General features: G+C 43.6%; 8 protein-coding genes and 2 pseudogenes across 8 annotated transcripts; all 10 read right to left on the minus strand.

Annotated features, from left to right (window-relative positions):
- Window positions 1-2,780: 2,780 nt before the first annotated feature.
- Window positions 2,781-3,719, minus strand: LOC129340521 (olfactory receptor 11G2-like). The gene has a single exon (XM_054995363.1). It carries the CDS (start codon window positions 3,717-3,719, stop codon window positions 2,781-2,783), a length of 939 nt encoding a protein of 312 aa, XP_054851338.1.
- Window positions 3,720-7,108: 3,389 nt separating this feature from the next.
- Window positions 7,109-10,817, minus strand: LOC129339608 (olfactory receptor 4Q3-like). Its single transcript, XM_054994190.1, has 2 exons — window positions 9,922-10,817; window positions 7,109-7,181 (listed from the first exon to the last, which is right to left on the minus strand). Exons 1-2 carry the CDS (start codon window positions 10,812-10,814, stop codon window positions 7,109-7,111), a joined length of 966 nt encoding a protein of 321 aa, XP_054850165.1. The 5' UTR covers window positions 10,815-10,817.
- Window positions 10,818-18,318: 7,501 nt separating this feature from the next.
- On the minus strand, window positions 18,319-19,266 carry LOC129338831 (olfactory receptor 4Q3-like). Its single transcript, XM_054993338.1, has one exon. It carries the CDS (start codon window positions 19,264-19,266, stop codon window positions 18,319-18,321), a length of 948 nt encoding a protein of 315 aa, XP_054849313.1.
- Window positions 19,267-26,472: 7,206 nt separating this feature from the next.
- On the minus strand, window positions 26,473-27,423 carry LOC129338849 (olfactory receptor 4Q3-like). The gene has a single exon (XM_054993361.1). The coding sequence runs from the start codon at window positions 27,418-27,420 to the stop codon at window positions 26,473-26,475; it is 948 nt and encodes a 315-aa protein (XP_054849336.1). The 5' UTR covers window positions 27,421-27,423.
- Window positions 27,424-35,761: 8,338 nt separating this feature from the next.
- LOC129339609 (olfactory receptor 4Q3-like) lies at window positions 35,762-39,931 on the minus strand. Its single transcript, XM_054994191.1, has 3 exons — window positions 39,871-39,931; window positions 38,579-38,641; window positions 35,762-36,723 (listed from the first exon to the last, which is right to left on the minus strand). Exons 1-3 carry the CDS (start codon window positions 39,929-39,931, stop codon window positions 35,762-35,764), a joined length of 1,086 nt encoding a protein of 361 aa, XP_054850166.1.
- A 1,003-nt stretch (window positions 39,932-40,934) lies between these two features.
- LOC129339610 (olfactory receptor 4Q3-like) lies at window positions 40,935-41,880 on the minus strand (annotated as a pseudogene).
- Window positions 41,881-44,824: 2,944 nt separating this feature from the next.
- Window positions 44,825-45,764, minus strand: LOC129339611 (olfactory receptor 4Q3-like; annotated as a pseudogene).
- A 4,329-nt stretch (window positions 45,765-50,093) lies between these two features.
- On the minus strand, window positions 50,094-50,840 carry LOC129339612 (olfactory receptor 4Q3-like; the record flags this gene model as incomplete). The annotated part of the gene is made up of 1 exon (XM_054994192.1): window positions 50,094-50,840. A coding segment is annotated over exon 1 (747 nt), but the record flags the coding sequence as incomplete, so codon positions are not given.
- A 10,084-nt stretch (window positions 50,841-60,924) lies between these two features.
- LOC129339613 (olfactory receptor 4Q3-like) lies at window positions 60,925-64,838 on the minus strand. The gene is made up of 3 exons (XM_054994194.1): window positions 64,772-64,838; window positions 61,605-61,695; window positions 60,925-61,450 (listed from the first exon to the last, which is right to left on the minus strand). Exons 1-3 carry the CDS (start codon window positions 64,836-64,838, stop codon window positions 60,925-60,927), a joined length of 684 nt encoding a protein of 227 aa, XP_054850169.1.
- Window positions 64,839-66,123: 1,285 nt separating this feature from the next.
- LOC129339614 (olfactory receptor 4Q3-like) lies at window positions 66,124-67,071 on the minus strand. The gene has a single exon (XM_054994195.1). The coding sequence runs from the start codon at window positions 67,069-67,071 to the stop codon at window positions 66,124-66,126; it is 948 nt and encodes a 315-aa protein (XP_054850170.1).
- Between the last annotated feature and the right edge of the window lie 3,138 nt (window positions 67,072-70,209).

Raw genomic sequence — 70,209 nt, forward strand, 5'->3', positions numbered from 1 at the left:
GAATTTTTAGAGCCCAAAAAAATAAAAACTAGCAAAAAAATTGGAAATAAAAAAAGATTGAAATGCAAAGCTGAAGAAAAAATATAAAAACTATAAAGAAATATGAAGGAAGTGACTTCTGATTTTCTCTACAATGAACACAAGTACAGTCACAAGCTTAATGCTTACTCTATATTTACCGAAAAAGCTCTCCTTTTTCTATTATCCAGTTTCTCCCCCTCTCCTTAATCATCAGATCCACAAATTATCAATTCATTTTTTTCTATTTCATACAAAAAGTCTCTAAGAGGTTTCCAGTTACCCATAAATGTAGATATTGTCTTTTCTCTAATCAAAGAAGTAAGTTTAGCCATCTCTGCAAGCTGTAGCATCTTCACCAACCATTCCTCTGTTGTGGGTATTGTCGAACTTTTCCATTTTGTGCATATAATAATCTTGCTGCTATTGTCATATATAAAAATAATGTTCCATGACTAGTAGTCTGATGCTGTTCCTGATGCGCATCTCTTCTATTTGGCATTGCTTTCACAGAGGCTTGTATTTAGATATTCATCTACACTTGCTTAGTGATCCACATTATGTCCCAACTAATTAATGGCATCAGACTGCAAAGGAGAATCAGCCCTGTTTGCTTCATAAGTGGGCAATGGTCTTCTCTTCACCCTCTCTGCTGCCACAAGTTGGTGAGAGACAACTACTGCTGGTCAAAGGAGAAGTTCAAAGGGAGATTATAACTATTTCTAGCTCTAATGTGCAAAGGGTTGGGTTCAACCAGCTTTCCTGCTGGTGAAAAAGGGAGGAAGGGTCTTCTTTGCCAATGCAAAAAGGCTATGCTGTGGGCCACGGAACCTGTGTGGACAAAATTCATTTGGGGTGGGGACTGCAATAAGGAGGAAAGTTGGATGAGATACAGCAGAAAAGCTGGCTGGACACCACTTAACATTTTTAAAATATGTTGGATTTTGAAAGATGGCACAATTTTTAAAAAAAAAATCTGGTCTACAGCATATACGAAATTAGCCTCAACATGAATTGCTTTTGTTCCAAGCAAGTTCAGCTCAGTACTAAGTTGCCCATTAAGTAATTTGCCTGTAGCCACAAAATCAGAAAACAAAAAGAACTGAACGTGCAAGGGAACCAGCACAAATCAAAAGTTATTCAAATCATGTAATCTTAAAGTGTTTCAGTGTGATACTCAATTGAAATCTATAAATAGCATTCTAAATATCATGAACACAAAGGTTTCAGTAATATACTCAATTGCAATCTGTAAATGCGACAATGAACCACTTAATACAATAAAAGGTATGTATGACATAGTATTCACATCAGACCGTATTCCCTCAACCCAGTCTCTCAGTCTTGTGGTACAGTCCTGCTCTTCAAAAGTGTAATTTAAACGTAGTTAATCCACAAACTGACTAGAGAAGGGTCCAAATGGAGAAGAGAGAAGGTAATGAAGCCCCCAAAGGGTGTAACTCCTGGTGTGATTTCAAATGCAGGTGGAGTGCAAAGAAGAACCGAGGATCCGGAGGGTATTATGTCATACACACCTTACATGATTTGAATAACTTTTGATTTGTGCTGGTTCCTTTGCTGGTTCAGCTCTTTTTGTCTTCCACTATTGTTGGGGGCCACCTCTTTTGGGTTGCTACTGTCAGGATCTGACAAGTTTTCAGAACTGAACCTGAGTCACGCCATGTTAATTCTCATAGTTGTTTAGTCTGTCTCTCCCTCTAGGTTCCTTGTACCAGAACCGTGCTTTCCATGGGAGAGAATGCTGCATCTTATCTGTACTGCTTCAGAGTCGACCTTGACGAACCAGCGTTCCCACAGAGGAGTGCCCAGCTGCATGAACTCTGGGGGGAGGCTGGGAACGAGGGTTTGATGTGTAGCAACTTCCATTTTGTAACTCATTCTTAACAAAGCTTTGCTCAGCCAGGATCACCTTGGTCCTGGAGTGTGGACACCTGGCCTGAATGCTGTCTTTCAAAATAAACCTTTTGAAACCAAAAAGACCTTGTCTTCTTGCAGAAGGGGAGTAAGGCAGACTCAAGCTGTCTGGGATGCCATAGTCTGACAGCTACTGTAGCCACAAATAACATTTGCACAGGCCATGTTCCACCAGCGAGGTTGCACCTTTAAGCATTCCTTGTTATGCTTGCATCTCCCATTCCTTCTTCTTTTCTGTTGCATTTTTTTCTCTGTCCCCTCCCTTGGCTATCCTCCCCAGTGGTTGAAATTTAGATTGTAAGCTTTTGGACAGGCATTGTATTCTGGCTCTTATGTGCCATGTACAACAATAACAATGTACAAATAAATGTACCAATAATTTTATATAACACTTTAAATGTCTGTTACATTGCTATCTTGCACATCCTTTAAGCAACTCAGGAAAATATACCTTTCTTGTTTTAATTTCGCAACAACCCTGTGAAGTAGGCATGAGTGACAATTTGGAACCAAGCAGGATCCCAAGAAAGGAAGCAAAGAAGAAAAATAAAGGTGGGAAAAGAAGTTAAGGTTAGCCTCTTCCCAGAGGCTCGAGTAAAGCTGATACTGCTTAAAGGTATTCCTATCATTAGTGAGCATTTCATTATCCTTAATTGTAATATGACAATGATTGATATTGACCTATTAGTGATCAGAAAATATACAGGAGAAATCAGAGTTTACAAAATGCACGAGGAGGTCGAACCCCCACTAGCTATGGCAGCTATTGTTCCTGAACAACAAACAGACCATCTGTTTATCTGAATTAATTACTACTCTCGATTATCCTACTTCATCCTCTTTCTTCTTAAGAGTCTAGCCATTGCTTCCTTCACCTGGTCATTCCTAAGGCAGTAGATCAGGGGATTAAGCAGAGGGGTGACAGCAGAGTAGAAGAGAGTCACAACCTTAGTTGTCTCGGCATGATCTTTACCATTTGGTCCCACATACATGGCTACCACAGAGCCATAGAAAAGCGTCACCACAGCTAGGTGGGAAGAGACAGTGGAGAAGCCCTTCATACAACTCCTTTGGCTAGATGTTTTTACCAGAGTGATACTTACAAATGCGTATGACACTACAATGAAGAGAAAGGTGGCCAGAACCACAGAAGAGACAAAGATGTTGAAGAGCAGGGGTACATACCCCAGTGGGGGACAAGCCAACGCAAAGATAGGGCCAGGATCACACACAAAGTGGTCAATGGTGTTGGGGCCACAGAAGGATAACCTGGAGATCAAAAACACTGGTGCAGCATACCACAGGAAGCCAAGGATCCAGCAAGAAGCCACCAGTTTGTAGCAGGCCTCTTGGGACATAATTTTGGGATACAGCAGTGGGTGACAGATAGCTAAATAGCGATCCAAGGCCATGGCTGAGAGGAAGAAGCATTCCGTATTGCCAAGGGAGAAAAAGTTATAAAATTGGAAGAAGCAGGCCTGGAAGGAGATGACCCCGTGGGCGAAGGACAGGTCAAAGAGCATCCTTGGCACGGTGGCTGTAACATAACACATCTCCAACCAGGAGAAATTACTCAGCAGGATGTACATGGGAAGGCGAGCTAGGCGAGAGTCTTGAACTACTAACATGATGATAATGAAGTTCTCAGCCAAAGTGAGGGTGTAGACAACTGTGAAGAAGATGAGAAGGAGCAGGCGTCCCTGTTGTCCGACTCTGAAGCCCAGCAGAATGAACTCCTGTACTGTGGTCCCATTGCTCTTCTCCATCTCATGGACGGAACCATTCTGCATCATTGTTCAATGGTAAGCAAAGCTGTTCCATCCAAAGCTTGGAGCAGATAAAGCAATTACAAGCATGCATTCAGTTGTCCTGCAACACAGGGTATCCCCTAGGCAAGGATTCCTGTTTGAAAAAATAGCCATTGGTATGTCTGAGTTAACAGGCAGAAGAAGATGCAGTAACAGTTTCTCAATGCAGTTGCAAATTTTTAAACTGTTATTACCAAGATGGAGAAGGCTTGGATCAATCTTCTGTGAACTTGTTGTTGTTTTTACTAGAATGCTTGTGGTTCACTCTGGCATGTTTAAATTTGTAAAGCAAACCTGCATGTTCATTGTGTGTGAACAGTTATAGCATAACTATGTTAAGTGATCTAGAGTTGCACTTTTGTTTCTGAGAATATGCGTTCCTAGACCAACCCCAAGTCCCCTTCATCCAGAATTCTATGCAAAAATCAATAGATGACCCTGCAGAAACTGGCTAGCAGTCCTTTTCCTTCTTTACATATCAGGTTAGGTAGCAATCAATCACTGTGTCCTTGTCTTTCAGAAAAGCCGAAAGAAGCTCTGTGGTACCCTCTAATCCCCATCTTTTGCAGTGTGAATAACCTATGTTGCTGTACCTCTTGTAGTTATCAGAGGGATACTCCAACCAGCCAGGGACTTGATGAAGACACAATACTGGCTTTTGGAGGGCTTCATACTCATTGTATCAAAACCTGGGCTCACATGGACAGAGATGAGATTGTGTTGCATAGACGGATTTCAGGCAGGTTGGTTGTACGTTTTATATGAAGGATGGATCCTGTTTTAAAGGCTTGCTGTGAAGACTGCATCCAAAACACGAATGACCCTTGGGATGTTGTCTTTTGAGAGTAATTCTATTTTCCAGCCAAACATTTTTTTTCCTTAGAGACCAATTGCCTCTACTGGAGAATGAGTAATTTACAAGATCTTTTGTCTTTCTTTGTGCTATATCCTGTGCATGAAATAGATGGAGCTGTGGTGGTGGTGGTTGGTGGGGATTGCAGATTGCTTTGTCTGTGCCAAACTTTATCCCATGTGTCCAGTGAACTTGATGCTTGATGTGTTATGACATCATCATCAGCAATAATAAGAACAACACAGCAACAGCTTATATACCACCCTTCTGGACAGATTAGTGCCACACTCAGAACGGTGAACAAAGTCATGGTTGTGATATCCCCACAATGCAGCTGGTTAGCCGAGAGGGGTAGCTTACCCAAGGCCACCTACCGAGCTCATGGCCGTGGTGGGATTCGAACCAGCAGAGTGCTGAACATAACCCAACCACTTAACCACTATGCTAGATCAGCAATGTGGCAGAGAAGAGTCAGGAGGGCATCAGGGCATAAGAACTGTTCCAAAATGTCTTTTGGATTCCCCTTGTGTCCTTACTGCACATTTTTTGGACATTTCTGTTCATTCCGTTGCCTGATTTAATGACCAGCAACTGCAGGAAATGATATAGGATCCGGAAGGCTTCTGTAGGTCTCATTCTGAAAAATCCTGATCTGGGGTGGCTTGTCTAACAGGACACTCCTAAGAAAGTTTAAACTCTTTTAAGCCCATTGACTTCAATGGAACTAGAAGGGTTTAACTGTTCTCAGGATTGCACTGGTAGCCTGCCTAGTGAGATCAGGCCAGATTGTCACCAAGATGAGTGTTGGACAGATTATTGGACAAACTAATCCTGCAGATGGATCATGAGGGTCAACTAACTATTCTGGCATACTGCTGATACACGAGTATTACATCAACAGAATGAAGCTGTGATCAGCTAGACTCTTTGCAATGCAGTAGAAAGCAAAATAGTACCAACAGAAGTCTACGAGCAGAGGTGGAACAAATTTGGGTGTCCAAGGGTGAACTCGATGGCCCTTTTGAGAAACTAGCATAAAGAAATATGTCACTCTGCAAACTTTCAGGCTCCGGGCTGAGTCTTTTTACCCACCACCTTCAGCCCATCCAGAGAACCCTCCCATTTTCATTTAAGTTGATTTCCTAGGTCTTGCTGGTTATTTTCCCAGCATGCTTTGTTTCTATTCACTCCTCTCACATCACATGGCCACAATGCAGCTTGATGACATCAGCAGTGATGTGGCAGGGAGAAGTCAGGAGGGCATCCAGACTATCGGGTGCTCATCTCCAAATTCACGGGTGCTCTAGCGGCAGAGTGATACACAGATTGGAGAACTTCAACCCTGATGTAATGCTTGTGGCAGAAAAACCACACTTTACCTCCCCTTGTGTGTCCCCCTTCAGAAGTGGTTAACTAGGGCAAAGGAAAGATTCTTATCTGCCAAGAGTGCAGAGGCACCGTGGAAACAGAAGTTTCACTGAACAATATAATCCGTGGAATGATTTTTGGTCTTGTTTTTTGAAAACTGCATGGCGATCAATGGAGTAACACAGGAAAGTCATCATTGAGTGATTCCACACACGTTGGATAATGCACTTCCAATCCTCTTTATAGATCGTTGTTGTGGATTTTCCAGGCTGTATAGCCGTGGTCTTGTACAGCCCAGAAAATCCACAACAACCATCGTTCTCCAGCCATGAAAGCCTTCGACAATACAATCTTTATAGATCATTTGGAATGGATTTTTTCATGTGCGGAACAAAAAATCCACCTCAAACGATTGATAAAGTACATTGAAAGTGCATTATCCAACGCGTGCGGAATCAGCCATTGTTCCTTCCGCCATTGTAGCTATCCAGGCAGGGTTGCCAGGGTCCCACGAAAGGCAAACTGGAGGGTGGGGGCAGGGGACAGGGGGTGATGGGCACTTACCCTAGTTTTGGGAACAATTTTTAGAGAATCACTCCCAGTATGACCCATCACTTCCACATCATACTAGAAATGCTGTCAGTTGCTTTACCTATGTGCCTCTGGCCTTCCTTCCTCGAGTCCTAGTGCCTCCTTCCCTCTGGCCAGATAAGTGGTGGTGGGAGGTGGCAGCTGGGGCAGGGGATCCCCCACTAGGGTTGCCAGCCTCCAGATCTCCCAGAATTTCAACTAATCTCCAGGTAACAGAGATCAGTTCCTGTGGAGAAAATGGCTGCTTTGGAAGGTGAATTCTATGGCAATAAACTCTGCTGAGCCCTCTTCCCTCCCCAAGAGACCCTCCCTCTCCAGGCTCCACCCCCAAATCTCCAGGAATTTCCCAACATGGAGCTGGCAACTCTATTCCCCACCCCCAGTAGGAGGCTGGCAACCCTATCTAGGCCTTTAAAGTGCAGAAATGTATATGTTTATCACTAGTCAGGAAAAGATTTGCTTTGTTTTTGGTGCTCAGGCTGCTGTTCAGTTCACAAAGAACACACCAGGAAGTCTCCTTCTGGTTATCTGGCAACTATACCCTCATCCCTTCATCCACAAAGCTCTGGAGGAGAGGTTTCAGCTTTCCCTCCCTTCTACCCTGCATCCTTTTGGCACCCGAAAAACAGCTAGGGGGGTGCCTGAGTGTCCCACTGCTGGGAACCATGGAGTTTTCCCAACCTGACTCACATTTGTGGGACCCTCAGCATTCTGGGAGGCTGGAACAGACTGGGAAATGAAAATGGCCCTGGGGCAAGTGAAGCTGCATGGTTGTCACTGCTGTTCTAGAGGCCATTGCTGCTGGACCAGTCATCTCAATGGGGCCAACAATGGGCCCGAGCTCACTCTGGATGACAGACTACAGCAGACCGATCCCTGGTTCATTGCAACAAGACACTGAAGCTTGATTAAATGACTTTTATTCAGAAATCAGTTCATCCCATAATCAGATCCAAAGGTCTACCTAAGAGCAAGGTAGGGCCCTAGGTAGCTCTAGTAGAAAGTTGACCAGAATGGTTACATAGGAAAATTACAAGCCTCTTCTACTTTGCTCAATCCCCCCTCCCTTATCCCAAACAACTTGGTGCTGTGTGATGTGTGTGAGAACAGCCTGCATTCTTGCTATCAGTTCCAGAAAGGGAGAAGACATAACATCAGCAGGAAACCTAACTGGTAAACACCCGGCCACCTGGGAATGAGTGAGAACTCATTGGAATGATAGCAACAAGATTCTATGGAAGCATACAAAATGGAGTTACCCCTGACAATATAACATATACAGAAATATCATTGGCATGTTATGAATGGGAACAGTCAGACATGACACACCCACTGCTTCATCCCCCAAACTAGTAGGAGTGCAGGAGAAGACAATTCGTGAGCTGACACCAACTGCCATGGCTGTTGAGGGGTCCGAGATTTGGGCAGAGGTGCCCAAGCTTGGGCAGAGGTGCTTGGCTCTCCTGGCCCGCCAGGAAATTTCCCTGTAAGTTAAATGGCTTGTCTTGTCCCTACTGAGAAGGAGTTAATGACAAAAGGACACAAAAGAATTGCGTGAATGCATTGCCTGCTGAGGGAAACCCATATATGAATTATGAAAGGTAACTTTGGGTAAAAGAAAGAAAGATTTTGTATATGCATTCTTCAGAAAAGAAACATCTAATTATGCTGCTATCTAGGGGAGGGGAAAGAATGTAGATAATGAAACTCTTGGAAATTACAACTGATCTACGCAGATCAGTCACCTGAGAGAAAACGGCTGCTTTGGAGGGTGGCTTCTATGGCATTGTAAACCCTGCTGAGGTCACCCCCGCAAATCTCCAGTAATTTCCCAGTTTGGAGTTGGCAACCTTAAATTGGAACAGGAGGTGGGTTGAGAGAGAACAACCTGTTTCACTCAGGCTGCTTCCACACATGTTGGATAATCCACTTTCAGTACTCTTTAGTGAACTTTTGGAACTGCTTTTCCATGTGTGGAACAAAAAATCCACTTACAAAGCATTGCTAAAGTGCATTGTAAGTGCATTATTCAATGTGTGTGGAAATAGCCCCTGTCTGGTATCTAGTTTAAATTAGTAACTGCAAATCACCCTGTTGTAACGGGACTGACAGTGCAATCCTATATAAACTTACTCTAGTCTAAGCCCACTAATTTCAATGGCCTTAGACCACAGTAACTTTGCATAAGATTGCACTATGTGTAAAAGAATGCTTATCTTTGAGCTTGCACAGGATGTCTTTAATTCACCAAGGAGTAACCCCTGAAGCTTCTGCACTCCCCCACCCCCCAATCTGGGATTACCTAAAGTCTTGAAACAGCATGCTGCTGAAACAGAAACTCCCGAATCCAAAAAATAAAATAAAATCCTTCACTACAGAGGACTGGGACAAAGGGCTTTGGAGGAATAGTATTTCTGGCATACCCTGCCGCTTCTCACTACAGAAAATAAGGTCTTTGGGAAGATCTAACTACATCCATGCCAAGAGTAATCATATGCAGAGTGTGTTTGTTTTAACCTGACACATTTACCTACCTGGTATTGGGGGATAATTTCTAGTTTGGAGGAAGTGACTTGGAGGCAGGTACATTTTAGGAATATCCCATTTTAGTCATTAGGGTACTGATTAATTGCTACCAACATTTTTAAATCTTACTTTGTAGTTTTATGCCCTGCAATACCTCTTGAGAGAAGAATGTATGAACATTAATTAAATGAACAAAGAGTTCATAGTATGATCATAAGAAAATCACTTCCCCCTGCATTGTTGAAGGTGTGCCTTATCATAGATATTTTTCTTCTATTAAGACTTCTACACATGCTAGCTTATACAAATAAGAGATGTGAGGAAATAATTGGCACTAAAAGCCACACTACAGTTTCTAATTAACATACACAGTAGTTAATTTCCATGTCATTTTTATTTTATTAGTCTGGTAAAAAACAAAAAAGCCCATCTCTTCAAAACCACACGACTGAGTCCACGCAGATACCATGTGATACATAGCCAATGGTGTGTGGAAGTACTATGATTAATACAACTTTTCAATCGGAAAACATCAGGCCTGGAAGATATTTTCCTCTCTCTCTCTCTCTCTCTCTCTCTCTCTCTCTCTCTCTCTCTCTCTCTTATTTTTCAAACAAACAGATAAAGGCCAGTTTATAAATACACCCTACAGAGTCTCTACAGAAAGTTAATTGCTCATTTGTGGTTTTCACCCCTGCAATCAGTTAGCCCATCAGGTAAATTTTGGGACATCATAATAGTCACCATGGTTCTTCTGAAAAAACAGCTCAGTTTTGTTCTCCCTTCACACAAGAACAGGAGAAAAGCCATTTGTTCTTCAACCGCCCCACAGCTTCCTTCATTTCATGATTCCTGAGAGTATATATGATAGGGTTGAGGGCAGGTGTGACTACTGTGTAGAATATGGAAGCCATCTTGTCCACCCTGGAGCTGGAGAATGGTACGAGATACACAAAAATGCAGGGCACGAAAATGAGACAGACCACCATCAAGTGAGAGCTGCAGGTGGAGAGAGCCTTCCCTCCCATTTCCTTGAAGTGCCCCCGAAGGGTTGCAATGATTACACCATAAGAAACTAGCAACGTGAAGAAGCAGAGCAGGGAGAGCAAGCCACTGTTGGCCACCATGAGGAGCTCAGTAACATAGGTGTTGGCACAAGCAAGCCTGACCACCTGTGGAACGTCACAGTAGAAGCTGTCCAGTTCATTGGGGCCACAGAACGGAAGCCGGAGGATGAGTACCAGTTGGGTTGTGGAATGGATGAAGCCTCCGACCCAGCACAAGGCAAGTAGCCGGGCACAGCGTGGGCGGTTCATTGTGACAGCGTAGGTCAGTGGTTGGCAGATTGCTGCATAGCGATCATAAGCCATGAGTGTGAGGAGAAGCATCTCTGAGCCACCAAAAAAGTGAAGGAAGAAGACCTGGGCCAAGCAGCCCCCAAATGAAATGGTGTTGCCACAGGTCACAAGGTCAGCCATCATCTTAGGGGCAGCCACACACCCCAACATAGCATCAATGATGGAGAGACTAGCCAGGAAAAAGTACATGGGGGATTGGCGGAGGCAGGGCTCTTTGTTGACGGTGACCACAATGAGAAGATTGCCCAAAATGATGGTGGTATAGCAGGCCAACACCAGGACAAAGAGAAGGTGCCGGATGGGATGGGAGCAGGAGATACCCCGGAAGACGAACTCAGTGACAGAGGAGACATTCATGAGAAGGACAGAACCTGGGGAAGAGAAAATGGTTAATGGACTGTGGTGGTCTGACAGGCTGTTCATAGACAACACAACAATACTGGAATCCTTTGGCATCAGACAATGAAGTTCAAAAAGCTTATTCTAAGACATTATGAGGGCATAGATAGTGTTGAAATGAATTTTATTCAAAATATTTTTATTTAAAGGTTTTTTTCCTGAATCAAACTATTGGTTTATCAAAGCCAGTATTTTCTTCTCTGAGTGGTAGGGACTGTTGAAGGTTTCAATCAGAGGTCTTTCACATTACCTACTGCCTGAACCTTTTTGTTAAGTGGGGAAGGGGGGGATTGAACCTGGGGCCTTCTGCATGCAAAGCAGATTCTCTGCCATTGGGCCACAACTTCTCCCTGTTTGGTGGATTGTGAGAGTTTCTTAGAGTCTCTTATATCAGTATTTTCTACTCAAAGGCGAAAGAAAGGATGAAAGATTTTTTTAAAAAAAATGTGTTCCAAAGCATTGATAGACTTGGGTGAAAAACTGAACTGCCTGTTCAAGATCTGTTAATCTTTAAGGACCTCTGAGTAGAATTCTGAATTGCAATGTAAGAAAATGTTTTACTAGTTTAGACCAAGATCCATCTAGTTCAACAATAGAATTCTACCACCCTTGTTTTAGTACTCCGCATTATATTGGTGGAAAGTGCCTTCAAATTGTTGCTGACTTATGGCAACCTCATACACTTTTCAAGATGAGATGGACAAAGGAAGCTTGAGTTAGTACCATCCAAGTACTAACCAGGGCTGACCCTACTTAGCTTCCCAGATCTGATGAGATCCATCTAACAGGGACCATTCAGGTCAAGACATGCTTGATGATAGCAGGACCTATGTAACACAATGTAGGTGACAAAGGCCCAAATCAATCTCTGTTTGGCTCCAATTCTGAATAAGGAATGGCATTCATTCTTAACTTGCATCTTCTAAAATCAGACTGAATGTTATGCAACTGAATCACTCAGAGGTCTTTTTTGAAAACAGAAATACAGCTATGAGAATGGTTGAGAAGTGAATTTGACAGAGAAGCAGCAGCTGTGAAGGGTATTTAGTTCCCCTTTGTAGCAATCTGCTCTGGCGTACCGCATGGGCACTAACAGTGAAATCCTAAGCAGAGTCACTCCAGTCGAAGTCCACTGATTTTAATGGGCTTCGACTGGAGTGACTCTGCTTAGGATTTCACAGTTTGAGGGGTTGTCACTGTCGAGGGAAGAGTCCACTTGGTCCCTGCACCCGTTAACCTCTCCTTACCTCTCCCTTCAAGCTGCAGGCATGATAAACCTAGATGCAACCGCCAAAGTTCTAAATAAGGGAGGGAGAAGACCTTAGCTTTTCTTCTAAGCTGAACAGAAGAAGGACCCTCACTTTTCCAGGCTTTCTCTGTTCCTCTTGCACCCCATAGCAGACCTGAGTGGTCACAGGTGCCACAAAGCACCTACTTCTTGAGTCCCTCTTCTCATACTACACAGAGAAAAAGGGAGAACAGTAGGAATTTATTAAGGAATTAAAAAAAACAGGAGGCAGGATGAATTAACATACATAAATTCTCTGAGGTTGTTGGGAGGACTTAGACAATGAAAATAATACATTTTAAAAAATTACTTCATTTATACCTGGCCTTTCTACTCAATGGGGATCTGGTAAGATCATTGTTAAAATCACAAAAAGGATTTTCAGAAGTGAATATAATCCGAAACATATCTTGCTAATATCTAATACAGTTTGTATCACTTCTTGAAGAGGAGAGGAAACCAAATCCAAGCCTGGCTTATCTAAGCAAGCCTCCAGCAAAGGAACAAAAGTTGGAATATTTGATCTATTTATTGAATCACGTGGTTTATCCCTACAAACTTCCTAAAGCTTCAGAAGTTATCAACCACAGATGGGAGCACAGAGTCCAAGATTCACCTTCTGTTCCCAGTTCGGCCAAGCTCATTGTTGAATTCTTCAGCTGTTAGGCAACATTGGTTTCTCCTGAGATGTCCTCTGCATTTGTTGGTCTCTTGAGCTCACTCTGCAAATATGAGGAAAAGTGCTTGAGATGAAAGCTACTTCCAAGAGAAAGGAGAAAAAAAGAAAAAGGAGAAAATATGGCAAAAATATCAAGTCTCCTTGTGAGAAGAATCTTGAGCACTGAGATATTGTGAGGATTGCACAAAAAATGAATTAGCCTGAATAGCATTTATAGAAAACATAGAACTTAGAACAGCAAGATTCTGGTCCAGTAGCAACTTAAGGTCCAACCAGTTTTCCAGGGTGTGAACTTTTGAGGATAAGAGGTCCCTTCATCAGATACAAGACTCTGTCAAGTGAACTACAACATATATTACACCTGGCCTCCAGAACAGATACTCTAATTTACAATATCCCTCCCACCCTCTAAGAGGTTTATAAGGACCCCTTTCTTTCTCCAGTCCTTGTATATGGTGAAGGGAGCTCTGACTCTCAAAAGCTCATACACTGGAAATCTAGTTGGTCTTTAAAGTGCTACTGAATCCAGATCTTCTTGTTCCACTACAGTCTAACATGGCTATGCACTTAGAACGTAGAATAGATAACCAAATACGGTAACAGAGATTCCCCCTCCCACCATTGTAAGTATGGAACTTGCAAGGACCAATAAAGTCTCTTTTTCACAGTAGGTATCGCAGGATCTCGGAGGCATGGCATGAAGGCAGTGACTGCCTGGAATACAATCTCAGCATCTCATCCAGAATCTCTCTGTCTCTTCAAGATATGCAAATTGACAGTTCTTGTTCCAAATCATAGCTCAGATAATCTTCATTCAGTGTTCTGCTCAAAATAAAAAAGCTATTTTTGGAAAGGTTGGTGGCAAATCTTACCTGTCTCCTATTGCAACAGTGGAAATCCCAGCAGTCTCTTTGGTGAGAGAGTAGGTTCTGTTTCCACACACTCTCTTTACTGCGAGCCCTGGAATATTTCAGTGGCTTGTCACTGTGCTTAGGGGAAAAGGAGTCACAGAAGCTCTTCTTAGATCCCCATTCAGATAATTATTTCCTCCTGCTTTGAATGGAAAATGTGGATAAGGAGTTATAGCCTGGAGAGGTTCCCTAGGAGGATTATTTCAACAAAACATCCCACAAATGTACATACTAGATCTGAACCACTTGAAATCATCATATTTGAATATATATGCCACTGCGTAAGTAAAAAGGTAAAGGTAGTCCCCTGTGAAAGCACCGAGTCATTACTGACCCATGGGGGGAAATCGCATCACAACATTTTCTTGGCAGACTTTTTTACGGGGTGGTTTGCCATTGACTTCTCCAGTCATCTACACTTTACCCCCAGGAAACTGGTTACTCATTTTACCAACCTCGGAAGTATGGAAGGCTGAGTCAACCTTGAGCAGGTTACCTGAACCCAGCTTCCACCAGGATCGAACTCAGGTCATGAGCAGAGCTTGGGCTGCAGTACTGTTGCTTACCACTCTGCGCCATGGGGATCTTAATATGCTACTTTGTATGCTCATCAAATTGAATTGTTGAGGTTTTGATTGATGATATTCCAAGACACTAGACTGTATGCTACCCCATATCAGGGCCCCCAGTCACAATGCAATTAGGATTGGCACATTTTGCAAACATTTTCACACCCAGTATTCCCTCTCCTTCCCATGGATTACTTGGTTTGCAAAAGGGTAGGAGCTGGGGGGCATTTTTGTTATCGAGATAAGTTGCGCAGTCTTCCATGGCCACAACCGTATTGCTTGTAGTTGACTAGTTTGGGCAGGATACGGATAATGTTGCATTAACCTTAGCTATTCAGATCAGTATTTGGATGTTCCTCCCCATCCCATTTTACCCCAACTATTTCATGCTTAACTGTTCTTAATTAAACCTGCACTGGGACGAGTATTAATGCATTTCATTAGTAGGCAATGTCGCTTCCATTATAGTACAGCGTGAATCCAATGGCCTGGGCAATAGCCTGGGCTGCGTTCCCACTTCCTCTCCTACATTTCAAATGAGGGCAATGGGAGGACTTCATTTACTCTCACAGGTAACATAATGTATGTGATTTGTTTCATGGTGTTGTAATGCTATAATTCAGTACAGGATCCCTGATTGGCTGGGATCTTGCAATAACTTTTAAAATCTGGCATAAACAAACAAACAAACAAACAAAGTTCCTCCACCCATGAGCTGTCCCAGGCTTAAATTCAGTCCAATGTTTTGCTGCAAATCAAACCCCTTTTTTACCATCACCCATCTCTCAGTCTGCATTTGGCTTAATTGCACCTCACCTATATGAGAGGAATTTACTTTTGAGTTGGCTCTCTATCTTTAAATAATGTTTGCATCATCCAAATCAGTCCTGTGTATATATTACCATGAAGATGTAAGTGAAGTAATTAGTGAAAATGGACTAGGAGGCTGTGATGGTTGCATGTGGTCCCTCCGTGGTAACAGATCTCTCTTGAGTGCTGTTCTTTCTCTACTGAAGATATCCTTTGGTGTCTCCTACCAAATCTGATTTCCCAAACACTTTGGGGGAAATCTGGGGAAAGATCATCATACTGTCTTAAAAGTCTTGGACAAAGCCTTGCACTTAATGTTATGACCTTGACTTAAATCAAGGAGGCTTATCATATACATAAAAGGTCAGATTTCAAATCAGAAGAGGAAGACTGAGTTCTCAGAATGAATGGGTGATTTGGGGAAACTTTTTTCAGCTGATTCATGTTGTCTGAGAAAGGATGGTGTAAAGTGGCCTGGTCCTTGGACTGGTTAGACCGTAACTACCATCGCTATCACATACAAGGCTCTTCACTGCCTTGGGCCGGCATACCTACGGGAGTCTCCCCCTATGTTCCTCACGCAGCTTCACTTATTTGAACAGGTGTCACCCTGCACATGGGTAAAATCACAGCTGCCCATACATGTGCATTCTCAGTGGTGGCCCCTGCCCTATGGAACAGCCTGCCTGGGGAAGTCAGGAGAGCCCCCATTTTCCTGGCTTTCTGCAAATGATCCACAACTGAATTATTCAAAGGGGCTTTCGTATTGTAGGGTGGGGCTCTCAGATGCTTTGCTAATGAAGCTGTGGGCTGCCTAGTTCATCGTGCCCTTAGTTGAGCTACTCACTTGCGATGCACTGCACCCATTCAAACAAATCAGTTAAACCCAAATGTGACTCTGTTCTCTTCATTTGAGGAGGATGCTGGGGACAAGACATTTCAACGTCCCAGAATCCGACCATTTGACATCACTTGCTTCTGAATGTCGAAGTTCCTTTCACAGATATAGCAGACTTTTCCTTCTAAAATTTGATTAGTTTTTTTTTAAGACTACCCATATAGTAGCTATCATTTCCCACATCTTTGAGAATTTAATATCACCATTTGGGGATTTTACCATTTTAGAACCCCTACCAAGCTGCCTTGAGTTCCTACAAGGAGTCTCTGTATCAGGCATCTGACGAAGAGAACTTGATTCTCGAAAGCTTATGCTACAATAAAATTGGTTAGTCTTAAAGGTGCTACTGGACTCTTTTTGATTTTACAAGTAGAAAGGTGGCTAATAAATGTTTTACATCAATAATAGTAATAGTAATAGTAGTAATAGTAATAGTAACGGCCTGTCTATAACCATATGAACTTGAAAGAGGGTTTTTGCATATGCGTTTTTCAGAAAAGAAACATCTAATTATGCTGCCATCTATGGGAAGAGAAAGCTAGTGGAGAATGGATCTCCCAGTATTACAACTGATCTACAGAGGTCAGTCCCCCTAGAGAAAACGGCTACTTTTGAGAGAGGACTCTATGGCATTATACATCCTGCTGAGGTTCCTTCCGAACCCACCCACCCTAGGGTCAACTTCCAAATCTCCAGCAACATCCCAGCCTAAAGTTGGCAACCCTACAATGGAATGAGGGGGCGGGGGCAGAACGCCCCATTTCACTCTGCCTGGTACCTGGTTTTAATCATTATTTGCGAATCCCCCTGCTGTAACTGGACTGTGTAAGAGAATGCTTGTCTCCAGGCTTGAGCAAAATGCCTTGTACTCACTAAGGAATACCCCTTAAGCTTCAGCAATCTCCTCTTTCCCCCAATCTGGAATTAGGCTAAAGTAATGAAAAGGCATACTGCTGAGGCAGATTTAAACTTCAAGATGTCTGTCCACAAAAAAAGAAAAAGAAATTATTTGCTGCAGAGGTAGATCAAGATGGGTAGCCGCGTTAGTCTGTCCGTAGCAGTAGAAAAGAGCAAGAGTACAGTAGTACCTATAAGACTAACAAAATTTGTGGCAGGGCATGAGCTTTCATCAGTCACAGCTCACTATCTGAAGAAGTAAGCTGTGGCTTGAAAGCTCATACTGTGCCACAAATTTTGTTAGTCTTATAGGTGCTGCTGGACTCTTGCTCTTTTCTTTGATACAGAGGGCTGAGCCAAAGGGCTTTGGGGGGAAAGTATTTCTGACATGACCTATTACTTCTCATTACAGAAAAATAAGGTCTTTGGGAAGATCAAAATACATCTGTGCCAGGAATAATCATGTGCAGAGTGCTTTTGCTTTAACCTGACACATTTACTTACCTGGTATTGGAGGATAATTTCTGGAGGAAATGATTTGGAGACAGATCCAATTTAGGAACCTCCGCATTTTAGTAATTAGGGCACTGATTAATTGCTACCTTTCCAACACAGGCCATTTCCACACATCTTAAAACTGGCGCCACACTCGCTGATCGTGCAGTAATCTTTGCACGATTTCTGATATCACCGTTTCCAAAACAGATGAAGGCAGTTATGATTCCATTTTTGTGGTGCCGTGAAAACAGGATCATAACTTCCTGCATCTGTTTTGGAAACGGTGATGTCAGAAATCATGTGAAGAAGCTGCCAGTGTTCAGTGAGAGTGGCGCTATTTTTAAGACACATGGAAACAGTTTTAAATCTTACTTTGTAGTTTTATGCCCTCCAATACCTCTTGAGAGAAGAATGTATGAACATTAATTAAATGAACAAAGAGTTCATAGTATGATCATAAGAAAATCACTTTCCCCTGGATTGCAGACCATGTGTGCCATATTGCAGATAACTGCGTTCTATTAAGACTTCTACACATGCCAGCATGTATAAATCAGAGATGCGAGGAAATAAGTAGCACTGAACGCCAGGCTATAATTTATATTTTGCACAGACAGTAGTTAATTTGCATGTCATTTTTATTTTATTATTTTAAAAAAGCCCGTCTCTTCACAACCACATGATTGATTCCACACAGATATCATGTGATACACAGCCAACAGATATGTGGAAGTACTACGATTAATACAACTTTTGAATCCAAAAACACCAAGCCTGGAAGAGATTTTCCTTCTGTGTACGTGTGTGTGTGTTATTTTTCAAACAAAAACTTGGGTGATGACATCCAGTTTATAAACACTGGTAACCTTTGGGTCATCATATTAGTCACCACGGTTCTTCTGAAAAAACAACTCAGATTTGTTCTCCCTTCACACAAGAAGAGGAGAAAAGCCACCTGTTCTTCAACCGCCCCACAGCTTCCTTCACTTCATGATTCCTGAGAGTATATATGATAGGGTTGAGGGCAGGTGTGACTACTGTGTAGAATATGGAAGCCATCTTGTCCACCCTGGAGCTGGAGAATGGTACAAGATACACAAAAATGCAAGGTAGAAAAAAGAGACTGACCACCATCAAGTGAGAGCTGCAGGTGGAGAGAGCCTTCCCTCCCCTTTCCTTGAAGTGCCCCCGAAGAGTTCCAATGATTACACCATAAGAAACTAGCAAAGTGAAGAAGCAGAGGAGGGAGAGCAAGCCACTGTTGGCCATCATGAGGAGCTCAGTAACATAGGTATTGGCACAAGCAAGCTTGACCACCTGTGGAACGTCACAGTAGAAGCTGTCCAGTTCATTGGGGCCACAGAACGGAAGCCGGAGGATGAGTACCAGTTGGGTCGTGGAATGGATGAAGCCTCCGACCCAGCACAAGGCAAGTAGCCGGGCACAGCGTGGGCGGTTCATTGTGACAGTGTAGGTCAGTGGCTGGCAGATAGCCGCATAGCGATCATAAGCCATGAGTGTGAGGAGAAGCATCTCTGAGCCACCAAAAAAGTGGAGGAAGAAGACCTGGGCCAAGCAGCCCCCGAATGAAATGGTGTTGCCACAGGTCACAAGGTCGGCCATCATCTTAGGGGCAACCACATATCCCAACACAGCATCAATGATGGAGAGACTAGCCAGGAAAAAGTACATGGGGGATTGGTGGAGGCAGGGCTCTGTGTTGACGGTGACCACAATGAGAAGATTGCCCAAAATGATGGTGGTATAGCAGGCCAACACCAGGACAAAGAGAAGGTACCGGATGGGATGGGAGCAGGAGATACCCAAGAAGATGAACTCAGTGACAGAGGAGACATTCATGAGGACAGAATCTGGGGGAGAGAAAATGGTTAATGGACTGTGGTGGTCTGACAGGCTGTTCATGGACAACACAACAATACTGGAATGCTTTGGCATCAGACAATGAAGTTCAAAAAGCTTATTCTAAGACATTAAGAGGGCATAGATAGTGTTGAAATGAATTTTAATCAAAATATTTTTATTTAAAGGTTTTTTTCCTGAATCAAACTGTTGGTTTATCAAAGCCAGTATTTTCTTCTCTGAGTGGTAGGGTCTGTTGAAGGTTTCAATCAGAGGTCTTTCACATTATCTACTGCCTGAACCTTTTTGTTAAGTGTGGAAGGGGGGATTGAACCTGGGGCCTTCTGCATGCAAAGCAGATTCTCTGCCATTGAGCCACAACTTCTTCCTGTATGGTGGATTGTGAGAGTCTCTTATAGTCTCTTATATCAGTATTTTCTACACAAAGGGGAAAGAAAAGATGAAAGAATTTTTTTAAAATGTGTTCCAAAATATTGATAGACTTGGGTGAAAAACTGAACTGCCTATTCAAGCTCTCTTAATCTTTAAGGACCTCTGAGTAGGATTCTGAATTGCAATATAAGAAAATGTTTTACTGGGTTAGACCAAGATTCATCTAGTTCATCGTTTTTTCAAAGAATCCCAGCTCTGAGTTCACCAGTGACCCAACAATAGAATTCCACCCACCCTTATTTTAGTACTCTGCATTGTATTGGTGGAAAGTGCCTTCAAGTTGTTTCTGACTTATGGCAACCTCGTACACTTTTCAAGACAAGATGGATAAAGGCAGCTTTGGTTAGTACCATCCAAGTACTAACCAGGGCCAACCCTACTTAGCTTCCCAGATCTGAAGAGATCCATCTAACAGGGGCCATTCAAGTGAAGACATTCGTGATTATAGCAGGACCTCTGTAACACAGTGTAGGTGACAAAGGCCAAAACCAATCTCTGTTTAGCTCCAATTCTGAAAAAGGAATGACATTCATCCTTAACTTGCATCTTCTAAAATCAGACTGAATGTTAAGCAACTGAATCTCTCAGAGGTCTTTTTTGAAAACAGAAATACAGCTATGAGAATGGTTGAGAAGTGAATTTGAGAGAGAAGCAGCAGCTGTGGAGGGTTGTTTAGTTCCCCTTTGTAGCAATCTGCTCTGGCGTACAGCATGGACTCTTACAGTGAAATCCTAAGCAGAGTCACTCCAGTCGAAGTCCACTGATTTAAATGGGCTTAGACTGGAGTGACTCTGCTTAGGATTTCACAGTTTGAGAAGTTAGGAGGGAAGAGTCCACTTGGTTGCTGGTCCCTTTAACCTCCCCTCACCACCCCTTCAAGCTGCAGGGATGATAAACCTAGATGCTATCACCAACATTCTAAGATGAGGGAGGGAGAACCCATTAGTTTTTCTCCAGTGCTGAATAGAAGAAGGACCCTCCCTTTCTCAGGCTCTCTCTCTTCCTATTGCACCCCATAGCAGACCTGAATGGTCACAGGTATCACAAAGCCCTCACTTCCTGAGTCCCTCTTCTCACACTTCACTTCACATAGAAGAAGGGAGAACAGCAGGGATTTATTAAGGAATAAAAGGAAATAGGAGGCAGGATGAATTAACATACATACATTCTCTGAGGTTGTTGAGAGGACTTAGACAATGAAAATAATACAACATTATAAAAAATTTACTTCATTTATACCCTGCCTTTCTCCTCAATGGGGATCTGGTAAAATCATTGTTAAAATCACAAAAAGGATTCTCAAAAGTAAACATAATCCCAAACACATCTTCCTAATATCTAGTACAATTTATATCACTTCTTCTTGAAGAGGACAGGAAACCAAATCCAAGTTTGGCTCATCTGAGCAAGCCACCAGCAAATGAGCAAAAGTTGGAATGTGCGATCTCATATCTCTTAAACCGTGTGTGATTTATCCCTAAGAACTTCCTAAAGCTTCAGAACTTATCAGCCTCAGATGGGAACAAAGAGTCCAAGACTCACCTTCTGTTCCCAGTTCGGCCAAGCTCATTGTTGAATTCTTCAGCTATTAGGCAGCATTGGTCTGTCCTACGATGTCCCCTGCATTTGTTGGTCTCCTGAGCTCACTCTGCAAGGATAAGGGAAAATGCTTGAGATGAAAGCTACTTCCAAGAGAAAGGAGAAAAGAAAAAGGAGAAAATGTGACCAAAAATGTCCAGTCTCCTTGTGGGAAGAGTGTTGAATATTATTGTGAGGACTGCACAAAAAATGAACTAGCCTGAATAGGAAACTTATAGGAAACTTAGAACTTAGAACAGCAAGATTCTGGTCCAGTAGCACCTTAAAGACCAACTAGTTTTCCAGGGTGTGAACTTTTGAGGATAAGAGTTCCCTTCATCAGATACAAGACTCTATCAAGCGAACTACAACATATATTACACCTGGCCTCCAGAACAGATACTCTAATTTACAATATCCCTCCCACCGTCTGTGTGGTTTATAAGGACCCCTTTCTTTTTCCAGTCCTTGTATATGGGGAATGGAGCTCTGACTCTCAAAAGCTCATACACTGGAAATCTAGTTGGTCTTTAAGGTGCTACTGAAGCCAGATCTTGTTGTTCTACTACAAACCAACATGGCTTTGCACTTAGAACTTGGAAAATACCCAAATACCGAAACAGAGACTCCCCCTTCCACCATCGTAAGTATGGAACTTGCAAGGTCCAATAAAGTCTTTTTTTCACAGTAGGTATCATGAAGGCAGTGACTGCCTGGAATACAATCTCAGCATCTCATCCAGAATCTCTCTGTCTCTTCAAGATATGCAAATTGACAGTTCTTGTTCCAAATCATAGCTCAGATAATCTTCATTCAGTGTTCTGCTCAAAATAAAAAAGCTATTTTTGGAAAGGTTGGTGGCAAATCTTACCTGTCTCCTATTGCAACAGTGGAAATCCCAGCAGTCTCTTTCATGAGAGAACAGGTTCTGTTTCCACACACTCTCTTTACTGCAAGCCCTGGAATATTTCAGTGGCTTGTTACTGTGCCTTAGGGGAAAAGGAGTCACAGAAGCTCTTCTTAGATCCCCATTCAGATAATTATTTCCTCCTGCTATGAATGGAAAATGTGGATAAGGAGCTATAGCCTGGAGAGGTTCCCTAGGAGGATTATTTCAACATAACATCCCACAAATGTACATACTAGATCTGGATCACTTGAAATCATCGTATTTGAATATATATGCCACTGTGTATGCCCATCAAATTCAATTGTTGAGGTTTTGATTGATGATATTCCAAGGCACTAGACTGCAAGCTACCCCATATCAGGGCCCCCAGTCTCAGTGCAATTAGGACTGGCACATTTTGCCAACATTTTCACACCCAGTATTCCCTCTCCTTCCCATGGATTACTTGGTTTGCAAAAGGCTAGGAGCTGGGGGGCATTTTTGTTATCGAGATAAGTTGCGCAGTCTTCCATGGCCACAACCGTATTGCTTGTAGTTGACTAGTTTGGGCAGGATACGGATAATGTTGCATTAACCTTAGATATTCAGATGCACATTTGGATGTTCCTCCCCATCCCATTTTACCCCAACTATTTCATGCTTAACTGTTCTGAATTAAACCTGCACTGGGACGAGTGTTAATGCATTTCATTAGTAGGCAATGTCGCTTCCATTATAGTACAGCGTGAATCCAATGGCCTGGGCAATAGCCTGGGCTGCGTTCCCACTTCCTCTCCTTCATTTCAAATGAGGGCAATGGGAGGACTTCATTTACTCTCACAGGTAACATAATGTATGTGTTTTGTTTCATGGTGTTGTAATGCTATAATTCAGTACAGGATCCCTGATTGGCTGGGATCTTGCAATAACTTTTAAAATCTGGCATAAACAAACAAACAAACAAACAAAGTTCCTCCACCCATGAGCTGTCCCAGGCTTAAATTCAGTCCAATGTTTTGCTGCAAATCAAACCCCTTTTTTACCATCACCCATCTCTCAGTCTGCATTTGGCTTAATTGCACCTCACCTATATGAGAGGAATTTACTTTTGAGTTGGCTCTCTATCTTTAAATAATGTTTGCATCATCCAAATCAGTCCTGTGTATATATTACCATGAAGATGTAAGTGAAGTAATTAGTGAAAATGGACTAGGAGGCTGTGATGGTTGCATGTGGTCCCTCCGTGGTAACAGATCTCTCTTGAGTGCTGTTCTTTCTCTACTGAAGATATCCTTTGGTGTCTCCTACCAAATCTGATTTCCCAAACACTTTGGGGGAAATCTGGGGAAAGATCATCATACTGTCTTAAAAGTCTTGGACAAAGCCTTGCACTTAATGTTATGACCTTGACTTAAATCAAGGAGGCTTATCATATACATAAAAGGTCAGATTTCAAATCAGAAGAGGAAGACTGAGTTCTCAGAATGAATGGGTGATTTGGGGAAACTTTTTTCAGCTGATTCATGTTGTCTGAGAAAGGATGGTGTAAAGTGGCCTGGTCCTTGGACTGGTTAGACCGTAACTACCATCGCTATCACATACAAGGCTCTTCACTGCCTTGGGCCGGCATACCTACGGGAGTCTCCCCCTATGTTCCTCACGCAGCTTCACTTATTTGAACAGGTGTCACCCTGCACATGGGTAAAATCACAGCTGCCCATACATGTGCATTCTCAGTGGTGGCCCCTGCCCTATGGAACAGCCTGCCTGGGGAAGTCAGGAGAGCCCCCATTTTCCTGGCTTTCTGCAAATGATCCACAACTGAATTATTCAAAGGGGCTTTCGTATTGTAGGGTGGGGCTCTCAGATGCTTTGCTAATGAAGCTGTGGGCTGCCTAGTTCATCGTGCCCTTAGTTGAGCTACTCACTTGCGATGCACTGCACCCATTCAAACAAATCAGTTAAACCCAAATGTGACTCTGTTCTCTTCATTTGAGGAGGATGCTGGGGACAAGACATTTCAACGTCCCAGAATCCGACCATTTGACATCACTTGCTTCTGAATGTCGAAGTTCCTTTCACAGATATAGCAGACTTTTCCTTCTAAAATTTGATTAGTTTTTTTTTAAGACTACCCATATAGTAGCTATCATTTCCCACATCTTTGAGAATTTAATATCACCATTTGGGGATTTTACCATTTTAGAACCCCTACCAAGCTGCCTTGAGTTCCTACAAGGAGTCTCTGTATCAGGCATCTGACGAAGAGAACTTGATTCTCGAAAGCTTATGCTACAATAAAATTGGTTAGTCTTAAAGGTGCTACTGGACTCTTTGATTTTACAAGTAGAAAAGTGGCTAATAAATGTTTTACATCAATAATAGTAATAGTAATAGTAGTAATAGTAATAGTAATGGCCTGTCTATAACCATATGAACTTGAAAGAGGGTTTTTGCATATGTGTTTTTCAGAAAAGAAACATCTAATTATGCTGCCATCTATGCGAAGAGAAAGCTAGTGGAGAACGGATCTCCCAGTATTACAACTGATCTACAGAGGTCAGTCCCCCTAGAGAAAACGGCTACTTTTGAGAGAGGACTCTATGGCATTATACATCCTGCTGAGGTTCCTTCCAAACCCACCCACCCTAGGGTCAACTTCCAAATCTCCAGCAACATCCCAGCCTAAAGTTGGCAACCCTACAATGGAATGAGGGGGCGGGGGCAGAACGCCCCATTTCACTCTGCCTGGTACCTGGTTTTAATCATTATTTGCGAATCCCCCTGCTGTAACTGGACTGTGTAAGAGAATGCTTGTCTCCAGGCTTGAGCAAAATGCCTTGTACTCACTAAGGAATACCCCTTAAGCTTCAGCAATCTCCTCTTTCCCCCAATCTGGAATTAGGCTAAAGTAATGAAAAGGCATACTGCTGAGGCAGATTTAAACTTCAAGATGTCTGTCCACAAAAAAAGAAAAAGAAATTATTTGCTGCAGAGGTAGATCAAGATGGGTAGCCGCGTTAGTCTGTCCGTAGCAGTAGAAAAGAGCAAGAGTACAGTAGTACCTATAAGACTAACAAAATTTGTGGCAGGGCATGAGCTTTCATCAGTCACAGCTCACTATCTGAAGAAGTAAGCTGTGGCTTGAAAGCTCATACTGTGCCACAAATTTTGTTAGTCTTATAGGTGCTGCTGGACTCTTGCTCTTTTCTTTGATACAGAGGGCTGAGCCAAAGGGCTTTGGGGGGAAAGTATTTCTGACATGACCTATTACTTCTCATTACAGAAAAATAAGGTCTTTGGGAAGATCAAAATACATCTGTGCCAGGAATAATCATGTGCAGAGTGCTTTTGCTTTAACCTGACACATTTACTTACCTGGTATGGGAGGATAATTTCTGGAGGAAACGATTTGGAGACAGATCCAATTTAGGAACCTCCGCATTTTAGTAATTAGGGCGCTGATTAATTGCTACCTTTCCAACACAGGCCATTTCCACACATCTTAAAACTGGCGCCACACTCGCTGATCGTGCAGTAATCTTTGCATGATTTCTGATATCACCGTTTCCAAAACAGATGAAGGCAGTTATGATTCCATTTTTGTGGTGCCGTGAAAACAGGATCATAACTTCCTGCATCTGTTTTGGAAACGGTGATGTCAGAAATCATGTGAAGAAGCTGCCAGTGTTCAGTGAGAGTGGCGCTATTTTTAAGACACATGGAAACAGTTAGTTTTAAATCTTACTTTGTAGTTTTATGCCCTGCAATACCTCTTGAGAGAAGAATGTATGAACATTAATTAAATGAACAAAGAGTTCATAGTATGATCATAAGAAAATCACTTTCCCCTGGATTGCAGACCATGTGTGCCATATTGCAGATAATTGCGTTCTATTAAGACTTCTACACATGCCAGCATGTATAAATCAGAGATGCGAGGAAATAAGTAGCACTGAACGCCAGGCTATAATTTATATTTTGCACAGACGGTAGTTAATTTGCATGTCATTTTTATTTTATTATTTTAAAAAAGCCCGTCTCTTCACAACCACATGATTGATTCCACACAGATATCATATGATACACAGCCAATGGATGTGTGGAAGTACTACGATTAATACAACTTTTCAATCTGAAAACACCAAGCCTGGAAGAGATTTTCCTTCTGTGTACGTGTGTGTGTTATTTTTCAAACAAAAACTTGAGTGATGACATCCAGTTTATAAACACTGGTAACCTTTGGGTCATCATATTAGTCACCACGGTTCTTCTGAAAAAACAACTCAGATTTGTTCTCCCTTTACACAAGAACAGGAGAAAAGCCACTTGTTCTTCAACCGCCCCACAGCTTCCTTCATTTCATGATTCCTCAGAGTATATATGATAGGGTTGAGGGCAGGTGTGACTACTGTGTAGAATATGGAAGCCATCTTGTCCACCCTGGAGCTGGAGAATGGTACAAGATACACAAAAATGCAGGGTACAAAAAAGAGACTGACCACCATCAAGTGAGAGCTGCAGGTGGAGAGAGCCTTCCCTCCCCTTTCCTTGAAGTGCCCCCGAAGAGTTCCAATGATTACACCATAAGAAACTAGCAACATGAAGAAGCAGAGCAGGGAGAGCAGGCCACTGTTGGCCACCATGAGGAGCTCGGTAACATAGGTATTGGCACAAGCAAGCCTGACCACCTGAGGAACATCACAGTAGAAGCTGTCCAGTTCATTGGGGCCACAGAATGGAAGCCGGAGGATCAGAACCAGTTGGGTCATGGAATGGATGAAGCCTCCAACCCAGCACAAGGCAAGTAGCCGGGCACAGCGTGGGCGGTTCATGGAGACGGCATAGGTCAGTGGTTGGCAGATAGCTACATAGCGATCATAAGCCATGAGTGTGAGGAGAAGCATTTCTGAGCCACCAAAAAAGTGGAGGAAGAAGACCTGGGCCATGCAGCCCCCAAATGAAATGGTGCCTCCAGAGGTCAGGAGGTCGGCCATCAACTTAGGGGCAGCCACACACCCCAAGGCAGTATCAATGATGGACAGACTAGCCAGGAAAAAGTACATGGGGGATTGGCGGAGGCAGGGCTCGGAGTTCACAGTGACCATAATGAGAAGATTGCCCAACACAAAGGTGGTATAGCAGGCCAAAACCATAATGAAGAGAAGGAGTCGGATGGGATGGGAGCAGGTGATACCCAAGAAGATGAACTCAGTGACAGAGGAGACATTCATGAGGAGGACAGAACCTGGGGGAGAAAAAATAGTTAATGGACTGTGGTGGTCTGATCGGCCATTCATGGACAACACAACGGCCATAAAGTGCTGGAATCCTTCGGCACCAGAGAGTGAAGATTACAAAGCTTATTTTTGACACTGGCTGCTTCCACACACGTTGGATAATCCACTTTCAATACTCTTTAGTGAACATTTGGAACTGCTTTTCCATGTGTGGGACAAAAAATCCATTTCCAAAGGATTGCTAAAGTGCATTGAAAGTCCATTATTCAACGTGTGTGGAAATGGCCATTATGAGAAGATCGATGAAACTGAAATGAACTTTAATCATGAAAATACTAATAACTGTGCTTATGTACCCGTCTTCTAGACCGATTAGTGCCCCACTCAGAACAGTGAACAACATGAGTGTTATTATTATCCCCACCATGAGGAGCTGGGGCTGAGAGGAGTGGCTGAACCAAAGTCACCTGCTGAGCTCATGGCAGTAGCGGGATTCAAACCAAGAGAGTGCTGATTCTCAACCCAACTTCATTACCACTATGGTGCTGCAGCTGTCTTTAAAAGTATTCTGAATCAAACTATTGATTTATTAAAGCTGTTATTTTCAAAGCATGGACTTTCCAAGGTCTCAGTCAGAAATATTTCACATTACCTTCTGCCTGAACCTTTTCGTTAACTCGGGGAATCGAACCTGGGAGTGGGACCTTCTGCATGCAAAGCCAATTCTTGGCCACTGAGCCACAACCCCTCCCTGTACGGTCAACTATGGGATGTGTTGTCCTCTTGCATTGGTATTTTCTACTTGAGGGGAAAAGAAAGGAAGAAAGAATTAAAGAAAGGTGTTCCATAGTTTTATTATTATTTTTTATTTTTGGTAGACTTGGGCGAAAAACCAAACTGCCTATTCAAGATCGCTTAATCATTAGGACATGATTAATCTCTGTTAAATGAACCTGAGAGTTTGCACTCTTACATAAGGGAGCGGTCTTAAACAGAATCCTACGTAGTGGGGCTTCCTCCCAGGAAAATGCTCTCAGGTATACTCAGTAATGAAACGTTTTGCGGTTCAGACAAAAATCCATCCAGTTCATCATTCTTCAGAAGAATCCCAGCACTGAGTTGACCGGTGATCTAACAGTAGAATATGGTCTACATTCCACCCAATTTGTTTTTAGCTCCTCCGGATTAAGGTGGTGGAAAGTGCCATCAAATTGTGGCTGACCCTGTCCATTTTTCAAGACAAGAGACAGGCAGAGGAGGCTTGCCATTGCCTGCCTCTGCATAGAGACCCTTGACTTTCTTGGTGGTCTCCCATCCAAGTACTAACCAGGGCCAACCCTACTTAGCTTCCCAGATCTGATGAGCTCAGCCTAGCCTGGGCCATTCAGGTTAAGACACTTCTGATTACGGCAGGTCCTGCGTAACACAGTGTAGGTGACAGAGGCCAAAGTCAATCTGTGTTTATTAGCTCAAATTCTGAGTAAGGAATGACATTCATCTTTAACTTCTATCTAGTAAAATCAGACTATGCAACCGGATCTTTTTTGAAAACAGAAATGCAGAATGGTTGAGTGGGAAGCAGCAGAGAAGCAGAGGGTCATTTAGCCGTCCTCTGTAACAATCTGCTTTGGCATACAGCACTGACTCTTACAGTGAAATCCTAAGCAGAGTTACTCCAGTCTAAGCCCCTTAATTGAAATGGGCTTAGACTGGAGTGACTCTGCTTAGGATTTCACTGTTTGAGGGGTTAGGAGGGAAGAGTCCACTTGGTCCCTGCACCCGTTAACCTCCCCTCGCCACCTCTTCAAGCTGCAGGCATGATAAACCTAGATGCCATCACCGAAGTTCTAACATAGAGAAGGGAGAACACTTTAGTTTTTCTCCAGTGCTGAACAGAAGAAGGACCCTCACTTTCTCAGGCTCTCTCTCTTCCTATTGCACCCCATAGCAGACCTGAATGGTCACAGGTATCACAAAGCCCTCACTTCCTGAGTCCCTCTTCTCACACTTCACTTCACATAGAAGAAGGGAGAACAGCAGGGATTTATTAAGGAATAAAAGGAAATAGGAGGCAGGATGAATTAACATACATAAATTCTCTGACGTTGTTGGGAGGACTTCGGCAATGAAAAAGAATGCAATTGTTTCTTTGTTTTTTAAATTACTTCATCTATACCCTGCCTTTCTCCTCATTGGGGATCTGATAAAATCCTTGTTAAAATCACAAAAAGGATTCTCAAAAATAAATATAATCCCAAACACATCGTGCTAATATCTAATACAATTTCTATCACTTCTTCTTGAAGAGGAGAGGAAACCAAATCCAATCCTGGCTCATCTAAGCAAATGAACAAAAGTTGGGATATTCAATCTCGTATCTCTTGAGTCATTTGTGATTTATCCCTAAGAACTTCCTAAAGCTTCAGAAGTTATCAGCCTCAGCTGGGAACACAGAATCCAAGACTCACCTTCTGTTCCCCGTTCGGCCAAGGTCATTGTTGAATTCTTCAGCTGTTAGGCAGCATTGGTCTGTCCTACAATGTCCCCTGCATTTGTTGGTCTCCTGAGCTCACTCTGCAAGGATAAGGGAAAATGCTTGAGATGAAAGTCAGTCCCCAGAAAAAGGAGGAAAAAAAGAAAAAGGAGAAAATGTGGTCAAAAATATCCAGTCTCCTTGTGGGAAGAATCTTGATCATTGAGATATTGTGAGCAATGTGCAAAAAATGAATTTGCTTGGATGGCATTCAAAGGAAACACAGAACTTAGAACAGCAAGATTCTGGTCCAGTAGCACCTTAAAGAACAACCAGTTTTCCAGTCTGTGAGCTTTCAAGACAAGTAAGAGCTCCCTTATCAGCTACGAGCTATCAGCTAACTACAACATATATTACGGCTGCTTGCTGACAATCTAATTTACAATTCCCCTCCCATCCTCTATGTGGATTATAAGGACCCCTTTCTTTTTCTACTCCTTGTATCTGACTAAGGGAGTGCTGAATCCTGAACGCTCAAATCCTGGAAATCTAGTTGGTCTTTAAGGTGCTACTGAACCCAGATCTTGCTGTTCTACTAGAGACCAGCATGGCTATGCACTTAGAATAAATATTCAAATACAGAAACACAGTCTCTCCCTCCCACTATAGTAAGTATGGAGCTTGCAAGGCCAGATCAAGTCTCAGGATCTCAGAGGCATGGCATGAAGGCAGTGACTGCCTGGAATACAATCGCAGCATCCCATCCAGAATCTCTCTGCATCTTCAAGATATGCAAATTGTCAGTTCTTTTTTCTAAACCATAGCTCAGATAATCTTCATTCAGGGTTCTGTTCAAAATAAAAATGCTATTTTTGGAGAAGTTGGTGGCCAATCTGACCTGTCTCCTGTTGCAACAGCGGAAATCCCAGCAGTCTCTTTGGTAAGGGAGAAGGTTCTGTTTTTGCACACTCGAGCCCTGGAATATTTCAGTGGCACTTTAGTTTTTCTCCTACACTGAATAGAAGGAGCCTCGCTTTCTCAGATTTTCTCTCTTCCTCTTGCACCCCATAGCAGACCTGAATGATCACAGGTGTAACAAAGCCTATACTTCCTGAGTCCCTCCTCTCAGACTACACTTTGCACAGAAGTAGGGAGGAAAAGAGGAGTTTATTAAGGAATAAAAAGAAATATGAGGCAGGATGAATTCTCTGAGGGTATCAGGGGAACTTAGGCACTGAACTTAATAACACAATGATTTTTAAAAAAAATATTTTACTTCATTTATAGCTTACCTTTCTCCCCAGCGGGGACCTAAAACAGCTTGCATTGGTAAAAATCACAAAAAGGATGCTTACAAATAGATATAATCGCCTCTTGCTAATATCTAATACAATTTCTATCGCCTCTTCTTGAAGACGATAGGAAACCAAAGCCCACCCTGGCTGCTCTAAGCAAGTTCCAGCAAATGAAAAAAATTTGGAATATCCAGTCTTGCATCTCTTAAATCATGTGAGCTTTATTGTTAAGAACTTCTTTAAAATTGTCAACTCAGATGGGAACACAGAGTCCAAGACTCACATTCTGTTCCCAGTTCGACTAATGTCGTAGTTGAATTTTTTGGTTGTTAGGCAGCATTCATCTATCCTAAGATGTCCTCTGCATTTGTTGGGTTTCACACTGCAAAGATGAGGAAAGATGCTTGCGATGGAAGAGAAAAAGAAGAATAGAAAGAAAAAGGAGAAAATGCGGCCAAAAATGCCTTTGTGAAGAGTGTACATCACTGGGATATTTTGAGCAATGGGCAGGCAATAAACTAGGCTGGGTGGCATTCATAAGAAACACAGAATGCAGAATAAATACCCAAGTAAAGAAGCACAGACTGCCCCTCACGCCATTGTATGTATGGAACTTGTTAGGTTAGATCAAGTCTTTTTCTGGCAGTAGGCAATTCAGATGCATCTGGGGACCTCAGAAGCATGGAACAAAAGCAGTGACCACTTGGCATACAATCATAGCATCTTTTACAAAATCTCTCTCTCTTCAAGATATGCACATTGACAGTTCTTGTTCCAATTCATAGATCAGAGAATCTTTATTCAGGGTTCTGGTCAACCTCAAAAAGCTATTTGTGGAGAGGTTGGTGGCAAATCTTACCCTTCTCTTGTTGCAACAGTGGAAATCCCAGCAGTCTCTTTGGTGATAGAGCAGGTTCTGTTTTTGCACGCTCTCTTTACTGCGAGCCCTGGAATATTTCAGTGGCTAATCACTGTGCCTTAGGGAAAAAGGGGTCACAGAAGCTCTTTCCTAGATCCCCATTCAGATAAATATTTCCTCCTACTCTGAATGGAAAACATGAAGAAGGGGTTATAGCCTGGAGAGGCTCCTTGGGACTATTATTTCAACAGAACATCCCACAAATGTACATAGTTGACCTGAATCACTTGAAATCATCATCTTACATTTGAATATGTATGCCCCTATGTATGCCCATCAAATTCCATTGTTGAGGTTTTCATTAATGATATTCCAAAGCACAAGACCTCATGCTTACCCAATACCGGGGTCCCAGTCTCAAAGCAATTAGAATGAGCGCATTTTGCAAACATTTTCACCCCAAGAATTCCGTCTCCTTCATGAAGATTACTTGGCTTGCAAGTGGCTGGGCATTCGGGGGAATATTTATTATCTACATATCTTGGGCTATCTTCCATAGCCATGATTGAATTGCTTGCAGTTGACTAGTTTGGGCAGGATATGGATAACATTACATTAACCTTAGCTAATTAGATTAGCTAATCAATTTTGTTCCCTATCCCATTTTACTCCAACTATTTCATGCCTAACTGTTCTTAATTAAACCTGCACTGGGACAAGTTTTAATGCATTTCAGTAGTAGGGAATGAAGCTTCCACTGTTGTACAGCATGACTCCAATGGCCTGGGCAGCAATAGCCTGGGAACAGTCCCACTTCCTCTCCTTCATTAGAAAGAGGGCAATGAGTGGACTTCATTTACTTTCACAGATATCATCATATATGTGATTTGTTTCATGGTGGTATCATGTTACAATTCAGTACAGGATCCCTGATTGGCTGGGATCTTGCAATAACTTTTAAAGTGAAATGTGGAATTAAAGTATTGGCCATTTAGGAAACAAAGACTGAAAATATGTGGTAGAAATATTCACAAGGCTGGTGAAGGCTGGAACCTTTCCTTCTGTGATGATAATTTCCACAACAAAAATTAAGCCTCAAAAATTCATCAAAACACTTATGGCACTAATTATTGTCTTTTTCAGTTCCCAGGGCCAGGCATATAGAGGATTTCTCCTGAGGCCTGCAAGTAAATAACATTGCTAGCATAAATTTCAACATTTCTCTGCTCTTCCAAAACCAGTAGAATCAGATTCAAATCTTGAGCAAACATAGCCCAGCATCTGTAGCCCAGCATCTTTGATGAGCAACTTTAAGAAATAGCAGTGAAGTTGTGAGGAAACATTGGCCCGCCTCGCTTCAACCAGGGCCAGGGCCTTTTCAGTCATGGCCCCAGCCTGGTGGAACGCTCTGTCAATGGAAACCCGGGCCCAGCGGGACATACTATCGTTCCGCCAGGCCTGTAAGACAGAGCTGTTCCGCCAGGCATTTGGTGATTGAAGGGGGCGGTGCCATGTCGGCCTCCCACCTTTGGGGTGGGGGAGGGTTCTCCCCACCACTGCGCCTTGTTAATTTGTTTTATTATTTGTATATTGATTTTAGTTTTTGTTTTTATCGATTTTAACTGTTCACCGCCCAGAGCCCCTGGGGATGGGCGGTATATAAATTGAAAAAATAAATAAAATAAAATAAATAAATCTTGGTCTGCAGTAGAACAGCAAGATGTGAATCCAGTTGCATCTTAGAGAACAACTAGATTTTTAGGCTATGAGCTTTTGAGCATCAAAGCTCCCTTAGTCAGTCTCTGTTTCCTTCACTCTGCTACAGGGTGGAGGCCCTGCCCAGCAATGAAGCCATGCTATGGTGTCTGAGATGTGGGAGAGGATGTACAATTCTTGGCACAGATATGATGTCAAGCAGCACCATGCTTGTTTTACCATGAGGAACACTGTTGGCAGCCATGAAGTGGTCCTGATGCTAGATGTGTTGGTCAGTGAGATTATTGCTCCTACTGTGATACCAAACCTGGAAGTGGGCCCTTGAGTTGTCCTGCATTCAGATCCTATCGACTATGCCTAGGGTACCAATAACTAGTGCATTAGTTTGAAAAAACAAGCCCTCTCTTGGAAGTAAAATTGAAGATTCAGCTTGTTGCAGATTTTTCATATCATTGAAGAATATGTTGGTGGAGGAGCACATAGGTTTGGGGCTAAAGGAGTGTCCCATCTGTAGATAGGATTGTAAAGCTACTAAGATTATGACGTTCCCAGAATGAATGGGTAATTTAGGGGACCTTTTTTTACCTGATTCATGTTGTCTGAGGAAGACTGGTATAAACTGGCCAGGAACTTGGACTGGTTAGATCATAACTAGGATGGTGGGAATTGAGTGGGTTATTCGTCATAGTGGGGCAGATTGTCCCCAGCCCCTTGAGGTATAGTCTGGTGATGGGCTGTTCTTACTTCATTGTACAATGTGGTAGGATGGAACGCTGGTGGTGTGCACCATCAACCAAATCTTTCCCAGTGTGTGTAGCATGTTGGGAGGGGAAGACTAGATGTAGCCGTGGGTTACATCATGCCCTTAGTTAAGCTAATCACTTATGATGTAACCCACTCATTTAAATAAATCAGTTAAACCCAAGTATAGTTGTGTCTTCATTCGAGGAGGATGTTGGGGGCAAGTTGTTTTAACGTCCCAGAAACCAACAGTTTGCCATGCCCTGCTTCTGAATGTTGAGGTTCCATTCACAGATATAGCTGGCCTTTCCTTCACAAATGTGTCCGAGTTGTTTTTCTTAAAAAACGACCCATATAGTAGCTACTATTTCCCACATCTTTGACAACTGAATATCACCATTTAGGGATTTTACATTTTTGGAACTCCTACCAAACTGCCTTGAGATCCTACAAGTAGAAAGGTGGCTAACAAAAGTTTTACATAAAACAAAACAAAACAATGGTCTCCTTTCTATAACCATTTGGACTTGAAGCAAAGTCATATAGTCAGGATGTTATTTGATTTTGTGGTGGTAGACCATGTCTGTGTGTGTGTGTGTATTTGCTGTCAAGTCACAACCAATTTCTGCTGACCCTAGCAAGGGGCTTTCAAGGCACATGAGCAGTGGAGGTGGTTTGCCATTGCCTTCCACTGCAGCTGTACTTGGTGGACACGCATCCAAGTGCCAACACTTCTTAGCTTCCAAAATCTGATGATACCGGGCTATGCCAAGCCACCTCCACTCTTGTGCAGAACATAAGGGAGGGTTAATTAATTCAACCACACTTGCTGTACAAAAATCCATTTTTATCCTGGCCTTCCTCCAAGGAGCTAAGACCAAACAGTAGGTTTTTCTTTCTCCATTTTATCCTTACAACAAACATGTGAGATAGGCGGGGCTTGGCTAAAAAAAAGGGGTCTACAGACATTTAGTTACATGGAGATTTGAACCTGGGTTTCCCACCGAACAACACCATTCTCATGGTTAGTGCCAGTAACTTCTCATGGCCATATTCATATCTGTCACATGCCGTAAAATCAAAGTAAAGATTACATGGATGTCTTACAGTCTGATGCAAATGAATTCATTTGCCAGATATACATACAACAAATGTTACACTCCGGCTGCTCAGAGGGCACTGGCTCTTTGAAATCTTGTCAACGAACCTTAGAACTCTCAAATGAACAACAATTTAGTCAAGGGGAAAAAATCACACATGTACTCCATTTGCAACAAAAGGGAAGAGTTTTTGCTTGCTTTTCCATTTGCCCACGGCATCCTTTATCTCTTGGTTCCTCAGTGCATAGATGAGGGGATTGAGGGCAGGAGTGGCCACCATGTAGAACATGGAGACTATCTTATCCATGTGGGAGCTGGAGAAGGGCTTCAGATACACAAAGACAATGGGCACATAGAAAAGACTGACCACCATCAAGTGGGAGCTGCAAGTGGAGAGAGCCTTCCTCCCATCCTTCCCCAAACGGCCACAGAAGGTGGACAAGATGGCGGCATATGAAACCAACAAGGTGAGGAAGCAGGGCAGAGTTAACAGGCTGCTGTTGGCTACCGTGAGAATCTCGACAGCATAACCTCCTGAACAAGCTAGTTTGATCACTTGTGGTATGTCACAGAAGAAATTGTCCAGTATGTTAGGGCCACAGTATGGTAACTGGGCAACCGCCACCATCTGAATGGTGGCATGAACAAAGCCTCCTGCCCAGCAAACCAGGAGAAGCCCAAGGCAGCGCTGCCGGTCCATGATGGCCATATACCTTAAGGGGTGGTAGATGGCCACATAGCGATCGTAGGCCATGAGTGTGAGAAGGAGCATCTCTGTACCCCCAAAGAGGTGGAGGAAGAAAACCTGGGCAATGCATCCTCCAAAGGAAATGGAATGACCACAGTTCACCAAGTCAGCTGCTAACTTAGGAGCAGCCACACAGCCCAAGGATATATCTATGAGAGACAGATTGGCTAGGAAGTAATACATGGGGGAGCTGAGGAGCTGGGGCTCACACCACACAGTCACCATGATCAGGAAGTTGCCCAGAAAACTGGTGGTGCAGCAGGCCAACACCACGGTGGAAAGGAAGAGCCAGGAAATACCAGAGCAGGAGAAGCCAAGTAAAATGAACTCCGAAATAGTGGATCCGTTCATGCTGATGGCTGGTTCTAGCAAAAGAAAAAGAAAGGGAATAGGGTTCAGTGCTCCTTCAGCTCTCTTTTCTTTCATCCTTCTATATTACATTCATCTCCTGGAGCTGTGAATGGAATCCAAGATTTTTTCCTCTGATTTCTACTTTTGTAGTCCTCAGTCCAGTGTTTTTTTCTACAATTCAATGTTTCCAACCCAAGAGCTGTGTGCTCTTGGGGTGAGGGAACCTCCCTCAAACAACTAGCTGTATAAATTAGGGAAATTCATTTCACAGTCCATTTAATTAATTTAACTAACACAATTTCTACCTCACCTTCCTCACGAACAGGCTCAGGGCGGGTAACAACATTATTAAATACAACAACAAGAAATGCAGTACAAATACAAAGTATAAAATTCATTTTAAAGCCATAAAACATATCCAAAAGGGCAAAATAGTTAAGAATACACACCTCTTCAGCAATCAGAGGGGGTAGGACAGGCAGGTCATAGATGTTTCAGACAACAACGGACAAAGGCCACTGCAAAAAGGCAGACCAGGAAGCCCCCCCCCCCAGACCTCGGCCACAGTCATTAACCCAGTTTTGCTGACTGGTCCATTTTTTTTGGTTCTGCTAATTATAAAGGGTAGGATCCAGAGGAGTTAGCCATGTCAGTTGCAAAATAGTAAAGAGTCCATTCGCACCTTTAAGACTAACCAACTTTACAGTAGCTTAAGCTTTCAAGAACCACAGCTCTCTTTATCAGATGCATCTGAGAAAGAGAGCTGTGGTTCTCAAAAGCTTATGCTACTATAAGGTCGTTTGTCTTAAAGGTGCGAATGGACTCCTATTAAAAGACTGGAGGCTATGCTGTGTTCAGAAGCACAACCTCCCACTTACTGGAAATTTTTTCCAGTTGTGTCTTCTGAGTTTTCACTAAGGATGTCAAACCTCTCCATAACCGGGAGGACTACAAACGTGTATGTGTTTTTTAAAGAGAAAACCAAGATTCTCTGGAAGCTGACTGCCCTTCCTTCAGCTGTGATGCTAGGAGGATTCAATGGAACTCCGTATTCAGATAGACTCTGTGATGGTGGTAGAATCTGATAGCGCTCTGTAGACCACATTTTTGTTGATTGTCCTACATTTTCAGAATTAAGAGCTGAATTGAGCTCCCCATTATTCAATCAGAATTCTCTTTCTCCAGAAGCGAAATCATCCTGGATACTCTGAGGTAAACATCAACAAACTACGCTGTATGTGGTGAAATTTTTGGCTGCTGTTCTATTACATGATAATTAATTTTTAGATTTCCTTCCCGTGAGATGAGGGTCTGCTGTTTATAACTCGAGTGGTAAAAACAGTAAGAAGTAAAGGAATCTGAATTCTCTTTGTAAATCAAATCTCTGTGCCTATGTTTACAAAATATGGGGATGCCACAGCAACGGGCACAAGGATAATATGCATCCCTGCCTGGCATCTTCAAACTGGAGACTTTCACAGGCAGAGTGAAACTTTTCTATCTCCCCCGCTCCATTTTTTAAAAGTGATTTCTGGATATGAACTAAGCTGCCTGTGAATGAAGGCACATTGTTCTTAGATTATTGGGAAGTTTTTTGTTTTAACACTTTTAATTAATTGTGTTATAAATTTTGTTTTGATATGATTTTTGAATACTGGCTGAAAAGGCACTCATTGATTGTAGAAATGATTGCTAAAGCAATTCCAACTGTACTGATATGAATAGTGCCTAAGTGCTTCAGATTAAGATTTTAAAACAGCCATGATATTTGCAAGAAAAAGAAATTAAATGATAGGAAGAAAAGAGATTGAAGAGTCATTCATAGAAGTAACTACTGTAGCCAATATAAGGCAGATCCGTGGCTATTACCTTTGATCTCAGCTACTGAAAGTCCATCCCAAGAGAATCCTGCATCATCCAAGCTTTGAGATCCTTCAGAAAAGTCAAGAAAGAGCACGGGGGAATGGAAAGAAATCCAAATCAGCAAAGGGAAAAATATAGAAAGGCTGTGGTCTAGGGTGTCCTCAATATGATCTGCTCTGAGCCTGCTTGCAGGGAGAGGGGACTACAAATTGAATTAATAATAACAATATCCTTAAGAAAACTGGAAAATGGATGCCTTGCGTGAAAAGGATTTCAGTCCAGATATGGAGATGGACTCAGTTTGAATGCTGCTTTCTCTTCCCTGCCCAGTTCCCTTTAACTCCTCTCGAAGCCAAGAGGAGGCACACCTTGCTGTTTTACTTTATACAATTCTTCTACACTAGATGCCCTTGGATTTCTGCCTTGGCAAACAAAGCCTATAAGATTTTGTCATGTGTTGGCAAGAGTGTCAGCACCTTGGAGAGCACCAGCACCCCGGAGAGCGCCAGCCGCTGTTCTGTCTCAAATGGGCATCATAAAAATCCAGCGGGGTTTTGAACTTGGCATACACAAAGGATATCTCCAAAGGCTTGTGCATCATCAGGGAGGGAAGGAGGGCGGGGGCTTTCTTTCCCAGAGAGAAAGGCCTATGCCAGCAGAGATTAGTGGTATTAAACTTGTCACCTTACCATTCATTTTTTGCCACACATACATGCAAACATACCAGATTATAGGCAGTTTATGAAGAGCAAGCACGATGCCAAAAGATGGCCCGTGTGTATCACAAAACAGGTAGTGAGAGGTCTGTTTTTAAGGAGGAATGGGAGGAACTGGAGAAGATTTCCTATCGCTCAGAATGGAAAATGTGGATAAAATGTTATAGCCTGGAGAGGCTCCTGGGAGAATTATTTCAACAGAACATCCAACAAATGTACATAGTAATACCATTCAATTTATATAAATGCCCACTCAGAGCGGTTTACAAAGTGTGTTATTATTATCCCCATGACAATCACCCTGTAAGGTGGAAGGGCTGAGAGACCTCCTAGAAGCTGTGACTGATGAAAGGTCACCCAGCTAGCTTCAAGCGAAGGAGTGGGGAATCAAACCTGGTCCTCCAGATTAGAGTCCTGCCACTCTTAACCACTACACCAAACTGGCTCTCTAGTAGATCTGAAACACTTGAAATCATACTACTGCATTTGAATATGTATGCTTCTATGTATGCCCATAGAATTCAATTGTTGAGGTTTTCATTAATGATATTCCAAGGCACTACACCTCATGCTACCACATACCAGGGGCCCCAGTCTCAATGCAATTAGGATCGGCACATTTTGCAAACATTTTCACCCCCATGGTTCCCTCCCCTTCTCATGGATTACTTGGTTTGCAAAAGGCTAGGAGCTGGAGGGGGGCATTGTTGTTATCTCGACAAGTTGAGCTATCTTCCATGGCTGTGATCGTATTGCTTCTAGTTGACTAGTTTGGGCAGGATAAGGATAATGTTGCATTAAGCTTAGCTATTTTGGATGTTCTTTCCCATCCCCATTTTACCCCACCTATTTCAAAACAAAAATATCGTCTGCCTATAACCATATAGGCGGGAACCATAATCCTATAGTAATTGGTGATTTTGTTATAGTAGAACGTGTGTGTGTTGTCATGTCACAAATGACTCGTGGCCATGCCAGGAAAGGGCTTTCAAGGCAAGTGAGAAGCAGAGGTGGTTCTCCAGTGCCTTCTCCTGCAGAGTCTTCCTTGATAGTGCCCCATCCAAGCACTAATCTTGGTTAGCTCCCAATATCTGATGAGACCAGGTTATGCCATGCCGCCTTCCCTCTTTCAGTGGAACATAATTCAACATTAATTCAACCAAGTTTGTTGTACAAAATCCATTTTTACAGAAGGTTATATATCACAGCTGATATTTATCTACCACATAATTATCCTGGCCTTACTCCAAGTTGCTCAGAGCAACATACATTTTCTTCTTTCTCTATTTTATCCTTATAACAACCCTGTGAGATAGGTTGGGATAGGAGAAAATGAGGGGTCTACAGACATTGAGTAATATGCGGTTTTTAACCTGAGTTTCCTAACTAACCACTACAATACTCTGGTTTTTGTGGTCCATGTCAACAATTTCTTATGGCAATATTAGTATCCATCTTGTGCAGTAAAATCAAAGCATAGTTTCCACGGATACCATACAGTCTGATGCGAATGAATTCACTTACGAAATATACGTACAACAAATGTTACATTTAGGTTGCTCCAAGGGCCCTGGCTCTTTGAAGTCATCTTGTCAATGAACCTTAGAACTCCCAAACAAAAACAATTTTGTCAAGGGGGGCGGAAATCACACATGTAATCCATTTGCAGCAATAGGGAAGAGTTTTTGCTTGCTTTTCCATTTCACAATGGCATTCTTTATCTCTTGGTTCCTCAGTGCATAGATGAGGGGATTGAGGGCAGGGGTGGCCACTGTGTAGAATATAGCAGCTACCTTGTCCACTCGGGAGCTGGAGAAGGGCTTCAAATACACAAAGGCACAAGGGACATAGAAAAGACCGATGACCATCAAGTGGGAACTGCAAGTGGACAAAGCCTTCCTCCCATCCTTCCCCAAACGGCCACAGAAGGTGGTCAAGACGGTGGCATAAGAAACCAACAAGACCAGGAGGCAGGGCAGAGTTAACAGGCCACCATTGGCTACCGTGAGAATCTCAACAGCATATGCATCTGTACAAGCTAGTTTGATCACTTGTGGTATGTCACAGAAGAAATTGTCCAGTATGTTAGGGCCACAGAATGGTAACTGGGCAACTGCGGCCAACTGAATGGTCGAGTGAACAAAGCCTCCTGCCCAGCAAAGCAGGAGAAGCTTGAGGCAGAGCTGCTGGTTCATGATGGTCATGTATCTCAGTGGGTGGCAGATGGCCACATAGCGATCATAGGCCATGAGTGTGAGAAGGAGTATCTCTGCTTCTGCAAAGAGGTGGAGGAAGAAAACCTGAGCCATGCACCCCCCATAGGAAATGGAATGACCACAGGTCAGCAAGTCAGCTGCTAACCTGGGAGCAGCCAGAGCCCAAGGACAAATCTATGAGAGAGATATTGGCTAGGAAGAAATACATGGGGGCATGGAGGAGCTGGGGCTCAGACTGCACAGTCACCATGATCAGGAAGTTGCCCAGAAAAGTGGTGGTGCAGCAGGCCAACACCACGGTGGAGAGGAAGAGCCAAGAAACGCCGGAGCAGGAGAAGCCCAGTAAAATGAACTCTGAAACTGTGGATCCATTCATGCTGATGGCTGGTTCTGGTGAGAGAAAAAGAAAGGGGATAGTGTTTAGCATTCCTTTAGCCCTGCTCTCTTCCATCCTTCTATATAACATTCATTTCCTGGAGCTGTGATTGGAATCCTGTGAATGGAATCCAAGAGCCCTTCCTGATTTCATCTGTCGTTAAATTGTAGACCTCACCCCCGTCTGTTCTCTTGAGTTTCTTTCTACAAGTAAATGTTTCCAACCTAAGGTCTGTGTGCTCTTGGAGGGAGCAGAACCACCCTCTATCAGTGAGCTGTATACAGGCAAATTCATTTCACAGTTGCTGACTGACCCACTTTTTTGCTTCTGCTAATTATATTGGACAGGAGGCAATGCAGTGTTCAGAAGAACACACACACACACTCTTACTGGAAATCCTTTCCAACTGTAACTTCTGGGGTTTCACTAAGCATGTCAAACCTCTCCATAACCTAGAGGACTAGAAACATGAATGTGTTTTTTAAAGAGAAAACGGAGATTCTCTGGAATCTGAATTCTGTTTGTAGATCAAATCTCTATGCCTATGCTTACAAAATATGGAGAAACCACATCTATGGGCACAAGGATAACATGCATCCCTGCCTGGCATCTTCAAACTGTAGACTTCCAGGGGCAGACAAAACTTTTCTGTCTGCAGTGCTCCTCCACTCATTTTTTAAAAAATGATTTCTGGATATTAACTAAGCAACCTGTGAATGAAGGCTTTTTTTTTTAGATTATTGGGGTTTTTTAAACCAGTTTTAATAAATTACGTTTTAAGTTCTGTTTTGATGTGATTGTGGAGTGCTGACTGAAAAGACACTCATCGCTTTTAGAAATGATTACTGAAGCAATTCCAACTACACTAATATGAATCACGACGAATCAGATTAAGGTTTTAAAACAGCTGTGACATTTGTAAGAAAAAGAAATTAAATGATAGGAAGAAAAGAGATTGAAGAGTCATTCATAGAAGTAACTACTGTAGCCAATATAAGGCAGATCCGTGGCTATTACCTTTGATCTCAGCTACTGAAAGTCCATCCCAAGAGAATCCTGCATCATCCAAGCTTTGAGATCCTTCAGAAAAGTCAAGAAAGAGCACGGGGGAAGGGAATGAAAGGGATCCAGATCAGCAAAGGGAGAAATAAAGAAAGGCTATGGTCTAGGGTATTCTGGATATGATCTGCTCTGAGCCTGCTTGCAAGGAGAGGGGACTAAAAATTGAATTATTAATAATAATCCTTGAGAAAACTGGAAAATTGGAAAATGGATGTCTTGTGTGAAAAGGTTTTCTGTCCAGATATGAAGATGGAGTCAGTTTGAATGCTGTTTTTTCTTCCCTGAGCAGTTCCCTTCAGCTCATCTTGAAGCCAAGAGGAGGCAGTTTTACTTTATACAATTCTTCTACTCTAGATGCCCTTCGATCTCTGCCTTGGAAAACAGAGCCTACAAGTTTTTGTCATATTTTGACAAGGGTGTCAGTACCTCGGAAAGTGTCAGCACCCCAGGGAGTGCCAGCCACTGTTCCGTCTCAAATGGGCATCATAAAAATCCAGCAGGGTTTTGAACTTGGTATACATAAGGGATCATTCCAAAGGCCTGTGCGTCATCAGGGAGGGAGGGAGGGAGGGAGGGATAGACTGGAGAGGCTCCTGGGGGAATTATTTCAACAAAGCATCCCACAAATGCACATAGTATTAACATTCAAATTATATAAACGCCCACTCAGAGTGGTTTACAAAGTATGTTATTATTATCCCCACAACAATCACCCTGTGAGATGGGTGGGGCTGAGAGGGCTCTAAAAGAGCTGTGACTGACCCAAGGGCACCTAGCTGACTTCAAGCAGAGGAGTGGGGAATCAAACCCGGTTCTCCAGATTAGAGTCCTGCCACTCTTAACCACTACACCAAACTGGCTCTCTAGTAGATCTGAAACACTTGAAATCATCATATTGCATTTGAATATGTATGCCTCCATGTATACCCATCAAGTTCAATTGTTGAGGTTTTCTTTAAAAGACACTACACCTCATGCTACCACATAACAGGGATCCCAATGTCAATGCAATTAGGATTGGCACATTTTACAAATATACATAAAAATAAAATATTGTATAATGTGTATTTTACAAATATACATAAAATAAATTAAAATAAAACAAACCAATGATCTCCTGTCTATAACCATATGGACTTGAACCCCAGTCTTATAGTCATACGTGATTTTATTATGGTACTACATGTGTATGCATATGTGTTGTCACATCACAACTGACTCATGGCAACTCCAGCAAGGCAAGTGAGCAGCAGAGGTGGTTTTCCAATGCCTTCTTTCCAGAGTCTTCCTTGAGAGCCCCCCCATCCAAGCACTGACCCTGGTTAGCTCCCCATATCTGATGAGACCAGGCTATGCCATGCTGCCTTCCCACTTGTGGTGGAACATAAGGAAGGATTAATTAATTCAACCAAGTTTGTTGTACAAAATCCATTTGTACAGATTTTATATATCACAGCAGATATCTATCGAGCATATCTTTTATTCTGGCCTTCCTCCAAGGAGCTCAGAGTAACATGCTTGGGTCTTCTTTCTCCATTTTATCCTTACAACAACCCTGTGAAATAAATTTGGCTAAGCAAAAATGAGAGTCTACAAACATTTAGTAACATGGGGATTTTAACCTGGGTTTCCTACTAAACCAATACATTACTCTGGTTCTTGTGGTTAGAGTCAATAATTTCTTATGGCCGTATTTGTATCCCTCATATGCAGTAAAATCAAAGCACTGTTTCCATGGATACCATACAATCTAACACAAATGAATTCACTTGCCAAATATATGTACAACAAATGTTACTCTCGGGTTGTTCCAAGGGCCCTGTCTCTTTGAAGTCATTTTGTCAACTTTCAAACAAACAAGAATTTTGTCAAAAGAAAAAAATCATACATGTAATTGAGTTGTAGCAACAGGGAAGAGTTTTTGCTTGCTTTTCCATTTCTTGATGGCATTCTTTATCTCTTGATTCCTCATTGCGTAGATGAGGGGATTGAGGGCAGGGGTGACCACTGTGTAGAATATAGAAGCTATCTTGTCCACTCGGGAGCTGGAGAAGGGTTTGAGATACACAAAGACAATGGGCACGTAGAAGAGAATGACCACTATCAAGTGAGAGCTGCAAGTGGACAAAGCCTTCCTCCCATCTTTCCCCAAACGGCCACAGAAGGTGGCCAAGATGGTGGCATAAGAAACCAACAAGGCTAGGAAGCAGGGTAGAGTTAACAGGCTACTGTTGGCTACTGTGAGAATTTCAACAGCATTAGCCTTTGTACAAGCTAGTTTGTGGTATGTCACAGAAAAAATTGTCCAGTACATTCGAGCCACAGAATGATAACTGGCTAACTGCTGCGATCTGAATGGTCGAATGAACAAAGCCTCCTGCCCAGCAAAGCAGGAGGAGCCTGAGGCAGCTCTGCTGGTCCATGATGGTCATGTATCTCAGTGGGTGGCAGATGGCCACGTAGCGATCATAGGCCATGAGTGTGAGAAGGAGCATCTCTGCACCCCCAAAGAGGTGGAGGAAGAAAACCTGAGCCATGCACCCTCCATAGGAAATGGAGTGACCACAGTTCAACAAGTAAGTTGCTAATTTGGGAGCAGCCACAGAGCCCAAGGACATATCTATGAGAGAAAGATTGGCTAGGAAGAAATACATGGGGGCACGGAGGAGCTGGGGCTCAAACCAAACAGTCACCATGATCAGGAAGTTGCCCAGAAAACTGGTGGTGCAGCAGGCCAACACCACGGTGGAGAGGAAGAGCCAAGAAACGCCGGAGCAGGAGAAGCCCAGTAAAATGAACTCTGAAACAGTGGATCCATTCATGCTGATGGCTGGTTCTAGCAGGAGAAAAATAAAGCAGACAGTGTTTAATGGTCCTTCAGCCCTGGGCCTTTTTCACACTACTTACTTGCTTCCGAAACATCGTGAAATGTAGTGCAAAAAACATGGAAGATAGTGTCTTCCGGTGAGAGTTTTGCGCGATGTCACGCAAGTTTTGCGTGATGTCTCACAAAACTCTCACGAGAAGACTCTATCTTCCGCGGTTTTTGAGCTACATTTTGAGATGTTTCGGAAGCAAGTAGGTAGTGTGAAAAGGGTCCTGCTCTCTTCCATCCTACTAATTTACATAACAACAACAACAACAACAACAACATTCGATTAATATACTGCCCTTCAGGGCAACTTAATGCCCACTCAGAGCATTTTACAAAGTATATTATTATTATCCCAATGACAACAAACACCCTGTGAAGTGGGTGGGGCTGAGAGAGCTCCTGGAAGCTGTGACTGACCCAAGGCCACCCAACTGGCTTCAAGTGGAGGAGTGGGGAATCAAACCCGGCTCTCCAGATTAGAGTCCCGTGCTCTTAACCGCTACACCAAACTGGCTCTCACTACACCAAACTGGCTCTACATTCATTCCTTGGAGTTGTGAATGGAACCATAGACTCATAGGGCTCGGAGGGATCTCTAGGGTCATCTAGTCCAACCCCAAGGAATCCAAGAGTTCTTCTTCTGATTTCGTCTGTTATAAAATTGTAGACATCACTCCAGTCTGCTTTCCTGTATTTCTTTCTACAAGAAAATATTTCCATCCTAAGACCTATGTGCTCTTGGATGGAGCAGGACCACCCTCTATCAACGAGCTGTATTAATTAGGCAAATTAATTTCACATTTGCTTACTGAACCATTTTTTTGTTCTGCCAATTGCAAAGGAGAGGAGGCAGTGCAGCATTAAAAAGCATGCCTCTCCCCTGCCTCCTGAAAATTCTTTCCACTTATGGAATTCCTCTAAGCATTTCAAATGTCTCCATAACCCAGAGGACTAAAAACATGTATGTGTTTTTTCCCCAGAGAAAACAGATTCTCTGGAAGCTGCATTTTTAAGTAGTGATTTCTGGATATTAACTAAGCAGCCTGTGAATGAAGGTTTGTTGTTCTTAGATTAACGGGGGGTGTTTTATCAGTTTAAATTAATTGTGTTTTAAGTTCTGTTTTGATATGATTTTGGAATAGTGAGGGGGAAAGCACTCATTGATTTTAGAAATGATTGCTAAAGCAAATCCCCCTGCACTGTGACTAACAGTACAATCAGAAGTAGAGTTACTCCAGTCTAAGATGGAAATAAACGGGCTTAGACTGAAAAAACTCTCTTTAGGATCATGCTGTAAGTGTTGTAGATTAAGATTTTAAAACAGACTTGACATTTGTAAGAAAAATGAATTAAATGATAGGATGAAAAGAGATGGAAGAGTCATTCATAGAAGTTGGTACCTTTAATCTCAGCTACTGAAAGTTCATCCCAAGAGAATCCTGCATCATCCAAGCTTTGAGATCATTCACAAAAAGTTAAGAAAAAGCAGAGAAAATGAAAGAGATCCAGATCAGCAATGGGAGAAATAGAGAAAGGCTGTGGTCTAGGGTAACCTTGAGAAAAATGGGAAAGAGGTGGCTTGTGAGCAAAGATTCGCTGTGCAGATATGACGATGGGGTGAGTCTGAATGCTTCTTTCTCTTCCCTGCCCAGTTCCCTTCAGCTCATCTTGAAGCCAAGAGGAGGTACATCTTGCTGTTTTACTTTATATAATTCTTCTACCTCAGTTGCCCTTGGATCCCTGGCTCAGCAAACAAAGACTACAATCTTTTGTTATGTGTTGACAAGGGTGTCAGCACCTCGGAAAGCTCCAGCACCTCGGAGAGCGCCATTCACTATTCAGTCTCAAAGGGACATCATAAAAATCCAGAGGGGTTTTGAACTTGTCATACGTCAGAGACCTTTCCAAATGCCCGTGCGTCATCAGGGAGGGAGGGAGGGGCTTCCTTTCCCAGACAGAAAGATCTATGCCAGCAGAGGTGAGTGCCATTAAAGCGGTCACTTTATTATTTTTATTTTGTCCCACATACATGCAAATACTCCAGATTATAGGCTGTTTATGAAGAGTAAGCTAAATTCCACAGAATGGTCCATATATAGCGAGAAATGTGTTTTTAAGGAGGAATGAGAGGAACTGGAGAAGGAACTAGCAGCAGCTGCATAGCATCTCACTGAGCTTGCTTTCCTTTCTGCACCCAGGTCTTTAAAGCCTGGATGTGCCCAGAGGTGCAAGCTGAAGGTCTCTTACACTGTGGGCCAGAGCCTAGCATCAGGCAGAAGATCAGCAGGTGGAGAGAGAAGAGTCCTGTAGCAATCAGAAGCTTCCCTTCCCTTTCTCATTCATTAGTGTGTTTGGATTCCCCCCCCCCCCACACACACACACCATATTATTTCCTACTTTGGGTCTTCATTGGAGAGAAAATTGCAATAAACATTTACTAAATAAACAAACAACAAACATTGCACATGGAGGGGGGAAGGTGGCCCTGCCTCTCCCTTGTGCTTGGATCATTTTCCTTCCAACTCATTTGACTTCCAGCATCAGAACTGAACTTGCAAGGGGGCGGGGTGGAAACTCTGTTATTGACCCACAAACCTTCCTGGAAAGTTTCAGATAACAGGAACATGGGGACACCAGAGCAAATTGCCCATTGAATGATAATGTCAGTTTGTTCATGTGTGTGTATCTGAGATGGCGTCACAATACTTTGAATTGCAGTGGTAATGGGGCAGTCAGAAGATCATACTCTGTGGCTGGAAAACCTTCCATCTGGGGAAACACTCCAGTAATGTTTCCATCCAAGTTTCTGTCCACTGTTAAACCAACACTGGTCCTGGATTTATTGCCCACATAATTCTACCAGTTTCTTACAAAATGGGCTGCTGCCTCTGAAAGATCATACCATGATAAAGTTGTCTTTCTATTTATAAGATATCCTTTTCCTCCTTACTCTTTCACAATATATCCATGCAATGAGAAAACAGGCACATCAGGGACAATTTTTTCTGCCTGAATCTACTCCTGAGGTACTAGTTTTCTACTTGCATGGCTTTTTTGGAAAACAGCCAGTATGGTGTAGGGGTTAGAGTACTGGATTAGGACTAGAGTGAGCCAGTCTCAAATCCTTGTTCAGCCACTAAACTCACTAGATAAAGTCAGACTAATCATTTGATATCAGCCTAATCTGTCTCTTGTTCTGAGGATAAAATGGACACGAAGACTTCCACAAACTGGTCTACTGGTTCGTTTGGTTCATATTAAAGGTCCAGTAAACTTTTCCTGCTGCTTGCCAGGGGCAGGTCCCTTTAAACTATCAGCTGGCAGGTGGCAGGGCCTGCAAGCCTGCGGCCTTCTCCCCTTCCTCCAGCAAGGGGTGGGAAGGCCGTTTTCAGCCTCTTCCACCTCTGTGCGGGCCCACCTGCCAGCTGATAGTTTAAAGGGACCTGCCCCTTGCAAGTGGCAGGAAAGGGCCCTATAAACTAAATGCTCCTTTCCCTGCCGCTGCTAAGCAGCCGGAAAGGGGCATTTAAACACCACAAACCACGAACCACAAACTGGTTCGTGAACTTGCCCCAGTTTGTGGGAGTTCGTGGTTCCTGGTTCGTGAAAACCCCATGAACCACAAACCTCATGGTTTGGTTTTTTGTGGTTCGTGCTCATGTCTAGTCCTAACCTTGGTATTTAAAGCCCTTTGTGGACTGGGACCTGCATACCTGAGGAACCGCCTCTTCCATTACGTCCCCTGCAGGGCATTGCATTCTGCAGGCAAGCAACTCCTGTTGTTCCCCTGCTCAAAGGACATCCATCTTGTCTGAACCAGGGCCAGGGCTTTTTCTACCCTGGCCTTGGCCTGGTGGAACGCATTCCTGCTGGAGATCTGGGCCCTGTGGGACCTGTTACAGTTCTGCAGGGCCTGTAAAATGGAGATGTTCTGCCGGGCCTTTGGCTGAGTTCCAGTGGGTGTCCTTCTTGTTTGACCTAAGACCACCACTTTTTCTGGGACTGACCTCGGCCATGTGCAATGTCCATATATGTGCCCATATACGGACTCTCAACTATTTATTTAAATAGCCTGTGCCTGGACTATTTTATTGATTGTCTTAAGATTAATGTTGATTTTATAGTTTTATTATTAATTCACTGCATTTTATGAGTGTTGGTAGCCGCCCTAAGCCCGTTTGTGGGGAGGGTGGGGTACGAATTAAATAAATAAATAAATAAATAAATAAATAAATAAATAAATAAATAAATAAATAAATAAATAAATAAATAAATAAATAAATAAATAAATGAGACTGACCACAATATGGTGAGAGCTGCAGGTGGACAGAGCCTTCCCACTCCCTTTCCTGAAGTATCCTTGTAGGGTGGCCAAGATGACAGCATATGAGATGAGCAAGATCAAGAAACAGGGCAAGGAGAGCAGGCGGCTGTTGGCCACCATGAGTAACTCAATGACAAAAGTCTCTGTGCAAGCTAGCTTGATAACCTGTGGGATGTCACAGTAGAAATTGTCCAGCACATTGGACCCACAGAAGGGTAGCTGGGTAACCACCACCATCTGGATAGTGGTATAAATGAGGCCTCCTACCCAGCAAACCATAAGGAGCCTGAAGCAGCGCGGCCGGTCCATGATGGCCATGTACCTCAGCAGGTGGCAGGTGGCCACGTAGTGATCGTAGGCCATGATGGCGAGGAGGAGCATCTCTGCACCCCCAAAGAGATGGAGGAAGAAGAGCTGGGCCATGCAGCCCCCAAAGGAAATTGTATGGCCACAGGCCATCAGATTGGCCATCGTCTTAGGAGCAGCCATGAAACCCAAGGACATATCAATCAAGGAAAGACTGGAGAGTAAGAAATACATGGGGGAATGGAGGAGGTGGGGTTCGACATGGATGGTCACCACAATGAGGAAGTTACAGAACAGGATGGTGATGTAGCAAGCCAAGACCCAGGTAAATAGGATGAGCTGGGGAGTGCGTGAGTGGGAAAGTCCCAGTAAAATTGGTAATGGTGGATCCATTCATGGTGAGCCCAGGACCTGAAGAAAGGAAGGGATGCCATGTCAAGAAATGTCATGCAGTTCCACCCTGCCTTCGACCCTTCTTGGTAGTTCTTTGGTTCCAGCCTTCCAGTGGCCTTTATCACAAAAAAAAAATATGAGGGAGGCCCAGCTGGGCCCCGCGACTCCCCCTCGGTTCGCTGCTGAGACTGCCTCTTACCAAGGTGACTGGTGCAGACTAAATGTTCTAGCTGTCCCTATCTAAAGAAAGTCCACTCTGTACAAAAGGGTATGATGCTTAACCAAAATCTAAAAGTTTATTGAATATATATCAGAGGTTATAATGCAAACCACAGGAAGAAACAACTTAACACTAAGACTTAAGATATATATATATAGGTTAAAGGCTTAAGGCTAAATGTACCAACACACTATTTATCCCTCCTCCCTCCTGAATCGAAAGCTTTTGGGCTACCTCGCCAATAGCTGGGGAAACTCCTAGAAGTTTCCCTGCCAGTTGGCAGTGCAGCCATGAGGGGATCTCAGCTCCTCCTTTTTATGGACCAGAATGCGGCCATCCACGGCAGCCACGAGTGGCTTTGGCTGTGGGGCCGTAGTTTGCCTCCTGGGATGGAGGAAGGCAGATTTTTCCCGGCCATCCGGGTCTTCAGGGGGCGGGGCGGAGTTTGAGCCATTAGGCATCTCCGCCCCTTCCCTGTTCAGTGGCTCCGAGCGATCGGCCCGCCCTCCTCTCCCTGTTTCAGTTCAGGATTAGCCGGTTGCTTATTAGAGCCAGGTAGGAATTTTTGCCTGCCCCCCCGATTGGCTGTAGTGGGGGGGGGGGGTTTTGCCTACCTTGTACTGAAGCAGAGGTTTGAGGTGTTTGTAGGTGTGGTGCCTTGTGCCCCCCCCCCTGGCAGGAGAAAGTTGGGAAATAGGGAGCGGGCTGGTGAGCACCCCTTTGGCAATTCCCCATCGGTGGGGAATGGGGTCTCTCAGGAGGGATGGTATGCTTCATGGCTACCACCACCTGTGCAGACTGCCTCCAGGGAACCCCAGGTACAAGTCCTTCCCTCATGCTGTATGGCTGAGGCTTTAGGAGCTTGAGGGGGAACCCTTTGCCTGGCCGGCCGGGCTGAGGCCATTCTACGAATGGATTATGCCCGGGGCAGTGGGGCTCGCCCATACAGGTCAAGGCGGTGGTCAGAGGTGACCCCGTGGCTTGACCTGTACTGCATAGTTTTGCCCTTGCCGCAGTTTAATGTTGATGTTATGTTTAATAAAGCGGCCATTTATACCAATAACCTGTGTCTGTCTCATTCTTCCAACTGAGGTGGCAATCGGGGTGTTGTGTACAAAAATACTACTATCTGTGGGTCCACTTTGTTCCTTTCCAAGGATCGAATGGACCACTAAATCTAAAATGTCCTCTACAAGTCAGAGAAAGGAATTTCACACTTTGCCAGCCCAGGCTCCATCCATGTTCTTCAAAACAAGATAAAGATGACCTGAAGCCCATCTATCTAAATGACCCGCTGTAATTTAGAGGCAAGGCCAAAGACCTTGCATATCCCTTGGTGTCAATTTGTGCTAATTATCTTAGTGTTCTCCCCCTCTTCCCAGAAAGTTAAACTCCGGCCAGCCTTCAGGGGATTTCAGAAAAGAAAGTTAAAGGCTTCCACTGAGGTTTTTAGCAGTTTTTCACAGAGCCTGAGCTGAATTCATGTTACTAATGGCCTGGTCTCAGAACCAAACTCCAGAATCCCACCACAGCCTTATCAAAACAGGTAGAGGCATCTGGCAACTTGGACTTCTGCTTGGAAGTCCTCAGCTTAAGCTTCCCTTGAGCCTGTATCCCCACATTGGCTTGCTGTATTTCTCTTCTCCACACCATCCCTTGTCCTGTCCCTTCAGTTTTCCTCCCGAACCTTTCAACTGATATGAATCCTGCTCAGTCCCACTTATCTAATTCCTGCCTAGCTGTTTTCAGTTTTCCCAGTCATAATCCTACCCAAACTCATGACCTTTCTCTTGATCTAGGTTTGTAAACAAGTTGGTCCAAACAAGATGAGCAAGGTTCTAGTCCAGAAGCACCTTAAAGACCAATTAGATATGTGCTTTCAAGAGTCAAATTATGTTTTTTATTATTTTTCCAAATACGAAAGAAAAGAAAATAGATATAAGATACAGGGAGCAATAAAGTTTTCAGTACAGTTTCAGTAGGCTTGCTTAAGTCAACATTATAATTCTCCAAGTCTTCTAATTAATCTCAATAACATTATGACTGTAAGTTCTGATATTTCATACATTATTGCCATCTTGTTGGATTCTATTCTGTACATTTATTTATTTATCCATTCATAAAAGGAACTCCAAGGTGTAAAGAAGTCTTCTTCTACTTGTCCATTCAATATAGAAGTTAATTTGTCCATTTCTGTGGTTTCCATTATCTTCTCTATTAGTTCCTCCAGTTTGGGTATCACTTGCCGTTTCCAGTAGGATGCAAATAAAATTCTAGCTGCAGTTATTACATGGATAATAAAATGCATCTGTTCTTTGCTTATGTCCGGTTTACAATTTAACAAAAAACTCTCTGGTTTGAGAGCAATTGAAATTTGTAACACAGTTTGTATCAAGTCATGTACCATTATCCAATACTTATGCACCTCCTTACAGGACCACCACATATGAAAAAATGTCCCTGTATGTTTCCCACATTTCCAACATTTGACACATTTTTATACATTTTGGCCAATCTATCCGGTGTTAGATACCACCTGTAAAACATCTTATATAAGCTCTCTTTGAATGCAACAGATTTAGTTATTTTTACATTCACTTTCCATATTTTGCTCCATTGTGCTGAGTCAATGTTATTTCCTAGATTCTGTATCCATAAAGTTTTACATTTTTCCACCCCTTCATTCCTTTTCATTTGCATTAAAAAGAGATACATTTTAAAATTAATTTTTCATCTGAGTCGCATAGTAATTTTCAAAATCTTTTTGTTCTAGATAAAAACCACCCAATTTCTTGTCTTTATTATATCTAGATTCAATTTATGCTCTTGACCACCAGTCCAAATTAATACCTTGATTTAGTAGATCCTCTTTTGTTTTTAATAGTCCTCTATCATCTAAAAGTTCTTTATACCTAACAACTTTATCCATAGAAAATACATTTGGCTGTGTAAATGCTTCTAGTGGGGAGACCCATTGTGGGATTTTCTCATATACTCGCGGTACAATTTTTTCCCATGTTGTTATGAGAGATTTTCTTATCAGGTGGTTTTTGAAGTATTTGTGTCCAGTTACTTTTCCGTACCATATAAACGCATGCCATCCTAACTGTAAATCATGACCTTCAAGAGCTAGAAGTCTTGGGTTTTCCAATGAAATTTGAAATCCACTCTCTCATCCAGACCAGGCAGCACGCCTGGTAGTAAGTTCTCCAGTCAGGTAAAGCCAGGCCTGCATTCTCTTTTAGACCTTGAAGCGTTTTCAGCTTAATTCTTGGTTTCTTTCCTTGCCAAATGAATTTGCTTATACTTTTATTTAGTTCTTTGAAGAATGACATATTAATATTTATCGGAATAGTTTGGAAAAGGAATATTATATGTGGCAATATATTCATTTTAATAGTCGAATCTTGATGGTCTTAAAGGTGCTACTGAACTTGAATCTTACTCTTGAATCTTACAGCCCAGAAAATCCACAACAACCATCTTACTCTTTTTGATTGAGAAAATTTGTCTATATCTCATCTTGCCTATGGACACACCAATATCATCTTCTCTTCAACCTCTGTTTATCTAACCAACCACCATAGAGCTTAGATCCTATACCTTTGCTCTATGAGTGCTTTTTCTCATCACTGCAATTCTATGCTGTGGAGTACAATTCCTCTGGTTCTAGGCATTTCCTGTTGCAATGAGACCCATGTTTTTCAAGAAGCCCCCAAGTGTCTAATGCTTGAAGAGCAAACTCTGCAGCACAGGATTACCTCTGCAGTACATGGAGATAAGAATTCATGGAACAAAAGTGTAGGGTCCTCCAGGTTATCTTTCCCCAGTGGTGGGAACAGAAAGTGTCTTCCTCTAGCTGAACAGTCTTTCTTTTTTCAAAAGGACAGTTCTGATTCCTCCCCAATGTCGGATTCATCTCTCACGCCCTGAACAGAATCACTCCTTCAACCCTGTATTTTGCTGTTCTATCCTTTTGGATTATGTCCTAACCCAGTTTCTGCAATTTGCCTTCTTCTTCTTGGAGCAAACAGCCTGCCATACACTTTGAAAACAAGAAAAGTTAAACAAAAGGCTTGTTGGTGCTCTAAGTATATGATGGGAAATCACAAGAAATAATAATAATATTTGATTTATATACTGCCCTTCAGGACAACTTAATGCCCACTCAGTGCAGTTTATAAAGTATGTCATTATTATCCCCATAACAATAATCACCCTGTGAGGTGGGTGGGCTAAGAGAGCTCCAGAGAACTGTGACTAGCCCAAGATCACCCAGCTGGCTTCAAGTGAAGGAGTGGGGAATCAAACCCCATTCTCCAGATTAGAGTCCCACACTCTTAACCACTACACCAAACTGGCTCTCAGGGCAAAGTTTCTTCTCTGGTGTTCCAAGGAACAAGACTGGATCTAACGGGTGTAAGACATAGAAGGATCAATGTCTATTGACCATTAGGAGAAATTACAATACAGTAACATGGTTGAGTGTAGGGATCCAACCTAGGATGCACCTCGGGGGCAGGGGGCAGGACAACCCTCTGTCAGGAATGCTCTAGCTTTGGAGTTCCTACATCAGGCAAAGCAACAGCCTGGAAGGTCCTTTCCAACTCTTGAATGGTAACTCAACACATCAACAAGAGTCACCACCGGGGTCAGAGCACACTCTTAAGCATGGTCATGATTTTTACAGTGAGGAGATACCTTATACCTTAGTCACATATTGACCTGATCTATATAGGCAGCAAGATGGGGAAGAATAAGGCAATGGAGTCCTGTGATGGTGAGGACAGAGGAAGAAGGAAACTGGGAACATCTAACCTCAGCTGAGCATTTGTCCCTCTGCAGGGAGTTTACAGCCTGGGCACAGCTGAAGGTTGAAGATGAAATTTCTACAGCAGTTAGAATGCTGGACTAACACTGATACAGAAGCCCAGACACATAAGAATTCACTGCTTGTATTAAGTCTATCAACATCCAATCAATTGTTAATTATTACAGGTCAACTTGACTTTAATATCACACAGGTGTGGGGGTGCCATTTTAGAATGCTCTACTTGAATGCTAGTCCTTGAAACTAGGGGTGTGCGCTTTGGGTTTCCAATTCAGGGAAAATGCCCGAATCGGACCCGATCTGTAAAGATTCGGGATTCCTGAATCAAAGCTCCCCAAAGCTATTTGGATCACTTCAGGAAGGTTTGGGGCCATTCCTGGGCTTAAGTTGGCCTGTGGGGGTATCCCCACCATGAATCAGCTGAAGTTTAAAGGGCTCCTTCCCACCACCTCACTTACCTGGGCCTTCCTGCTGGCTATTGAGGTGGCAGAGTTGGTGGCATGGCCCCGGAGGCAGCAGATACAGGGCCAAGCTACACATGACGAATGACACTTGAACAGCAAGTGTATTTCTCCCTGTTCAATTGCCCTCCACTCAATCCACTTGCCGTTCAAGTGTCATTCGTCATGTGTAGCTTGGCCCACAGCCTTTCCCACTGCACAGCTGGCCCCTGTGGTGGTGGAAGTGGTGACATGAGCAGTAGAGGTGGCGGCTCCAGCCTTCCCCACCACCCAGCTGGCTGCTGCTGTGGCAGAGGCAGTGGCATGGGGGACGGAGGTGGTAGAGGCAGCAATTTCTTAGTCAGGAGGAGGATCAGGGCCAGCCATTTTCCATACATTATAGAGTTGTATTGAGGATGAAATGGAGGAGAACCACATATACTCTCCTGAGCCCTTTGGATTTAAGACAAGAGAAATGCCACTTCAGAGCATATGTTATGCCTAAAAACAGCTAACTTTCTGTGCCCTGGAGTGGAGTGGAGGAGGTGGTCTATAGAACTTTAATTGCCATTATAAGAGAGAGAACAAAATACCAAAAATGGTTCCCTCTGGCTCCTCCCTTGAGCAGAAAACTTTTTATAGCAATTATGACATCAGAACATCATTGTACCTAATTACAACAGGATTGGTTCATAGTTATGTCACCACTAGAAATTCGAGTATGCATGCCACCTTTTTTAGTGCAAAGTCAGCTCATGTTATGTTTGCACATGTGTAATGCCACAGAATAAGCCATTGTCTGAGTATGTGGCTTCAAGTGGAAGAGTGGGGAATCAAACCCAGTTCTCCAGATTAGAGTCCCGTGCTCTTAAGCACTACACCAAACTAGCTCTGAATCTGAATCACTTGAAATAGCATATTGTATCTGAATATGTATGCCACTACGAATACCCATCAAATTCAATTGTTGAAGTTTTCATTAATAATATTCCAAAGCACTAGACCTCATGCTATCACACACCAGGGGCCCCAGTCTCAATGCAATTAGGATTGGAACATTTTACAAATATTTTCACTTCCAGAATTCACTCTTCTTCCCATGGATTACTTGGTTAGCAAATGACTGGGGGCTGGGTGGCATCTTTATTATCTAGACAAGTTCAGCTATCTTCTGTGACCATGACTGAATTGCCTGTAGTTGACTCCTTTGGGCAGGATATTGATAATGCTGCATTAATCTTAGCTATTCAGATGAGATTTCAGTTTTCCTCCCTATCTCATTTTACCCCAACAGTTTCATGCCTAACAATTATGAATTAAGCCTGCTCTGGAACGAGTATGAATGCATTTCACTAGGAAGCAACGTAACTTCCATTATAGTGCAGCATGAATCCAACGGCTAGAGCAGCAATAGCCTGGGCTACATTCCCACTCCCTCTCCTTCATTTAGAATGAGGACAATGGGAAGACTTCATTTACTTTCACAGATATCATCATATATGTGATTTGTTTCATGGTGTTGTCATGTTATAATTCAGTACAGGAACCCTGATTGGCTGGGATCTTGCAATAACGTTTAAAGTGAAATCTGGCATCAAAGTAACAGCCACTTAAAAAGCAAAGACTGAAAATATGTGCTAGAAATATTCACAAGACTGATGAAGGCTGGATCATTACCTTCTGACATGATAACTTCCACAACAAAAATAGAACCTTATAAAAATCCATCAAAGCACTTCCAGTGCTAATTATTGTCTTTTTCAGTTCCTAGGGCCAGGCAGCTAGAGGCTTTCTCTAGAAGCCTAAAAGTACAGAACATTGCCACTATAAATTTCAACATTTCTTGGCTCTCCCAAAAGCAGTAAAACAAGAACCATGTCTTGGGCAAAAGTAGTACAAGGGTTATGGAATGGCATTGGCCAAGAAGCAGTGAGAGAAATAACACTGAAATTGTAAGGAAACACGGGCCACCTCGGTCAGCAGCAGAACAGCAAGATCTAAATCCAGTTGCACCTTAGAGAACAACTAGATTTTTAGGGTATGAGCTTTTGAGCATCAAAGCTCCCTTCATGAGGATCTGTTTCCCTCCCTCCACCACAGGGTGGAGGCCCTGTCCAGCAATGTAACCATGCTATGGTGACTGAGATGTGACATAGATATGATGTCAAACAGCAACATGCTTGTTTTACCATGAGGCACACTGTTGGCAGCCATGAAGGGGTCCTGATGGATTTCTCCAGCAGTTGGTCAATGGGATTATTGCTCCTAATGGGATAAAAATCCTGGGAGTGGGCCGTTGAGGAGTCCTGTATTCAGATCCCATAGAACATAAGAACATAAGAACATAAGCAAAGCCATGTTGGATCAGGCCAGTGGCCCATCCAGTCCAACATTCTGTCACACACAGTGGCTAGAAATCCAGTGCCATCTAAAGGACTGTCAGTGAGGCCAGGACACCAGAAGCCCTCCCACTGCCTTCCTTCCAGCACCAAGACAACAGAGCACCACCTCCCCACAAAGAGAATACCATCTATCTCCTGTGGCTAATAGCCACTAATGGACCTCTGCTCCATATATTTGTCCAGTCCCCTCTTGAAGCTGGCAATGCTTGTAGGTGCCACCACCTCCTGTGGCAACGAATTCCATGTGTTTATCACCCTTTGTGTAAAGTAGTATTTTCTTCTATCTGTTCTAACCCGACTGCTCAATAATTTCATAGAGTGCCCACGAGTTCTTGTATTGTGAGAAAGGGAGAAAAACACATCTTTCTCTACCTTCTCTAACCCGTGCATTATCTTGTAAACCTCTATCATGTCTCCCCTCAGTCGTCTTTTCTCCAGGCTAAAGAGCCCCAAGCGCCTCAATCTTTCCTCATAGGGAAAGTGTTCCAACCCTTTAATCATTTTAGTTGCCCTTCTCTGTACTTTTTCCAGTGCTATGCCTAGACTATGCATAGACTATGCCTGGGGTGCCAATAGCTAGTGCATCAGTTTGGAAACACAAATCCTCCCTTGCAAGTCAAATCGAAGATTCAGGCTGTCCCAGTTTTTCATATCATTGAAGAAAATGTTGGTGGAGGAACACATAAATTTGGGGCTAGAGGAGTAAACAAGATTATGAAGCTACTAAGATTATGAAGTTCCCAGAATTAATGGGCAGTTTAGGGGACCTTTTTTCACCTGATTCATGATGTTTGAGGAAGGCTGGTGTAAACTGACCTGATATATGGACTGATTCGATCATAACTAGGATGGTAGGAATTCAGTGGGTTGCTCATTATGGTTAGGGTCGATTGACAACCCCCTTGAGGTCCATTCTGAAGATGGGCTGTTCCTGCAGCCCAGGTGGTGTTTGTCATCAACCAAATCTTTCACTGCCTGTTTAGCACGTTGGGAGGGAAGGGTTGGCTGTAGCTGTGGACTACCTAACTCATCGTGCCCTTAGTTAGGCTAATCATGTATGATGTAGACCACTCATTAAGTAAAACAGGTAAAACCAAGTATAGTTTGTCTTGTGCCTTTGTCGGAGGAGGATGCTGGAGACAAGCTATTTCCATGTCCAAAAATCCAGACATTTGAGGTAGCCTGCTTCTGAATGTTGAAGTTCCATTCACAGATACGTTAGACTTTTCCTTCACAAATGTGTCCAAGTTGTTTTATAGACTACTACTCATAGAGTAGGCACCACTTCTTTGAGAACTGAATATCCCAGTTTGGGGATTTTACAGTTTTGGAACCCATGGCAAGCTGCCTTGAATTCCTGCAAAAAGAAAGATGGCTAAGAAATGTTTTACATTAAATAAAATAAATAAATTAAAATAATGGTCTCCCGCCTATAAGCCTATGGACTTGAACCACAGACATATAGTCTTTAGTGATTTTGTTAAGGTAGAACACGTGTGTGTGAGTGTGTATGTGCTGTCATGTCACAAGTGATTAATCACAAACCTCAGCAAGGAGCTTTCAAGGCAAGTGAGAGGCAGAGGTGGTTTTCCAGGGCCTTCCCCTGCAGAGACTTCCTGAGAGCCCCCCCATCCAAGCACTGACCCTGGTTAGCTCCCCATATCTGATGAGACCAGGCTATGCCATGCCACCTTCCCTCTTTCAGTGGAACATAAGGGAGGATTAATTAATTCAACCAAGTTTGTTGTACAAAATACATTTTTACAAATAATACAGCTGTTATCTATCATAGTGCATATTTATCCTGGCCTTCCTCCAAGGACTTCGGAGCAAAATACTTGGTTCTTCTTTCTCCATTTTATCCTTACAACAAACTTTTGAGACAGATTGGGCTAGACAGAAATACAGATATTTAGTTACACAAGGATTTTAACCCGAGTTCCCTAGCTAATCACTACACGACGCTGGCTCTTGTGGTTCATGTCAATTTCCTGTGGCCATATTTATACCCATCACATGCAGTAAAATTAAAGCATAGTTTCCATGAATGCCATATAATCTGATGCAAATGATTTCACTTCCCAAATATACGTACAATATATGGTACACTCAGGTTGCTCGAAGGGCCCTGCCTCTTTAAAGTCACCTTGTCAACTCTCAAACAAATAACAATTTTGTTAAGGGAAAAATTTCACACATGTAATCCATTTGCAGCAATAGGGAAGAGCTTTTGCTTGATTTTCCATTTCCTGATGGCGTTCTTTATCTCTTGGTTCCTCAGTGCGTAGATGAGGGGATTGAGGGCAGGGGTGGCCACCGTGTAGAATACAGAGGCTTTCTTGTCCTCTTGGGAACTGGAGGAGGGTTTCAGATACACAAAGACAATGGGCACATAGTAGAGACTGGCCACCATCAAGTGGGAGCTGCATGTGGAGAGAGCCTTCCTCCATTCCTTCTCAAAACGGCCACAGAGAGTAGCCAAGATGGCGGCATATGAAACCAACAAAGCCACAAAGCAGGGTGCTGTTATCAGGGTGTTGTTGGTCATCGTGATAATCTCAGCAGAATAACTCCCTGAACAAGCTAGTTTGATCACTTGTGGCAAGTCACAGAAGAAGTTGTCCAGTACGTTAGGGCCACAGTATGGTAACCGGGCAACTGTCACTATCTGAATGATGGCATGAACCAAGCTTGTTGCCCAGCAAAACAAGAGAAGCCTGAGGCAGCGCGGCCGGTCCATGATGACCATGATCATTTGATCATTTGTGGCAAGTCACAGAGGAAATTGTCCAGTACATTCTGGCCACAGAATGGTGACTGGGCAACATCATCATCTGAAAGGAGCTTACTGTCCAGCAAAGCAGGAGGAGCCTGAAGCAGCACGGCTGGTCTATGATGGTCATGTACGTCAGTGGGTGGTAGATGGCCACATAGCGATCATAGGCCATGAGTGTGAGAAGGACTAGGGGTGTGCACTTCGGGTTTCTGATTCGAGTAAATTACCCAAATTGGACCCGATCCGTAAAGATTAGGGATATCCAAATCGGGGCCACCCACACCCACACCACCATCCCCAGCCCCAGCCCCCCACCCACACCCACCCCTACCTTGTCTGCAGAAGCAATGGCTCCGGCTCCTCTGCTGCCACACTGCCACATGGCTGCCTGAGCCTGCGGGGTGGTGGGAAAGACCAGAGCCGCCGCCACTGACCCTGCCTCTGGCCGTTCCTGCCCCTCAATTGGCCGTGGTGCGCTGGCAGCCATTTGAGGGGCAGGAAGGGCCGGAGGAGGAGGAGGCGGCAGTGGCAGTGGCTCCGGTGGCTCTGGCCTTCCCCACCACAATGTAGGTTCAGGCGGCCATGCGGCAGCACAGTGGCAAAGGAGCCGAACCAGCTGGCTGCAGGCCATCGCAGCCTTGTGCTGCTGCCGCCCAGCTGTCAAAGACCCTCCCGCCAGGTAAGTGGGGGGTGGAGGGGTTTCCCCAGGGGGGTGGGGGTTGAGGGGTTGCCCCAGGGGGGAGGGGGGCAAGTTTCCCCCCTCACTTCGCTCTGAAGCGAGTAAAATAACGTAATACCAAAGGGGCTTGCCATACACACCCCTAAGTAGGACCATCTCTGCACTCCCAAAGAGAAGTTGGAAGAAAACCTGGGACATGCACCCCCAATAGGAAATGGGATGACCCCAGTTCAGCAAGTCAGCTCCTAACTTGGGAGCAGCCACACAGCCCAAGGATATATCTATGAGAGACAGATTGGCTAGGAAGAAATACATGGGGGAACCAAGGAGCTGGGGCTCACAACACACAGTCACTATGATCAGGAAGTTGCCCAGAAAAGTGGTGGTGCAGCAGGTCAACACTAAGGTGGAAAGGAAGAGCCAGGAAAAGACAGAGTAGGAGAAGCCCAGTAAAATGAACTTCGAAAGTGTGGATCCATTCATGGTGATGGCTGGTTGTTGTGAGAAGGGAAAAAGCGCGCGGGGGGGGGTCATGTTTAATGTTCCTTCAGCCCTGTTCTCTTCCATCCTACTATATAACATTCATCTCTTGGACTTGGGAATGGAATCCAAGAGTTCTCCCGCAGATTTCTTCTGTTGTTAGATTGTAGACTTCACCCCTATCTGCTCTCTTGTGTTTCTTAGTACAAGTAAACTTTTCCAACTCAAGAGCTGTGTGCTCTTAGTGGCAGGTGGGGGGGACTCATCCTCTATCAACTAGCTGTATAAATTAGGCAAGTTCATTTCACAGCTGTTTACTGAACTTTTATTTTTCTGCTAATTATGAAGCAGAGAAAGCAATGCTGTGTTCAGAAGCATGCCCCCCCCCTTTTACTGGAAATCCTTTCTGACTGTAATTTCTGAGATTTCACTAAGGATATCAAACTTTTCCATAGCCTGGAGGACTAGAAACATGAATGTGCTTTTTTCAGAGAAACCAGAGATTCTCTGCAACCTTAAATCTGTTTTTAGGTCAAGTTTTGTGCCTATGCTTACAAAATATGGGAACGCTACAGCACCTGGCAGAATGGTAACATGCATCCCTGCCTGGCATCTTCTAACTGGACACTTCCAGGGGCAGATAAAAACTTTTCTATCCCCCCCTCCACACACACACACACACACACACACAAATACTTATAAAGTGATTTCTGGATATTAACTAAGCAGCCTGTGAATGAAGGCTCGTTGTTCTTCGATAACTGGGGTCATTTTTTATTTCACCAGTTTTAATTAATTGTGTTGAATTGCACCTCCACACACACACACAGTATTATTTGCTGCTTTGGCTCCCCATTGGGGAGAAAAGTGGAATTCAAATCTCCTAAATAAATTATCAAGAAAGCAGATCCCATGGAATTGGGAAGCTGACCGTTTCCTCTCCGTAGGGCTTTGATCGTTTTTCTTCCAACTCATTTGACCAGTATCAGAACTGAGCTTGTCCCCCCCCCCCCACACACACACAAAAGCCCTGTCACTGACCCACAGACGTTCCTGGAATGTTTTAGAGCCAAGCTACAAGTGATGCCTGAAACAGGTTGGACACTTGGTCTTGCAGCTGTAATGGAGAGCCAAGCTGTAAAACTAGGATGCCTACATTTCCCATCAAAACTTGAGGGAAGCTGACAAGTGTCCAACCTGTGTACGGCATCACTTGTAGCTTGGCTCTCAGATAACAAGAAGATGGGGACAGAAGAACAAATTGCCCACACACCTGAAAACAGTGAGGCCATTGTTTTCAAGTGTGTATATGTGAGGTGGCTTCATAACATTTTGGACAGCAGTGGTAACGGGGCAGACAGAAGGTCATGATCCGTGGTTGGAAATCCTTCCATCTCTGGAAACATCCAGTAATGTTTCCGTCCAAGCTTCTGTCCCTGTAAAATCAACACGGGACCTGGATTTCCTCCCCCATATGACTCCCCAAAAATTGGCTGCTGCCTCTGAAAGATCGTCTCTACCTATACAATGGAAAGCATGTTCGAGAAGACTCACCTTGACACCACTGAGAAGGCACGCTCTCACACACCCCTAGATGGGATAAAAGGTGATTCCAAATGGACAAACGGCAAATGGACTTGCTGAGGAGGCAGGAGCAGGAGCGCGCCACACCCTTCCCCACACTGCCGAAGAGGGCAGCTGGCAGGCGCAGGAATACACCACGCTCTCCCCCCCCCCACCAACGCTGCCCATCCTGCACCTGCCAACCATCTCCTGCCTGCCTTGGCCTATCCTGCATTCTCTGCTCGGCCGCACCTGCAAGCTTTCTCCAGCCTACCTTCTTCCCTGCATTCTCCCCTTGCCCATGCCCACTCCCGCTGAGTGCATGCAAGCCAGCCAGCCTTCTCCTGCCTGCCTTCTCCTTCCCTGTATTCTCCCTTCACCCACATCTGCTTGACTGCCTTCTCCCCACCCCTGCCACATGCACCCCACACCTGCCACCCTATTCCTGCTGACTTCTACCTGCCTGTCTTCACCTCCCATGCCTTCTCCTCTTGCCCCACCCCCACGGCACTATCCCAGCACATGCCACCCTACTCCTACCTGACTTCGGCCTGCCTGTCTTCACCTTCCATTCAAACTCCTCTCGACCCCCAAACCCTGCTCGCATGCCCCACACCTATTACTCAACTCTTGCCTGACTTCAGGCTGCCTGTCTTCCCCTCACCATCTCACAACTGCCATGTGCGCCCAGTGCATGTCACCCTACTTCTGCCTGACTTCTGCCTGTCTGTCTTCACCTTCCCTGCATTCTCCCTTTGGCCAAACGCCTGCTGCATGCACCCCACACCTGCCACTTTACTCCTGCCTAACTTCTGCTGGCCCGTTGTCACTTTCCCTGCATTCTCTCCTCACCCACCCAACCTCGCCAAGGGCACCCAGTTCCTGCCACCCTACTCCTGCCTGACTTCTGCCTGCCTGTCGTCGCTTTCTCTGCATTCTCCTCTCACCGCCACCCCAACCTTGCCACAGGCACCCAGTGCCTGCCTCCCTACTCCTGCCTGACTTCCCACATCTTTGGGAACTGAATATCACAATTTGGGCATTTTATAGTTTTGGAACGCCTACCAAGCAGCCTTGTGTAGAAAGGTGGCTAATAAATGTTTTACATGAAATGAAATAAAACAAAACAATGGCCTCCTGTCTATAACACTATGGACTTGAAGCACAGTCATATAGTCAGGAAGTTATTTGATTTTGTGGTGGTAGAACATGTGCGTGCATGTGTGTCTGAGTCAAGGCACAATTGGCTTATGGCAACCCCAGCAAGGCAATTGAGAAGTGGAGCTAGTTTGCCAGTACCCTCCACTGCCAAGTCTTCCGTAGTGGTGCCCCTGCTTCGTTTCTGAGATCTTACCAGATCAGGCTATGCTATGCTGCCTTCCCTCCCTTGGCTGAACATAAGAAAGGATTAATTAATTCAAGCAAATTTGTAAAAATCCATTTTTACAAAAAGTTTTATATATCACAGCTGGTATCTATCTACTACATTTTTGTCCTGGACTTTCTCCAAGGAGCTAAGACCAAACAGTTGGTTTTTCTTTCTACATTTTATCCTTACAACAAACATGTGAGATAGGTAGGGCTAGGCAAAAATGAGGGTCTACAGACATTTAGTTACACGGGGATTTTAACCTGGGTTTCCTACCTAACCACTACATGACAACGGTTCTTGTGCTTAGTGTCAATAATTTCTTGTGGCCATATTCATATCCATCACATGCAGTAAAATCAAAGTATAGTTTCCATGGATGCCATACTGTCTGATGCAAATGAATTCACTTGCCAAATAAACATATAACAAATGATGCACTCAGGTTGCTCAAAGGGCTCTGCTGCTTTGAAGTCACCTTTTTAACTTTCAAACAAACAACAACTTGGTCAAGGAAAAAGAATCACACATGTAACCCCTTTGCAGCAATAGGGAAGAGTTTTTGCTTGCTTTTCCATTTCCCGATGGCGTTCTTCATCTCTTGGTTCCTCATTGCATAGATGAAGGGATTGAGGGCAGGAGTGGCCACCATGTAGAATATAGCGGCTATCTTGTTCTCTTGGGAGCTGGAGAAGGGCTGCACATACACAAAGAGAATGGGCACATAGTAGAGACTGGCCACCGTCAAGTGGGAGCTGCAAGTGGAGAGAGCCTTCCTCCAATCCCTTTCCAAATGGCCACAGAGGGTGGCCAAGATGGCAGCATATGAAACCAACAAGGACAAAAAACAGGGCACGGTTATCATGGTGTCATTGGCTACTGTGAGAATCTCAGCAGAATAACCCCCTGAACAAGCTAGGTCGATCACTTGTGGCAAGTCACAGAAGAAATTGTCCAGTACGTTAGGGCCACAGAATGGTAACTGGGCAATCACCACTACATGAATGATCCCATGAACCAAGCTTCCTGCCCAGCAAAGCAGGAGGAGCCTGAGGCAGCGCTGCCGGTCCATGATGACCATATACCTCAGTGGGTCATAGATGGCCACGTAGCGATCATAGGCCATGAGTGTGAGAAGGAGCATCTCTGCACCCCCAAAGAAATGGAAGAAGAAAATCTGCGCCATGCACCCCTCATAGGAAATGGAATGACCACAGTTCAGCAAGTCAGCTGCTAACTTGGGAGCAGCCACGCAGCCCAAGGATATATCTATGAGAGAGAGATTGGCTAGGAAGAAATACATGGGGGAGCCGAGGAGCTGGGGCTCAGTCCAAATAGTCACCATGATCAGGAAGTTGCCCAGAAAATTGATGGTGCAACAGGCCAACACCACGGTGGAAAGGAAGAGCCAGGAAATGCCGGAGCAGGAGAAGCCAAGTAAAATGAACTCCGAAATAGTGGATCCATTCATGGCGATGGCTGGTTCTAGTGAGAGGGAAAAAAGTTGGGGAATTACCTTTAATGTTCCTTCAGCCCTGTTCTCTTGCATCCTGCTGCATAACATTCATCTCCTGGAGCTGGGAATGGAATCCAAGAGTTCTCCCTCAGATTTCTTCTGCTGTTAAATTGTAGACTTCACCCCAGTCTGTTTCTTTGTACAAGTATACTTTTCCAACCCAAGAGCTGTGTGGTCTTAGTGAGGGGGGGGGGGCTCATCCTCTATCAACTAGCTATGTAAATTCGGCAAATTCATTTCACAGCTGCTTACTAAATTTTTTTGTTCTACTAATTAAAAAGCAGAGAAAGCAATACTCTATTCAGAAGCACGCCCACCCCCCTTTTATTGAAAATCCTTTCCAACTGTAACTTATCAGATTTCACTAAGTATATCCAACCTTTCCATAGCCTGGAGGATTAGAAACGTGAATGTGCTTTTTAAAGAGAAAATTATCATTCTAGGTCAAATTTCTGTGCCTATGCCGACAAAATATGGGGATGCCACAGCAACTGGTACAAGGTTAACATGCATCCCTGCCTGGCATCTTCTAACCGGAGACTTCTAGGGGCAGATAAAAACTTTTCTACCCCCCCCCCCCCCACATATTTATTTTCTGGATATTAACTAAGCAGCCTGTGAGTAAAGGTTGATTGTTCTTAGATTATTGGGGGGGCACTTTTAATTAATTGTGTTTTCAGTTCTGTTTGGATATGATTTTGGAATACTGACTGAGAAGGCTCTCACAGATTTTAAAAATGAGTTCTAAAGCAATTTCCCCTGCACTGTGACTAACGGTGCAATCCGAAGGAGAGTTACTCCAGTCTGAGCCTATTGAAACCAATGGGATTAGACTGGAATAACTTTCTTTAGGAGTGTGCTGTAAGTGCTATAGATTAAGATTTTATTACAGACCTAACATTTGTAAGAAAAATGAATTAAATGGTAGGATAATAAGACATGGATGAATCATTCATAAAAGTTGGTACCTTTAATCTCAACTACTGAAAATCCATCCCAAGAGAATCCTGCTTCATCCAAGCTTTGAGATCTTTCAGAAAGTCTAGAAAGAGCAGGGGAAAAATAAAAGAGTTCCAGATAATCAAATGGAGAAATATAGAAAGGCTGTGGTCGAGGATATCCTTGAGAAAACTGGAAAACAGATGGTTGTGAGAAAAGGTCCCCTTTGCAGATATGAAGATGGAGTGAGTCTGAATGCTTCTCTCTCTTCCCCGCCCAGTTCCCTTCAGCTCCTCTTGAAGCCAAGAGGAGGCACACCCTGCTGTTTTACTTTATATAATTCTTCTACATCAGATATTCTCCAATCTCTTCATCAGCAAACAAAGTCTACAATCTTTTGTTGCGAGTTGACAAGGCTGTGGGCGCCTCGGAGAGCTCCAGCACCTTGGAGAGCACCCATCACTGTTCTGTCTCAAAAAAACATCATCAAAATCCAGAGGCGTTTTCGAACTTGTCATAGGCCAGGGACCGTTAAAAAGGCCCTTGCGTCATTGGGGAGGGAGGGGGGCTTTCTTTCCTAGAGACAATGGCCTATGCCAGCAGAGATGAGTGCTGTTGTAGTGATCACCTTATCATTATTTTTTGGCCCCACATACATGCAAATTCACCAGATTAGAGTATCTCACTCAACTTGCTTTCCTTTCTGCAAGCCAGTATATAAAGCCTGGATGTGCCCAGAGCTGCAAGCTGAACGGCTCTTGTACTGTGGGCCAGAGCCGAGCACCAGGCAGAAGATCAGCAGGTGGAGAGAGAAGAGCCCCTTAGCAAGCAGACACTCCCCTGCACTTTCTTGTTCATTGGTATGTTTGGATTGCACCTTCACACACACACACACACACACACACACACACACACACACACACACACACGGGGTATTTGCTGCTTTGGCCCCCCACTGGGGAGGAAAGCAGAATTCAAATTTCCTAAATAAATAAGCAAGAAAGCAGAGCCCATGCAGTTGGGAAGTTTACCCCTACCTCACCCTAGTGCATTGATCATTTTTCTTCCAACTTATTTGACTTCCAGTATCAGAACTGAGCTTGGAACTTGAGCACTGACCCGCAGTCCTTCCTGGAAAGTTTCAGATAACAGGAAGATGCGGATAGAAGAGCAAAATGCCCAGTAGACAATGAGGCCTGTTTGTTCAAGTGTGTGTATCTGACATAGCTTCACAATATTTTGGACTACAGTGATAAGGGGGCAGTCAGAAGGTCATGCTCCATGGTTGGAAATCCCTCCATCTCCGGAAACGCTCCAGTAATGTTTCCACCCAAGCTTCTGTCCACTGTAAAACCCACACTGGTCCTCAATTTATTCCCCCACATAACTTTCCCAGTTTCTTACAATATATCCTAGTTGCCCTGAAAGATCATCTATACCTATAAAACAGAAAGCATTTTCAAGACAATTCACCTTGATTCCACTGCACAGGCATGGTCTCGTGCACCCCTAGCAGGTATAAGACATGAGTCTTTGGCAACAGGACTTGCCAAGAAGGCCAGAGCAGAAGTATGCCATGCTGCCTATTTCCCTCCCCAACATCTCCTGCCAGCCTTCTCTTACCTGCCTTCTCCTTCCCAGCATTCTCCCCTCACCCACCCCCGCCGTGTGCCCCATAACAACCAGCCTTCCCCTTTGCTACCTTTTCTTTACCTGCCTTTTCCCCTCGCTTACCCCCAGTTCTACTGCGTGTCCCACATCTACCAGCCTTCTCCTGCCTGCCTTCTCCTGCCTGCCTTCTCCCCTTGCCCACCCATTTACGCCTCCAGTTGAATGGGGCCAATCTGGGAGACTGGCAGGTACAGTAGTATGTCCTGCTATCTGCTACTTTCTCCCTCCTCTACTCCCCGCACCTTCAGTCACATGAGCACACCAGGCTGCGCACCTTCTCTAACCCTGGCAGCACTCTCACGACTCTAGCCACCCGGTTAAACTCAAATGGGGTCAAACTGGGCATCTTCCAGGTGAAGTAGTGTGCCACGCCTCCCCTCCCTTTGGCAGCATTCTTGCAGTTCCAGACTAAGGTTGCCATCTTCCAAGTGGTGTCTGGTGATCTCCAGGAATTGAAGCCGATATCCAGGCCACAGAGATAAG

The sequence above is a fragment of the Eublepharis macularius genome, chromosome 12, assembly GCF_028583425.1.
Source record: "Eublepharis macularius isolate TG4126 chromosome 12, MPM_Emac_v1.0, whole genome shotgun sequence".
NCBI classification, from domain to species: Eukaryota; Metazoa; Chordata; class Lepidosauria; order Squamata; family Eublepharidae; genus Eublepharis; species Eublepharis macularius.

Bases quoted from the DNA above. Each gene is read 5' to 3' on its own strand.
- LOC129340521 (XM_054995363.1), bottom strand. From the start codon at position 3,719: ATGGAGAAGAGCAATGGGACCACAGTACAGGAGTTCATTCTGCTGGGC.
- LOC129338831 (XM_054993338.1), bottom strand. From the start codon at position 19,266: ATGAATGTCTCCTCTGTCACTGAGTTCATCTTCTTGGGTATCTCCTGC.
- LOC129339609 (XM_054994191.1), bottom strand. From the start codon at position 39,931: ATGGGGGTGAAAATGTTTGCAAAATGTGCCGATCCTAATTGCATTGAG. The intron at 38,642-39,870 runs GTATGTGGTAGC...ACTTTTCTGAAG, and splicing joins CATTGAGACTGGGGCCCCTG to GATCTCAAAGCTTGGATGAT. The intron at 36,724-38,578 runs GTAATAGCCACG...TTCTTTTGCTAG, and splicing joins TTCAGTAGCTGAGATCAAAG to AACCAGCCATCAGCATGAAC.
- LOC129339614 (XM_054994195.1), bottom strand. From the start codon at position 67,071: ATGAATGGATCCACTATTTCGGAGTTCATTTTACTTGGCTTCTCCTGC.
- LOC129338849 (XM_054993361.1), bottom strand. From the start codon at position 27,420: ATGAATGTCTCCTCTGTCACTGAGTTCATCTTCTTGGGTATCACCTGC.
- LOC129339613 (XM_054994194.1), bottom strand. From the start codon at position 64,838: ATGCGAGCAGGGTTTGGGGGTCGAGAGGAGTTTGAATGGAAGGTGAAG. The intron at 61,696-64,771 runs GTAGGAGTAGGG...GCACACCCCTAG, and splicing joins GACAGGCAGGCCGAAGTCAG to TCCTTCTCACACTCATGGCC. The intron at 61,451-61,604 runs GCTCCTCCTGCT...GCGCTGCCTCAG, and splicing joins GACCAGCCGTGCTGCTTCAG to GCTTCTCTTGTTTTGCTGGG.
- LOC129339608 (XM_054994190.1), bottom strand. From the start codon at position 10,814: ATGAATGTCTCCTCTGTCACTGAGTTCGTCTTCCGGGGTATCTCCTGC. The intron at 7,182-9,921 runs GTTGAAGAACAA...GGGTGCCAAAAG, and splicing joins ATGAAGGAAGCTGTGGGGCG to GATGCAGGGTAGAAGGGAGG.